Here is a 72,089-nt window from a genome sequence, read left to right on the forward strand (position 1 = left end):
CCAGCAGTGAGCAGACCTGCACATATTGTTTTCGAAATATGATTATCTTGTGGTCTATTATATTATTGAAAATGATTGTTTATGATAAACTTATGAACTCACCAACCTTTTGGTTGACACTTTAAAGCATGTTTATTCTAAGGTATGAAAGAAATCTTTCGCTGTGCATTTGCTCATTTTAGAGATATTATTTGGAGTCATTCATGGCATATTTCAAAAGGCATTGAATTCGAGTCGTTGAGTTCTTCAAGATTATTATTAAGTCAATTATAGTTGGATATATTATTAAATGGTATGCATGCCGTCAACTTGCGATGCAAAGAAAGATTGTCTTTTAAAAAGAATGCAATGTTTGTAAAATGTATCATATAGAGCTCAAGTACCTCGCGATGTAACCAAATATAATGTATTCGTCCAGATGGATTAGGACGGGTCATTAAAACAAACTAGTGAAATGACCCGTGAAACCACGAGTTTGTTTAAACGAAACAATTTAATGATATATTTTAGGTATTAAGCGAATGTAAATTCTAGTCATTTAGTTTAATAACATGTGGAACCACAGATTTTGACTAAAAAAGTTGTCGTTGTTTTTACAAACATATTGATGTACTTAACTTTGTGAGAATTAATGAATTACATTTATTCTCAGGGCCGGTCAAACTTTGGTCAAAATTTTTACTTGCCCCGGGCTAAATGATTATAAAATGCCCCAACAGTTACACAAACATATATCTTTATGAGATTTAAACTATGAGCATTAATAATTTTTTTTGAAATGATACCCCTAACCGCGTGATGCCCCGGGCCGTCGCCCGCTTCGCCCATAGCCTTAGCCAGCCCTGTTTATTCTCCTACCACATTATTCTAATTTTTATCACAATTACTATTTTTATTATCATAAAAGCTTACATTACAATTTTTTATTGAGATATGTATTTGCATACATATGTACGTAATTAATCTCGTAAAGAGAACTCGTATTTGAATAATAATAATATAATAAAAATAATTATAACTGTATATTATTATTTTATTATTATAAATAATAATAATAATAATAATAATAATAATAATATTTTCTTAAAAATTGAGTATTTATATTTTTAATAAAAATAATAATTATAATTATTAGTAATAATAAATGCCTTTTGATTTTTTTTTAAAGACTAAAATACAATTATTATATGAAAATTATACAATATGTTTCAAAGTTTGTACATGTGTTCATGTAGTGTTCTATAAAAGATTGTATAATTTGTTTTAAAGTTTGTACGTATAGTCATGGGGGTGTTTTATCATAAAGTTGTACATAATGCTTCAAATATTGTACATATGGTAATGAGAGTGTTTTACAATAATGTTGTATATAATATATAATGCTTCAAATATTATACATATGATGATGAGGTGTTTTAACATAAGGTTGTACATAATACTTAATATATTATACAATTAACATGTTAATATTGTAGCGACCCGACAAAATCGTCATTGACGGCGCCTTCTACTTAGGTCCCGTTACGTGGTCATAAGTCTTTAAAATGACGTTTGACCAAAATATGTCGCATTCATTTCAAATGTAAAAGTGTTTCAAGTTTACAAAGGTAGTTCCACGACTAGTTACAAAACAAAGTTTAACGTACAAATGAAACCTATGCGACACAATTTTTGAAAGTAATCCAAAAGATGCTCCATGTATGCATATATACTCGACATCCAAGCAAGTATCAAAAAGAGTGCAGAAGCATGTATCACATAGCGTTTAAGGACCTGAGAAAACATATAGAAAACTGTCAACGAAAAACGTTGGTGAAATCATAGGTGTATTAGTAACGTTGTTTTTTAACCACAAGATTTAATATAGTTGATTATCCAAATCGTTTGTATTCCAAAAGTATGTTCGCGAGCACCCAATTATCAAACATAACTATTTTGTACCCTGTTACGTAGTGTTAGAACATACACTATACTCGAAAATATATTTCATCCGCTAACGGTAGCGAACCGTCAGAATGAGACTCGTCAAGCCCATGTGATCACATAATATAAGTTCTCGTTTACACCCTGCAAGTGTAACTAATGATAATTGAATTGAGGCTTTTTGTTCAAACTCGCACGTGGAATGTTTGTTTTCGTACTTGTGTTCAAAGTATAAAAATATGATACGTATATGTTTCTTATCCCATAGTTTAAAGCGTAAAAGTTGTTGAAAAGGTGGGACTATGATCTCACCTCGAGTGCACGAGTATAAATGTACTTCACAAAGTAAACGTGTGCATGAAAGTTGCTTAGCCTTGACCTAAACAAGTAAGTTGTATCAATTAACCGGTTATGACACAAGGTCGGGTGAAATGTGTTCAATTAGTCCTATGGCTCGTTACGACTCGAATAGTATAGCATGTGAATCACGTTGTCAAGTTTCATGCAAGAATCAAGTATAAAAGAATATTAGAATGATTGCATAAACGTTTGGTTAAGTTTAACTAAAAGTCAAACTCGGTCAAGTCAAAGTCAACAAAAAGTCAACACGTTCGGGTCGGGTCCCGAACTATTTTTCTGAGGTTATTATTCATATATAAGCATGTTAGAACAAATTACATGTGAATCGGAGGTGCGTAGCATAGCAAACATTTTTTGAAATTTGACAAAGTAGGTCAAAAGCCAAACACGGCAAATGCCGCGCCGCGCCAATAGGCGTGGCCTGGTGCCTGGTCTGTTTCAAAAGTTCAAGTCTCAACCAAACTTCAATTTAGCACAAATCACAAACCGTAAACACTTAGAACACGTATCTTATATCGTTGAAAAGGTATTTTGACGAGAAACACAACTAACCACTTTTCATCAAGTAAAAACATCAATTGCAATAACCGAAATCTTGTCAAATGATCATTAAAGGTTTATTTTCAAAGTTTCAAGTTCACAAAATGCATTTTAAGATTCGGGAATCCAATTCACACATATGTTATGTCGTTATGAAGGTAATGAAACACACATTACAACCAAACACTTACCAATAACATTTCATGGTATTCAAATCATCAAAAGTCCATTTTAAGAGTTATCAAACCCTAACCAAAACTCACAAAATCAATATTCATGTGTTTAAAGTTTTCTTAATCAACCTATTCATCAAAACGAAGCTAGTGATACTAGTAACACAATTAAAACATGAACTTTAACAATTTAACAACATTTAATCACCCAAAACTCAAGATTAAGCACACCCATTTCAAATGTTCAAACTAGTTACTCAAAACAACAAATCGAGCAAATAAATCATATATTCATGCTAGACACGATCCATAGACACTAACTAACACAATTTCAAGTCAAAAACACGAGTTTAGAGAAATCTAGAGTTTTAGAAATGTTACCCAAACGAGATGAAGTTGGAATCAAATTATAGAGGATGAAGAGAGGATTCCAAATATGTAATTTGTTTTGTTGCAAGCTTCCTAGATCGAGTTTAGATGATGATTTTGTGTTTGAGGGTTTGAGAGAATAAAAATGGAAGTAATGAAATGGGGAGGATGAAATGAATGGAGGAGGGTGAAGGTTGACAAGTTGACCTAGTCATCCCTTTGCCCTCTTGGCAAGTTTAGTCCCTCAAGTTTGTAGTCGGGTGCGGGAATTAACCAAACGCATTATTTTAAAAATGCTCGAGTAAACGAGTGATGTTATAATTAAATAACGGAAATATTAGAACATTAGTCAACGAAAGGTACGAATTTAGATAACGGAAGATATTATCTAAAAAAAAGACGGGCGTTAAAAAAATTTAACGAAAAAACGCGGGATGTTACATTACCTACACCTTAAAAGAAATTTCGTCCAGAAATTTAGTTGGAAGTAGTAGTCATTGTTTCTCCCTCGAGATCTTGCGTTGTCAATTCTACGAATAAGTGAAGGTACTTCCTTGGGCATTTCAATGAACTTTGACATTCGGGATTTTACATTGTTTTAAAGTTTGGTTTCACGATTTATAATTCAAACGGTTCTCCTATATAGTGGAGTTCATCAAAAGGAATAACAAGTTCTTGTTCAGCAAGACACTTCTTTAAGTTTGATACATAGAATGTAGGACGAACGGAGACTCAAACGAGTAGGAAAATCTAAACGGCTAGCAACGGGTCCAAAACGCCCCAAGATTTTAAAAGGTTCAAAATATCGTGGATTTAGCTTTCTACGTTTCCCGAAACGGATTACACCTTTTTAAGGTGCGACTTTTAACGTTTTGCGGTCACCCACTTGGAATTTGAAATGTTTACGTCTAACATCGGTGTAGGTCTTTTGTCGACTACGGCCGTTTTGAGCCTCTCTTGTAATTGAACGATCTTAACAGTTATTTCATGAATGAGTGCAGGTCCGGTGATTTGCTTGTCGCCTACTTCGGTTCAATAATTTAAGAAAACGACAATTGTGGCTATACGGGTCCTCGAAAAGTGTGACGTTAATACTCGAATGAAAATTATTGTAGTAAGAGAATTCGGCTAAAGGCAACTACTTTTCTCAAGTAAATTTGAAGTTGATAACGCAAATTCGTATTATAGTTTCCAATGTTTGAATCGTATGTTTGCTCGGTCCGTCGGGTTGTGGTTGATGTGCGGTACTCATGTCTAAACGTGGTCCCAAGACTTTTTGTAAGGCACTCCAAAATCTAGAAGTGAAACGAGGATCTCGATCCGAAACGAGGTACATTTCTTTTAAGGTATATTGAACAAGTTCGTTAGGACTTGAAAACGTTAGTTAGAACAAGTTTCTCAAGAAATTCGCGCCGCGAAAGATTTATCGGTTTCCGAAAACGTTCGTTAGGAATATTCCCCTCATGGAGAATACTAGTATAATGTGAAGAGCCTCTCTCTCCATTGAGAATTTAGATAAAAGATTTCCTTAAACGGAAATACGAGTGTAATGCGAGAGAAGTTTCCCGCCTCGATGTGAGCATACCAAACATTTTGTAGAAGACGAGATGGTATACACATGTATCATATGTTTGAAGTTGCAAGAACTTGTCATTCATTCAGAAGCATAAATATGGTTCGACAATAATCAACGATGTGTCCCGGGTATGTTGTTATCAGTATTCTCGGAGTTGTCGGATGTTCAAACATGAAAAATGAAGTCATGTACATGGCACATGGTGGTGATTAGGTTGATCGAGTCCAATCACCATCACGAGTCATTAGAACTTAGGGATGACTTACCGTAATATAACCATGTTGATCGAGTGTGGTTATATTACGCTAACTCATACCTCCATTCCCACATCACTCCATAGATTCAAGTTCATGTAATCGTGAAGTTTTAAAATGAACAAAGTGTAACGACGTCTCTAACATGACTCGTATTGAATTGAAAGAATTAGTGCAACTCTAAAGAAGCGTTTCCCGAGGGAAGTGTATAAATGATTGTTCACGTCAAAGCGGTTCAAGTCAAACAATAATGTCTTTCGGTACGGGAAGTGTAACGAATCATGATAATGAATAGTACACAACCGTAGTGATAAATAGTGATGACGATACTCACCTAGAGTAGTGATGGTAGTAACAAGAAGTGGTAGATAGTAAGGAACACCGGTGCGACACCGATAGTAAGTTGAAGCAGTGGCGAATAACAATCTGGGAGACAGAGTTCCCGAACAAGTGTGACTAATGAAGTCGTCGTCGTCCTTACGCGTATGAATCATGAATTTACGTGTGTTGCCAAAAAGTGGTAGAATACGGGTTCGTATGATGAAAGTTTGGTACCATTAAGAAGTTTGCCTAAGAATGATTCAAGTATAAATGCACAAGTAGTCAAGTAAGTGCTATCTATAGCAAATGTATGTCAGAATGCAATGGCTAACTATCTGGTTGTAGTCTAGATTCACTAATGCGTCCTAACGACTATGTCAGACACACTAATGCACATCCTAGATCCCTACAACCAACGCTCTGATACCATCTATAGCGACCCGACAAAATCGTCATTGACGGCGCCGTCTACTTAGGTCCCGTTACGTGGTCATAAGTCTTTAAAATGACGTTTGACCAAAATATGTCGCATTCATTTCAAATGTAAAAGTGTTTCAAGTTTACAAAGGTAGTTCCACGACTAGTTACAAAACAAAGTTTAACGTACAAATGAAACCTATGCGACACAATTTTTGAAAGTAATCCAAAAGATGCTCCATGTATGCATATATACTCGACATCCAAGCAAGTATCAAAAAGAGTGCGAAAGCATGTATCACATAGCGTTTAAGGACCTGAGAAAACATATAGAAAACTGTCAACGAAAAATGTTGGTGAAATCATAGGTGTATTAGTAACGTTGTTTTTGAACCATAAGATTTAATATAGTTGATTATCCAAATCGTTTGTATTCCAAAAGTATGTTCGCGAGCACCCAATTATCAAACTTAACTGTTTTGTACCCTGTTACGTAGTGTTAGAACATACACTATACTCGAAAATTTATTTCATCTGCTAACGGTAGCGAACCGTCCGAATGAGGCTCGTCAAGCCCATGTGATCACATAATATAAGTTCTCGTTTACACCCTGCAAGTGTAACTAATGATAATTGAATTAAGGCTTTTTGTTCAAACTCGCACGTGGAATGTTTGTTTTCGTACTTGTGTTCAAAGTATAAAAATATGATACGTATATGTTTCTCATCCCATAGTTTAAAGCGTAAAAGTTGTTGAAAAGGTGGGACTATGATCTCACCTCGAGTGTACGAGTATAAATGTACTTCACAAAGTAAACGTGTGCATGAAAGTTGCCTAGCCTTGACCTAAACAAGTAAGTTGTATCAATTAACCAGTTACGACACAAGGTCGAGTGAAATGTGTTCAATTAGTCCTATGGCTCGTTACGACTCGAATAGTATATCATGTGAACCACGTTGTCAAGTTTCATAAAAGAATCAAGTATAAAAGAATATTAGAACGATTGCATAAACGTTTGGTTAAGTTTAACTAAAAGTCAAACTCGGTCAAGTCAAAGTCAACAAAAAGTCAACACGTTCGGGTCGGGTCCCGAACTATTTTTCTGAGGTTATTATTCATATATAAGCATGTTAAAACAAATTACATGTGAATCGGAGGTGCGTAGCATAGTAAACATTTTTCGAAATTTGATAAAGTAGGTCAGAAGCCAAACACGGCAAATGCCGCACCGCGGCCCCTGGTATCGCGCCGCGCCAATAGGCGTGGCCTGGTGCCTGGTCTGTTTCAAAAGTTCAAGTCTCAACCAAACTTCAATTTAGCACAAATCACAAACCGTAAACACTTAGAACACGTATCTTATATCGTTGGAAAGGTATTTTGACGAAGAACACAACTAATCACTTTTCATCAAGCAAAAACATCAATTGAAATAACCGAAATCTCATCAAATGATCATTAAAGGTTTATTTTTAAAGCTTCAAGTTCACAAAATGCATTTTAAGATTCGGGAATTCAATTCACACATATGATATGCCGTTTTGAAGGTAATGAAACATACATTACAACCAAACACTTACCAACAACATTTTATGGCATTCAAATCATCAAAAGTCCATTTTAAGAGTTATCAAACCCTAACCAAAACTCACAAAATCAATATTCACGTGTTTGAAGTTTTCTTAATCAACCTATACATCAAAACGAAGCTAGTGATACTAGTAACACAATTAAAACATGAACTTTAATAATTTAACAACATTTAATCACCTAAAACTCAAGATTAAGCACACACATTTCAAATGTTCAAACTAGTTACTCAAAACAACAAATCGAGCAAATAAATCATATATTCATGCTAGACACGAGCCATAGACACTAACTAACACAATTTCAAGTCAAAAACACGAGTTTAGAGAAATCCAGAGTTTTAGAAATGTTACCCAAACGAGATGAAGTTGGAATCAAATTGTAGAGGATGAAGAGAGGATTCCAAATATGTAATTTGTTTTGTTGCAAGCTTCCTAGATCGAGTTTAGATGATGATTTTGTGTTTGAGGGTTTGAGAGAATAAAAATGGAAGTAATGAATTGGGGAGGATGAAATGAATGGAGGAGGGTGAAGGTTGACTAGTTGACCTAGTCATCCCTTTGCCCTCTTGGCAAGTTTAGTCCCTCAAGTTTGTAGTCGGGTGCGGGAATTAACCAAACGAATTATTTTAAAAATGCTCGAGTAAACGAGTGATGTTATAATTAAATAACGGAAATATTAGAACGTTAGTCAACGAAAGGTACGAATTTAGATAACGGAAGATATTATCTAAAAAAAAAAGACGGGCGTTAAAATAATTTAACGGAAAAACGCGGGATGTTACAAATATTTTATTAAATACAATTAATTATTTTAATGATATCATTATAGGGACTTAGAATTTTTCTCTTTATTTTTGATTTGTTTTTAAGCTTAAATAATTCTTTTTTATGACATAATCATTTTAGAGATTTATTAGATACTAGTTAAATGACCCGTGGAACCACGTGTTTGTTTAAACGAAACAGTTTAATGATATGTTTTAGCTATTAAGTGAACGTAAATGCTAAAATCATTTAGTTTAATGACCCGTGGAACCACATAGTTCCACTAAGAAACTCGTCAGCTGAACATTTCATCAAACACATAAAATGCATATTAAACAATTAACATCCAATCATAAGAGATAATATTAGTTGTCATTTCATTTTAAAAGTATAAATTAAATTTAGAATAGGTTTCTTTCTGCATAGCTTTTATACCTTTTTATGCTCAATTTAAAATAATTAATTAAAATAATTCAAAATTATCTAATTTTAATAATTAAAATAATTATTAATAAGATTCAATAATAATAATTAATTAATAAGATTTAATTTTAATTCAAAATTATTTAGATTAATAACATCATTCACTATGCTTAAAATTTTCATTTTGATTTTTTCTTAATAAAAGAATTAGGCTAATTATAACATCATCGTAGCATTTTAATTTAAAAATTAACTATATAATACATTTCAATTATATACTATACAAATTTACAAAAAATCAAATTTACAAAAAATCAAATTGGTTTGATGATTATGAAAAATCGAATCTGATGATAAACGACCGAGTCACTCGTATCATACAACCAGTCAAGTCAACACACAAAAGCGCTTATGCATTCGTCGTTGTGTATGTATTCCCGTCACTTGGGTTAAGGGTTTCATTTTGTTACAGTTCAAAAATGGCAGCGACGGACTGGTGGAGCAGCAACCGCAGATCCGTTTTTACAGTTTTCCTCTTCATTTTCATCCTCCATTTCACCGCCATACTTTTATTCACTACCGGTTTCCTCCTCACTCGAACCGAATTACCGTACTATAGTCATTGTTCCGATGTATCTCAATCACCTTGTGGCTCCTCCGATCAATCTCATCAAACTGATAATCATCATAATGCTACTTGTTGGACTAAACCTGCTGTTAATCGCATCGTTATAATCGTTCTCGATGCTCTCAGGTACACCGTACACACTATTTTCTCACACACTTACTATGCGTATTCATGTTGAATTGACTTTTTCTTTTTTGCTTTCTAGGTTTGATTTTGTGGCTCCGAGTACGTTTTTTGAAGGTAAGTTACTTTACTAATTACTAATTTTAAAAATATTGTTTAGGTTGTCAGTTTATAGTTATATATATTGCTGATAGATCATGTTGGAGTATGATACCAAAATCATATTGAGCGGAAGCATTTTAAATTTTACAAAATCATACTCCTCCAAGGACCCATGTACAAAACTTTTAGCAAACGAAATTAAAACTAACAAAAGGATAAGATTAGATTACAACCTTTGTAGCCTTTGTTGAAAATCCTAGCTTGGAGAGAACCCAAATGAGAGCTCCTCTAAACGATTGACACCCAAAGTTCCAACCTTGTTTTGATATGCACCTTCTAATTCACCAAAACCCTTTCTCTCCTTTTGTTTTTCCAAACCCTTTTTACTCGTAATAGTTGTCTGTTATTTTAGTTTTAGTCTAGATAAAAAAAAGGAAAAACTATCCTTTCCCTTTGTTAACCACTGAACAAAGCTTGCAAGTGAGACCTCTATTTTGTTGGTCAAAATCCTTAATTAAAAGGAATGGAATGGAATGGAGAGTTGGACTTTTGAGATTGCATGTATCGGGTTTAATAAAAAATACAAGCATGCTAATTTATTTTTTTTTTTCGTTGTCTTTCCAAGAAGCATGCTTATGCTTATTAATTAATTATAAATTAATTAATCTCAAAATTGTATTTAATTTATTAAACCATTAAAATTGATTAATAAATTAATTCCCGATTAGAAGGTGTATCAAACAATTTACGATTGGCCTTTGTGTGTGACCGAATAGGATAAATGGACTTTATATTATTTAATGTCATGGGCATACCTTCGGAATATATGTACCACGATCAAACCACGGTTGAACCGTAACCAACCCGAGAACATATTTCCAACAGACTCCCACTTGCACTGACATTAATAATATTGGTTAGTCTTAAAAGACACACCATGTGTAACAACTAGTCAATTAAATTACACTCCTATATTTTGATTTATATCAATCATCCTTTTGTTCTAAATATCTTTATGAACGTGTGACATGGTTAAGTGTCAATCATCATCGTTCAAGATTATGTTTCCCGATTGAGATTTGTGGTGATCAAATAGACTGCAATTGCATTAATTCAGTCGTAGCATGGCCATGCATTTAATTCAGCACAAATAAACGAGGGGCCCAGAGATATCGCTTCAACTTGCTTAGAGAAGAAGGAACAAATTGCTTCAACTGTATAGACATCCACCACATCCCATATTATACCTGATCTGCACCCTTATGACTGGCATTTACGCACAGCGTTAAATACAGGTCAAAGTAGAATATAGTTTGTGTCAGGATTCCTCATACATATCCACTCTAGGATAAATGATGTTGCCATCTTAGAGCTTACTTGTGACTTAAAAACCATGAAGTAGCGTCTAAGTGTGGTCATTCCAGAACCTTGAATCAACTATCAAGTTCCTCATGAATGTAGTTTCATATAAGCCTATATTACTACACTTCATAGCAGCCTTAATTCAATTCTCTCTTCCTTAGAGAATGACCGACTGTGGAAGTCTATGAAATAATATTCATTGGAAGTTAAAACATGCAAAACGAAACATGACAATATTCAATGAAATGATCGCATCGTGCGTATAATATAATCTCAATATATTAATCATCAGATCAATTGCATTATATATTATTGCCGAATGTTTAAAGTTTCAAACTTAACATTATAAATACAATCAAACTTTATCATCAATGACACTAATGCCAATAGACATGCTATGAGCATCATGCTTAGTCTGTGGCAAAGGCTTGGTGAAAGGATCAGCCAAGTTCTTAGTCGTGTCTACTCTACTTAACAATATATCATTATCTGCTACAAGTTGACGGATGTAATGGTACTTTCTGAGTATGTGCCGTGTTCGCTTTTGTGACCTCGGTTCTTGAGCCAAGACAACCGCACTCACATTGTCGCAGAAAATCTCAACAGGATCATGGATTGTAGGAACCACACCTAGATCCCCGATGAATTTCTTTATCCACATGGCCTCTTTAGCAGCTTCATTTACCGCTATATACTCGGCTTCTGTCGTAGAATCAGCAATAGTACTTTGCTTGGAGCTTCTCCAAGTGACGGCTCCACCGTTCAACATAAATACAAATCCTGATTGTGAAGAGCAATCATCTCTATCTGATTGGAAACTAGCATCAGAGTATCCTTTGACGCTCAGCTCGTCATTTCCACCATAGACCAAGAACATCTCTTTAGTTCTCCTAAGATACTTTAGAATGTTCTTGACTGCTATCCAATGAGCTTCACCAGGGTTGGCCTGATAACGACTAGTCATGCTTAGTGCATACGATACGTCAGGCCTAGTGCATATCATGGCATACATGATCGACCCTATAGCTGAAGCATATGGAGTCCGACTCATCGTAGCTGACTCCAAGTCAGAATTAGGACATTGAGACTTGCTCAATATCATTCCAGGGTTCATAGGAACACACCCTTTCTTGGAGTTGTGCATACCGAATTTCTTCAGTATCTTATCTACATATGCACTTTGGCTTAGCCCAATCAATCTCCTCGATCTATCTCGATAGATTTTAATTCCCAAAATATATGATGCATCTTCCAAATCTTTCATGGAGAAACATTTCCCTAGCCAAGCTTTGACATCTTTCAATGTCGGGATATCGTTTCCCATGAGTAATATGTCATCGACATATAGTACAAGGAAGACTACAACACTCCCACTAGACCTAACATAGACACATGGCTCATCTTCGCTTCTGATAAAACCAAATTCTTTGATTTTCTCATTAAAGCAAAGATTCCAGCTACGAGAAGCTTGTTTAAGTCCATAAATGGACTTTTGAAGCTTGCACACACTTTTAGGATACTTAGGATGTACAAAACCCTCAGGCTGTGTCATAAACACATCCTCTGTTAGCTTACCATGAAGGAAAGCTGTTTTTACATCCATTTGCCATATTTCGTAGTCATAAAATGCAGCTATGGCAAGAAGTATTCTAATGGATTTCAGCATAGCCACTGGTGAAAAGGTTTCATCGTAGTCTACACCATGTTGTTGCGTGTAACCCTTAGCCACCAGTCTGGCTTTGAATGTGTGTACATTTCCATCCATGTCGGTCTTCTTCTTGAAGACCCATTTACACCCAATGGTTTTAATTCCTGGTGTATGATCAATCAAGGTCCAGACTTGATTATCATGCATGGATTGAATCTCATTGTCCATAGCCTCCTTCCATTTAGCAGACTCGGGGCCTGTCATTGCTTCCTGATAGGTAATAGGTTCATCAGAATCTATATTTTCGTCATCACCCTCAGATATTTGTAAACTATATTTCTTTGGTGTTTGACGCACTCTATCAGATCTACGTATGGGCGGTGGCTGTAGGTCAGTTTCTTTCTCAACTGCAGGCTCGTCGACCTCTTGTAGAGAATCAGTCCCAATATCGGTTTCTATGTCGGTTGATTCTTGAATTTCTTCAAGGTCAATTTTGCTCCCACTGGTTCCTTTTGATATGAGATCCTTTTCAAGGAAGACTCCCCTTCGAGACACAAAGACTTTGTTCTCGGTAGGGTTGTAAAACAAATATCCAAAAGAATCAGTTGGGTATCCAACAAATAAACACTTTTCAGATCTGGGTTCAAGTTTATCTTGAACTTCACGACGAACGTAAGCCTCACATCCCCAGATTCTAAGATACGAGAGAGACACGGTTTTGCCATGCCATATCTCATAAGGTGTTTTGGAAACTTTCTTGGTTGGGATGAGGTTAAGGATCCTTGCGGCAGTTTGTAGGGCGTAACCCCAAAAACTGATTGGAAGCATTGTGCGACTCATCATGGATCGAACCATATCAAGTAATGTTCGATTCCTCCTTTCAGCCACACCATTATGCTGTGGTGTTCTAGGAGGAGCTAATTGTGAGATTATCCCACAACCCCGTAGATGATCACGAAATTCATCATTAAGATATTCACCACCTCTATCAGATCGGAGAATCTTAATTCTTTTGTTCAGTTGATTTTCTACTTCGTTTTGGTATGCCTTGAACACTCCCAAAGTTTCAGACTTTTGTTTAATTAAATAAACATAACCATATCTACTGAAGTCATCAGTAAATGTAACGAAGTATCGTTCCTGGTGTCTAGTAGGTGATCTGAACGGACCGCACACATCAGTGTGTACCAACTCCAACAGATCCTTACCCCGTTCACAGTTTCCTGTGAAAGGTGCCTTTGTCATTTTTCCTAACAAGCAAGATTCACATTCGTCATATGATGTAACATCAAATGATTCTAAAATTCCATCTGACTGGAGTTTTGCTATGCGTTTCTTGTTTATATGGCCTAAACGACAATGCCATAGATACGTTTTATCCAAAACATCTTTGGATGAATCAACATTGTAGATTGAACTATCATTTAGCTTTGCTGTGGTTTCCAAGATGCCTTTACAAGGACTAGCCTTGAAATAAAACATCCCATTTTTGTGAACAAGTATTGATCCATTATCAAAACTAAAATTAAAACCATCATTAAATAAAGCATCAAAAGATATAATGTTTCTTGCCATTTCGGCACAGTAGCAAACATTAGATAAAACAATACATAAACCAGAATCAAAAGAAAGCTTGTATTCTCCAATCATGTCAACAGAGGCAACATTCTTATTCCCCATGATTAGATTAAGCTCTCCGGTCTTCAGCTTCCTACTTCTTGTGAGTCCCTGCACATTAGTACAAATGTGAGTACCACATCCTGTGTCCAATACCCAGGAATTAGAAATAGAAGTATTGTTTAGTTCAATCATGAACAAACCTGAAGGTAGGGCAACTCCCTTAGCTCGTAGTTCATTAAGTTCCTTCAAGTACTTGGTACAATTGCGCCTCCAATGTCCTTTATCCCCACAATGGAAGCATATTGCTTCTTCAGGAGACTTGGTTTGCGGGATCTTTGAAGTAGAAGAGTTAGCAATGCCCTTAGGTTTAGGTTTGAAGTTGGATGTGCCAACCTTACCCTTGCCCTTGTTCTTGCCCTTTGTTTTGTTTTTCTTCTTCTTGATCCCACCTTCACGAATGGCTAGGACGGTAGTTGCGGGTTTAGCTTTGGCCATGTTAGCCTCAGCGGTTTTCAACATGCCATGGAGCTCCATGATTGTTTTCTCCATATTGTTCATATTATAGTTCATAATGAATCCTTCATATGCACTAGTCAGCGAGTTCAGGATAAAATCCGTTGCAAGCTCCTGACTTATGGAAAAACCAAGGCGCTCCAGCCGGTCTATGTACCCTTTCATTTGTAGTACATGGACACTAACGCTACTTCCCGTTGCCATTTTGCAAGATACGAGAGCTTTCACGGTGTCAAACCTTTCTTGCTTTGCTTGTTGTTGGAACATGTCCTTGAGTTGGTTAAGCATGTCATATGACCCTAAGCTCTCCATGCCCTTTTGGAGCTCTGGAGACATGGTCGCCAACATCAAGCATGCTACTTCATTAGACTCAGAACGACGTTTTTCAAACTCGTCCCTAGCCGCTTGAGTAGCTCTCGATCCGGGTTCTGCCGGTAAGGGTTCCTCAATCGCCCTGATCTTTCCTTCCATCCTAAGAGCAATTCTTAGGTTGCGAAGCCAGTCCATGTAGTTCAAGCCCGTAAGCTTGTCCTTTTCGAGGAGCCCTTTAAGGCAGAAATTAGTGATTGATGACGGAGTAGGATTTGTGTTTGTTGCAGACATCTGTCATATTTTTAAAGTAAGTTGTATTAGTTAGTTTGATATGTTTAATCCTTGTTAAAATAATTACCCAAGTGTGTTCAAAATTTTAACAATTATAATTAACAAGGCTAAGATCCATATTTCACTTATGGTAACGACGGGTTTGCCGCGGATCGCCAATCATAAGCTATTTAGGTAGGTAACTATATTACCAATTTCATCCATTATGAAATTCTTAGGTTCTGCGGGATTTAGTGATAATCAATTATTTCACTTGGCATGTTTAATCCCTTCTACGCAAATCCTTCCTCGTGGCGGGTTTGCCGCGAACCACGATTTCAGATTGTAAACCGTCCGTGATAGATACACGTGAAATCCGGCCCAAGACTCTCGGGTATCGCGAAATTCACCTCACCCTTCCCAACACCCAATTAAAGTCCGGCCCAAGACTCTCGGGTATCGCGAACTCTAACAGGTAGAAGGTTCGGATGTGTGTACTACTCATGGATAGCGTAAAGTTTACATTTAAAACGGGTTTTTGTTTTCTTTTAGCAAAAGTAGTTTATACCATTTTAAATATTTTGCTAATTTAGTATTGCGTGTTTCGTTTGTTAAACCAATTTTAACCAAACCATTTTATATGATTATTGTCCTTTTGTTTTTAAAACATTTTCTAGCTAGCATGGCATAGACAAATAATAAAACAATAATAATCATGACACGCAAATATCGGTAGTATGCCTCGAGTCCTATGCGTTTTTCCGGTGAGCCAACACACGGAAAAACATGGTCAACTAGGGACATAACCTTGTGTGAGAATTGGCTCCCACTAAAACCGCCATTTCCATTATATGCTCGGATGGGCCGCCTTGTGAACATCGTCTTCTTGATTCCATTCTTGGTTGCATTATCTTACAAAATAAAAAAAACTATTCTATTTCCTATACTATTACAAATACAATATAAATAGAAAGACGACATGCAAGCCGTTTAATAAATTATTACATTCATCCCGAATAAATAATAAACACGACATGCAAGCCGTTTAATAAATTATTACATTCATCCGAATAAATAATAAATTAAATCATACAACCAAACATCCACACAAGGGTCTTATTGAGGCAAATACTACCGATTTCATACAACAATCACATACAAAACAAATGGAGTGCCAAATATCCATTTTCATGAAACATGTTTCGATAAGGATTGATTTAAACAACACTTAATGGCACACAAAATAATCAATCCTTGTTTACATAACTTATGTATGCATGCAAACCCACTTCATATTTTGTAAGTATGGTTTTTATGCCAAAATCATCCAAACAAACATATTAAGTGTATCAAAACATGTTGGAGATTTATTTACTTTAACAAAGCATAAAGTCTAAAACTAATAATTTTAATTTTCTCATTTCATGTAAGACATGAAAAGAATTCATGTACTTTATTTTCCTAAACATTGAATCTTTAATAGTCAACATGCAAGTTACATTTTTTAATTTTCGGAATTAATTTTGGCAGATTCATACATCAACTTTAAATGGTCATATCTTACTCATTTCTAATCCGTTTTCGATGAATTTTTTTTTCAAATTTAAGTTCTTTCAGTTAGCTTTCAAATGCAACTGGCCTCATACGAAAATATGGAGTTTAAGGCCTCGAAACAGTCCATGAAAGACAGACTGTTCAAGCTGAAAAAAAACTTAAAAAAAAATAACCATTTAACATTTTGCCAAAATCAAAGATTCAAATGCTATTTAGGAAACATAAAAACACAAATCATGATAATAGTTTTGTATGTTCATTATGCATAATCATCTCCAAGTATCATGCATACACATTCATCAAAACGATTATCATAAGAAAAGTTTGCTAAAATTTGTACAAGATGGCTCGGATACCACTTGTTGGAGTATGATACCAAAATCATATTGAGCGGAAGCATTTTAAATTTTACAAAATCATACTCCTCCAAGGACCCATGTACAAAACTTTTAGCAAACGAAATTAAAACTAACAAAAGGATAAGATTAGATTACAACCTTTGTAGCCTTTGTTGAAAATCCTAGCTTGGAGAGAACCCAAATGAGAGCTCCTCTAAACGATTGACACCCAAAGTTCCAACCTTGTTTTGATATGCACCTTCTAATTCACCAAAACCCTTTCTCTCCTTTTGTTTTTCCAAACCCTTTTTACTCGTAATAGTTGTCTGTTATTTTAGTTTTAGTCTAGATAAAAAAAAGGAAAAACTATCCTTTCCCTTTGTTAACCACTGAACAAAGCTTGCAAGTGAGACCTCTATTTTGTTGGTCAAAATCCTTAATTAAAAGGAATGGAATGGAATGGAGAGTTGGACTTTTGAGATTGCATGTATCGGGTTTAATAAAAAATACAAGCATGCTAATTTATTTTTTTTTTTCGTTGTCTTTCCAAGAAGCATGCTTATGCTTATTAATTAATTATAAATTAATTAATCTCAAAATTGTATTTAATTTATTAAACCATTAAAATTGATTAATAAATTAATTCCCGATTAGAAGGTGTATCAAACAATTTACGATTGGCCTTTGTGTGTGACCGAATAGGATAAATGGACTTTATATTATTTAATGTCATGGGCATACCTTCGGAATATATGTACCACGATCAAACCACGGTTGAACCGTAACCAACCCGAGAACATATTTCCAACAGATCACAGTTATGAAGTAGGATTATGCAATTATTGTTATAGAATGATTTTATTTATTGTGTATAGTATAAGTATTGGTTGTGTTGTGTGTGATGAATGATACAGAGAAAAAGCCATGGATGGACAAACTCCAAGTGCTACACAAACTTGTATCTGAAAATGAATTATCTGCTAGGATTTTTAAAGCTATTGCAGATCCACCTACTACAAGTTTACAACGTCTTAAGGTGAGCATAATTTAGTTCATGGACTAGGCTGTGTGTATAGTTTCTATCCAACATAGCTAGAGAAGAAAACATTTCGTGTATCATTTTGTTGACTTCTTTATGGATATTGTTAGGCGTAAGCAATATAGATATATGCGTCACGTGTGTTTAGTTTAAGACAGTATGACTACAGTAGAAAATTTACACTACAATGAAGAAGAAGAAATGATCAAAATAAGAAACCATTGTTAGTTATATTACGTGTTAATCTGGTTTTTGAGACACAGTTTAACATAACACTGGATTCTATGCCTATATGATTGTTTCAGGGTTTGACCACAGGTGGACTTCCAACTTTTGTTGACATCGGGAATAGCTTTGGCGCCCCAGCAATTGTTGAAGACAACCTGCTTCATCAGGTTTGGTTCAATCAATCATGATTAGTAGATGTACTTGATATGTGATCTTTATACGGATTTCAAATTGGTTATCTTAAGAATTCTTAATGATTTTTCATTACAGCTCGTTCAAAATGGAAAACGAGTGGTGATGATGGGAGATGATACTTGGACACAGTTGTTTCCTCATCACTTTAATAGATCATATCCCTACCCCTCATTCAATGTTAAAGATCTGGATACGGTATTTTTTATGAGTGTCGTTTCATTTGTTCTTCCGTTTGATATTTTTTGATGCTTGTTTGATGAAGTTATCAAAACATGGTTTATTTCCCAGGTAGATAATGGTTGTATCAGACATCTAATTCCAACCTTGTATGATGATGATGATTGGGATGTTCTTATTGCTCATTTTCTTGGTGTGGTATGTGTCTCCATTGGGAAATAAGGTTTGATGATATTTGAATATGTGGTCTCTGATGTTTCTCTTATTATTGACGATCTGTATACAAAGTTCAATGTACACACACATACAGGATTGGTATAACATGTCAGGTGTTCTTAGAATTCTGTATGATATAACAAGAAGCATGGTTAAATGGCCGAATAAGAAATTTTATTACGTTTGACTTTTGAGCAGATTAGTGGTATTGCTTTGTGGGTAGCGAGTCATAAAAGATGGGACTTCTAACACGTGTACTATTGCTATTTTGACAGTTTGACTGAATGTACTTTATTTTTGCTTAGTTTCTGCAAGTTAGCAGTAGCTTTGTTTTTAGGCAGTTAGTTTTCTGTTCATTTGGGTAATTTTATTTGTCAGCTTTAGTCTCTTTTAATATATCTTCACATTTGAAAAAGAAAAGCATGGTGCTGATCATATAGTCTTTGTTGTTTCTCGTAATATTAATGCTATCTAGACACTTTGAAAGTTTAATGCGTACACACACGTACACACACGTACACACATGCAGTGTTGTAAAACTCACTGATTAATACCGTTTACTCCACTAATTATTTCTTTTTTAGAACCGACCAATCCGATTTTTCAAAACCCGAATAAGTTTATCGGTTACTGGGTCAAAATCAGATTTCGTTGTGTCAAAGTCGGATATAGTTAGTCAAAATTAATTTTGATCATCATTTTAATTTGAATTTAAACGAGAATTCTATAGTTCTTTAACAAATGAAGATTATGTTTATGTTTCTAGACAATTACGTTTATGTTTATGTTTATGAATTTCTTGTATATTTACGCATATAATGTTGAAATTTATTATTTAAAGGTATAAAAAGTCCAGTTTAATTACTCCCCGAGATGCCGATTACTCCCTCAAAATTCCCGACCAAGTACTCCCCAAGTAGCGATTTTTGCAACCTTGCATACATGTTTGGCACAACAGTTTTTAGGGTTATCTGAATCTGTATGATATAGCAATAAGCATGTTGCTGATTTGTTTTGGGTCCTGCAGGATCATGCTGGTCATATTTTCGGTGTTGATTCACCTCAAATGATTGATAAACTGCAGCAATACAATGAGCAACTTGAGGTATGTATTTACATATTGCTTCTGCAAAATCAGCACTACTATGAGCTACCATCTTATCTTTTATAATATCTGTTATTTATAATTTATACCCTGACAATGGCAATGGCTTTGGTGCCAACTTTCCTGTTTTAGAAAATTATTGAAGTGCTGCAGAGCCAATCTGGTAAAGGTGGCCTGCATGAAAATACTTTACTCCTTGTTATGGGTGATCATGGACAGACAGTAAATGGTGATCATGGTGGTGGGACCGCTGAAGAGGTATATATCTTTTTACCCACAAATTCGGTGTGCTCTAAAATCAGTATATGTCAATCTAAATTAATAGTGACGTATACGCAGGTTGAAACATCAATCTTTGCAATGAGCTTAGGAAAACCTCCACTTCCTATTCCATCAGAGTTTGATTCCTCATCATGTGAATTAGATCTGGTAAAAGGTCAATTTCTTATGATAAAAAGTTTATTATTTTTAAGTCAGCATTATTACTGCTGCTACCTCCGTAATCCTATTCTCGTTTATTTTTATTTTTTTAATGGATTCATAGGAGGGAAGAAAGGTGTGTGTTAGTACTGTTGAACAGGTTCGTTGGTCTATTCTGAGTTCATGTGATATATTGGCTTCCTTTTTTGTTTTCTTTTATCTCTTTAATTAAATAAATTAATGATTATTTAGCTTAGTTAACCTTGCTTAAGCGTGCCTGCAGCTTGATTTCGCAGCAACAGTGTCAGCATTGCTTGGAATCCCATTGCCTTATGGAAGGTGTTGTACAAGTTCTTTTAATATATTAGTTTCCTTAGCTACCAGAGGAAGTATTAGCATATGATAATCTGATTGCTCTTAGCATTTTCTTTGATAAATTTTAAACTTATCGTTTACGGTTGCAATCCTATATGACACATGGTTGCTTTTCTTAACAGTATTGGTCGTGTTAATCCTATGCTATATGCTTTAGTTACTGGCACATGGAATCTTGAAGGCAATGATATAAGCAGTAGCAACAGCCAACTAAAGCTTGAACAATGGATGCACAATTATGCCAAAGTACTCTGCATCAATTCTTGGCAGGTACTCTGCACAATTACCTTATATTCGGTTTGCGAATTCCAACATGTTTTTTGTCCTATCTGACATTCAGCTCACATGTAGGTTAAGAGATACATAGATGTATATACAGCTTCATCACTTATAGGTTTCTCCATTGACGATTTGAAACATGTAGAAAATATGTATGCTCAGGCAGTTAACTGGTCAGATTCTGTACACGATAGCACATCATTTGTTACTCTCAAGAAACAAATAGATTTATATTCTGATTTCCTGGCAAGTGTTACTGAGCTGGCACGAAGCAAGTTCACAGAATTTAATTTAAAGATGATGGGTATCGGTTTTGGTATTTTGTTGACATCTATATTCATCCATTTAGTTGTTATCAAAAGGGTGGATAACATATATATAGCCGATTTGCCCTTGCACAAGACTACTACGTATACTTTTGGGCTGATTGTTAGTTGCATTATAGTGGTTGCACGTGCGTGTAGCTTCTTATCGAATAGTTACATATGTAAGTGCTGATTGCAAAAAAAATTTAATGTTTTTTTTTTTGTTATCTATTGTGCAAATTGTCCATTTATTTGTTGACCTTTGGTTTCTGTTTGAGACAGTGGAAGAAGGAAAGATGACAATTTTTCTGTTGGCCTCTATTTGCATGTTGGGCTTACGCCATTCAATCATGACAAAGAAGATGATATCTGAAGTAAGTATTAAAAATAACATTTGATCTTTCTTGTTTAATCATTATTTGGGATTAATCTTTGATCTCTAAAAGGTAAATTATGTAAAATAAGAATTTTAGTTTAGAATTTAAGGGTTGGATAGTTGCCAGGGGTGTTCAATATTTGGTTTCAAATTGAAAAATCTAAGAACTGAACCGAATCCAAACTGAAAAAAACCAAACCAAATTTGAATTTAGTTTCCGGTTTGGTTTTCAAATGTGGATTACGTTTTGGGTTTTACGTTTTGAATTCGGTTAAATCGAATTTAACCAATAATATGTCAAATTATTAATATTCTAGACCACAAACCGATTTCAAAACCAAAAGAAAAATTTAAAATCAATTTTTTTTTTGGTTAAATTATGATTTTTTTGTTTTAACTGAAACCGAATTCAAATTTTGTTTTGGTTCGGTTTAGTTTCGGTTTTGAAATTGAATTTGGTTTTCAGTTCGATTTTTAAAACCAATGAAACCGAACCCTATAAACCGAAAACTGAACCGATGAACACCGTCGCCCAAAGTGTATATTTTTGTGCACGATCCTTCAAGTATATTTGATTAATGTCGGGTTATTATTCGAAATAATATAATGTTATATTAAATTATGTGGACAAATGTTTGGGGCCAACCCATCTCGTACAAAATTACCATCACCATACCTTCTCACATTGCAAAATCTAGTTTTCCCTCATTTTAGTTTGTGTTAGGTGTAAAATATTACTATTTGTCAGCATCCGTCTTTGTTGTTTACAGGCTGCCGCACTTGTCATCCTGATTTCCATCCTCCGATTCACAATCGAGCTTGGGCTATCAAAGCAAGGTTCCCGTGAAGTATTCAAATTCGATAATTTGATGTATGTAGCTGAATTAGTGCCAATACTACCTTTGATTATATTGGCCTATCTGCTATATAAAACCATTACTCGCAGTTCTTGTAACTGGCTTGTAAAATTTGTTATTACTGGAAGTATATTTAGTTATATTTTAGTTGCATTGTATTGGGCCTTAGAAAGTAGCTTATCAAGTATCATACTACCCAACTTTGATGGAATTAAAGGCAATTTGATTCCTCGTGTAATATACATTTTGGGGATTGCACAACTATTATCCCTTACAGCTTTTGAGTTCTTTGAAAAAGTCAAAAGGTCAAAGTGGGAAGAAACAACAATGATGAAAGCGGTGGCTATGCTATCTGTATGGAGCTCTACTCTCATATTATTGTCTGGGAAACAGGGTCCTTGGATTGCGTTGGCATTAGTTACCGGAGGTACCCCACCTTTCCTTAACCTCTACGATTTATGGAGGTGTCATTTTAAACCCATTAGCTAAGAGGGGAATGAGACAAGTGGGTCGAAAGCATTCTAACGTTTAGTGTTTTCGCATAATATTCTTTTTAATTTTCTGTAGGCTGGTTGGTATTGAGGTTGAAAGGTCTGGATCAGGATGATAAGGGCACAACCGGATTATTGGCTCTGTATTCTTCCTCAGTCACACAGTGGAGCCTTTTGGCATCTTGTCTATTCTTTTGTACCGGTCACTGGTAAGTTATTATCGGAAATACTGAAGTTTTTTTGTAACTTTTAGACTATAAATTATCGTATCGATACGTAGCTGAGTTTAGGGGTGTTCGATATATTCGGTTTCAAACAGTTTAATCCGAAAACTGAACAAAATGAAAAACGAAAAAAAACCAAACTGAATATGAGTTCGGTTATTTGTTTACAAATCTGAATTCGGTTGGTTGGCGGCCATTTGAGTAGGCCACTAGGGGACCTTGATATTCATCTTACCTTATGGGCCTTAGCGGCCTGTTTGGGTTGTCAGAATATTAAACATTTGGTTCGTCTTTGAGAATATGTTAAGGGTCAGGACGTGAATAATGTTATCATGGTAGAATTGTAGAGGGAAAATGGGCAATCATAACCCATTTATTTGAAAGTGAGTTGATATGGGTTATTATTTATTCCTAACAAGCGAAACCAAATCATCAGTTAAAAAGGAAGCGGGTCAATTGGGTTGAAATAATTTGTTTTAAATATTAGATTATTAACATAGTTTTTGTAATTACTTCTAACACATTAACTGTTTCAGAAATGTCAATAAACGAAACACGTATATTTGAAAAGTTCTAAAAAGATGTTAACTTAACCCCGTACCCATGCTGGACCCGTCCATCTTGCCACCTCTAAGTAAGAAAAAAGGCATTACAAGGTGTAAAGTGATGATTAAAATCTCATCTCTATTAATTTTTTATTACAATTGTATGCAGGTGTGCCTTTGATGGCCTTCGGTATGCTGCTGCATTCATCGGGTTAGTGCAGTTTCTTCAAATTTCTAAGTTGGTAGTCAAGGCTATCTTGAAAGTTAAAAGCATCGTTGGCTTTAAATCTCTTTTGTCGTTCTCCCATGAAACAAGGTTTTAATTTTTTTAATTAATTAAAATCAATATATATCAGGTTTGACGAATTTACTATTACTCCACAAGCCATCCTTCTAACAGTTGAGACATATGGTTTTTCTCACATTCTTCCAACTCTTGGACTTCCATTTCTTGTTTCGTACCAATCGTCATCCACCGGGCCCACGCAGTCGAGGAAGCCCTGGATCCAATTATTTCAGGTTACTTCAAATGTGTTTTAGAATTTTGTATTTGACCATTTTTTTATCCACACTAACTAATAGTTCGTTAATTTGTCTCTTACAGGTTTATCTGATATATGGACTTATAATGTCTGTTACAACCACGTTCACAGTTCTATGTGTCATAATCCAAAGACGGCATTTGATGGTATGCTCATATATGTTTAGTCAAATTTATGTTCCAAATGACTAGAGGTCGCAATTTCAACCCATCTACTAGCTAATGGGTCTATTAAGGTTACATTTTTTATTATGACTCAAATTTTTTCTAAAAAAAAAAAAATTACTATACAAGGAATGTGCCAAATGGGTCCCAAAGTGTGTTTTAAATGCTTAAAAACTTCTGTTAGACAATTTTTCTTTAAATAGATTATTTAGTTAAATTGTATACATTTTGTAAAGTTGGACAGATGCGGATCAACTGGCCCGACCCAAACCCAAACCTAGTGATTTGTTTTGACCTGTACCCGACCTCAACCAACATAAGCTATATGATTTATGTGTACATAGCTTAGAGATTGAGTCCATATTATATAACACTAACCTCGATGCATATGCCTCTTTCGGTAATAATATTATATCGTCGCTAATTACATGACAAAATCCATATCAATCGACCCGAAATATTTACATTGACCTGAATAGTCCTAATTTGTTGATAAATTAACTGCTAATCTCTGTGTTTTTGTGCAGGTATGGGGATTGTTTGCTCCAAAATTTGTTTTTGATGTAGTAGGACTTCTTTTAACGGATGTCTTGATCTGTGCTTCTTCACTCTTTTACTTCACTCAGATGTAGCCACATAGGTCAGCACAACATTGAGCTACAATGGTGTTGTAAAGACCAGCTAACTTGGTTTTCACAGTGTTTGTTAGTTATTACCATTATCCTTCCAAAGAGGTGTTTTTTTTTTTTTTTTTTTTTTTTTTACACTTTACTTGCATATGTATTTGTACATTTCGTTTCTGTAAATTCTCGGATAGGGGAAGGATTGTCTACATATCACCTCCCCCATACACCACTCATGTGGTATTGGGTTTTGTTGTTGTTGTTGTTTCTGTAAATTCTGTCTTTGAACCATCCGTTTTTAAGCTGAGTTTATTACGGAAGAATATTTTAGGGCATTACATGCACAAAACTCCTTATACACATCCAAACAGTATTTATAAACATATGCACTCAAAAAGGTACATGACATGAACCCTGCACCATGAGTTGGGTGGTTCTACACGCTTTCTGATAGCTTAGTGGTTGAGGTCTTCTCATATCCTGGTGCAGGAAAAAGGTCAGAAACGGTCACATGATAAATCAGTTAGAATGCATACAGTAAAAATACTCTTCATATCTGAACAATGAAAACTATATATGTTTGCCGGTTTAACCTTTATATATTTGTTGGAACATGCGGACCATAAGTGTTAGTGTTATTATAATTGTATTGAAGGGTATTGTTTATTGTTTGTGGTTTATATATATTCTTGTTCAACCATGTGTAGTGTGAACAATTGAGAATAAATAATAATGTAGTTGAGATAAAGAAAAAGGGAGAGCACATGCACATCTAGGAAGATGAACGTGAGATGATATTTAAGAGGTTTGCAAGAGTCCATTCCCTGAGACCTGTTTGCCCATCCCCATGTGGGAAATCTTACATTTCTTGTGGAAACCCACTCATATCAATCATTACATCAGAACATGATCCATCCACCTTCCAATTATTTGACCACAGGTGTTAGTGTGTGTTACTATATAATACTCCATCAAGGAGTAATTAATTAATAATAAGGAGTAAAGCTTGCAATATCAAGTTCTGGACATCTTAGTACCAATTTGATCCGTTGTTATTCATTCGCGTTGGGAGTCCCAAATGTCGATGCTTGAAAGCAACAATATCAATTTTACGAGGAACCAATGTTTGTTCCAAGGTTAACTAAGAGGTGGGACTAATTTGACTTTATTAGAACGGATTAGGATCTAGCATTGATCGATGGTCTTCACTACTCTTCACTAAGGACACCCTCGAGAATTCATAACCGACATATTTTATGGACGAAAAATTTAAGAAGTTGTGATTTGATTCTAAAGCTAAAGGGGGCTTATCCTAAAAGGTGAATTACGTCTATAAATAGCTTGCGGTTAAGGTTGTTGTAAACGAAAGGGTCCAAAGGGACATCTGAATCTGATATCCTAGCTCTCGGAGCATCATACCAAAAAAGGAAAGAATTCATTGCGACTTTGTTTCCCGACCCAAGCCAATTTTTTTGTTGAAAAATGTTTGAGATATGAACTTTGATCTTTTAAAAATTGTTCATAACTGCAAAATTTTGCCTTGAAAACACAAAGCATATGTCTACTTCCATTATTTAAGTAATGGAAGTAATAATACGTACAAATGATGAGGGTCATTGAAATAAATAATATACTGATGTCAAAAAATTAAAATCGCCGTTAAAAAAAAATTTAAGTAGTACTCCTTAAAAATGTGAATTTAACTACTTTTTAAGGGTTATATTAGTAGCAATTTTAATTTATTCCATTGATTCATTTAGCATTTAATACAAGCACTACGACCGCATTTAATAAAACAGAATGATTTAACGTTAGATGTTTCATAATCTGAGCGATTCAAAGTCTCCGAATAAACTTAGTTCCGAATGAAAATAAAATTACTTTATTAACGTATTAGATGAAAAAAAAATGTAATATACTTGTTTGTTAAGTGTTCTGGATATAATTTCAGAAGGATATTACATAATGCTTAATGGTTAAGAGAGTATTTTAACTTTGATTCATCACTGAATGTTGAATCATTCAGAGGTCAGAAACAAACGCAACCGAATGCTAAATGTTCTCATTGTTAAAACTTATATGTGACGAGAACACACATTTTGATCATTCTTTTTTTCCCAATATTTGTAAATAATTCCATAAATAAACTACTAAAACGTGCAAAATTAACAAATCATGGTGGCGATAAATTAATTACACTTTAATTAAATTGATAAAGATAAGAAAACAATCTTCATCGGGCAATGAGTCCATTTGCAGCCAGATCACATGATATTGGAATGGCCAGCAAGTTCATTAACAACATCCTGTTAATTAGCAAAGAAACAGTAACCGAGTCACAATACTTATGGTATTTAGACTTAAAATTAACACAATAATCTTACCGATTGATAATAATATAGATCAAAATGTGTGTTGCTAGTTGATCATAAGTTGCTCTTGGGTGTTAGCATGATCAGACATAGGGGAATCATGATGATGAGTAGTTGCAGTAATTGATCCATTTTCCATCTTCTTTTGCATGTTTTGTTGGTAATACATCTGTTTAAGCCTTTCTATTTCTCCTTTCAATGCCTCTTGATGAGCTGCATTTTATATATTCATTTACAAAACATAATAAGTATTTCAAATTTTACTTCTAAATATATAAATTCAAACCGATTTTTATGTTTTATTGTAAGTAACACATTGATTACCGACTACACTTACCATTAACATTAATTAATTTAACTCAGATTTGCATTAACCTTTTCATGTTTTGATAAAAGCAAAAATGTTCAAAAAGGAGGGAGTGTGACTAGAGGGTGCGTCTTGTGCGCAATTCACCCGTGACCAGGTCTCGCGCTTAGGGGGCTTGAGTACCCGAGGTTTACCCTCTATGAGAAAGCCAATATACTCGTTCATACGAGGATTTACTCGCTAATTCAAAAAAATATAAATATCTGTCTATGTATTTTTTTTTTTTTTGAAAGGCAAGCTTGCATCAGTCCGGACCGAAGCCTAGTCATCATTTGCACACACGCGCTTTCGGGCAGGAAACCCGAACCACACTCTGAGGATCCGACCCTTAAACCATCCCGAGGGGCAGGCAGGCCGGACCTTGGGTCGGTAAAACCTTCCCTTTGGGCCACCTTCAAGGAATATATTTCAATTCCTAGAGCGGGTGCAAACCCGAGACCTCTAGCCCTGCGAGTACACAAGTGTAACCGCGGTAACGCTGGACCGAAGATCCGTTGGTATCTGCCTATGTATATTAAATACACACAAGTTGATATGGTAGACTGTTTATTTAATAAAATATTGGATTGGATGGATTGGATATTGGATATGGAATCAAAATTGTATCATGGAGTAACATGCAATGCATGACAATATGCACTTTATAACTTCTATATCTATATAATATATTTATTTATATTATATATGTTTATATTATATAATTTATAATAATTTATATATTCCAAAACTTGGAAAACTAGAACAAGTTAAGTCATCATGTAAAAACATCATATTACTCCATTTAATATGGATAAACAGTTACTATTATTATATCTGCATTTTTATTATTGTAAAATCTAAAAATATAAATAATGAATGAAGATGATTGAATGTACATACCATCTTTGAAAATTTTGTCTTGAGCAAGAGCAGCAATTCTTTGTTTGAGGACACTATTGTCCACATTTAACACCAATCTTTGATGATCTAAATATGCTACCCTTGGTGACAGCACTGATACTTCTGCCTTCAATTTTAATATTTTATACCAATTACAATTATCATACATATATTCACAAGTTACAATTATGATTTATCATGGTAATTATATAAAACATGTCACAGAATTTATACATACCTGTAAAGAATTGACGCTGCGTTCTAGCTCTGATATATACTGCAATTTCCTCACTCGTGATCTCTGTGCAGATTGTCGATTTGCTAGAATTCTGTTTTTAAAATTTATAAAAAACTTTAATTCAGTCTCATAAAATTACGATCATGGGCTATGTTATACTTTTCACCTTAACCAACCAAGACTTTTTACCACTCAACCAAAGGTTCGGTGTTTATTTCTGCCATTAACTATAGTACACATACTCTTATGTATGACTAGCATCATCATAAATATTTTTCAATGTAAAAAAATCATATGTAATCTGAAAAATGTAAATTACCTTTTTATCCTTTTGGGATCAAAAATCTTGTCACTAGAATTATCCATAACCGTTGCATTGGGATTAAATTGTGTTTCTGATTTCCATGAACTCTCTTCCTCTTCAATCTGCTGTTGTTGTTCATTCAAACTATTATGATCCGAAGGTGACGAAGGGTTCGAGCACGAAACCGTGGGCCCCGTACCATTCTCATCATCAATAAACATGTTCATAAACTGCTCTTCATCAAAATCTGGAGCCCCACCATCACCATTTCTTGACCCTGATCTCCTGCAGTTATTGTTATCAGTCATCATTGGGATATCAAGGAAGGCTGCTGAGTCACTCATGGATCGACGGTGGGACCCACGTTTGGTTGATGAAAAGTCAAGGAAATCATCTACCCATGAAGGATCAGTGGTAGTATTAGTGTCGGCCGGTGGTGGTTTTTGGAGGTGGTGATAGTTTTCCGGCCAGGTTTGTGGGACTCTTGGAGGCAATTGTGCCATTTTTGATATTCTTACAGAACCAAAGAGAAGCAAGATACACTGAAAACACTATATATGAATGTATGTATAAGTTACATGACATGCTACAAATTTATTACATATATACTACTACTATACATTATACAGACACTAAAGGTTCCCCATGTGAATATGTTTTTTTAATCAAATATGCATATTATTGTTAATGGAAGTATATATAGATAGATATATTCTTCTAGCTTCTTACATTTTACAATCCCAAGATTATATCTTTTAGTTTAGGGATAATAAACCTTTATATATTAGGACTGCTATATGTGTAAATGCACATGCAATTTCATATTGAAAGTTTGTGTTACTTTGTTTGGATTGCTTTGACCTCAACATGGTATACAAAAAAAAAAAAACTTACGGGCATAGTTTAACGATTCTCTCATTTATTTTGTGTCATGGGATAGGGAGAGATCATGAGTTCGATTCTTAGGGATGACATGATTTTTTTAAAACAATTGAACACCAGTAATGGTGGTATATATTGACCATATAGGGAGATTTTATCGGATTCGTTCACGAACCTCTACCCAGGAACACTGCCCGAATGTATGTGTTCCTGGGTACCGTCGATCGAGTTCGGGTTTCCGCCCGAACGTGTGTGATACGTAGGGTGTATACGAGCCGAGCCGAGCCCGAGCCTGACTAGGCTCGAGCTCGGCACGTTCGAATTTTACTGAGCTCGAGCTCGGCTCGATTCGAGCCTTGAATATTAAGCTTGAGCTCGGCTCGTCTGATTTATGCAAGCTCGAGCTCGGCTAGTTTATTCAAAAATAGTACTTTTTAATTATTATTATTATTATTATTTATATTATTTAAATTATTGAACAACTTTATATTATATATGATTCAATTTACTTATTATATTGTGTATTTATATATAAAATAGTAACTATGTTGTAATTACTTACTATATTATTAATTTGAAATAATAAATAATGCATATGCATGAAAAGCTCGTTTAGGCTCGCGAGCCTGTTCGAGCTCGATATAAGAAGCTCGAGCTCGCCCTCGTTTAGTAATCGATCCTAAAAACATGTTCAAGATCGGGCTCGAGCTCGTTTAAGCTCGGCTCGAATCGAGTTTTTAACGAGTCGAGCTCGAGTAGCTCAGCTCATTTACAGCCCTAGTGATACGTGCAAATGATTAGGGTCATTGAAATAAATGATATATTGATGCCAAAAAAATCGCCATTAAAAAAAAAAACGTGTCCGGTATACAAGCGTACGAGTTTTTTACTACATTAAAATTAATTCGTGATATTCAAGAATTTATATATAGACAATATTTCTTTCTAACTTCCGGTGTGGAAGACTTTTTGATTCGACGGATCAACTCATCATCTTTCCATCGAGGCTGCATCACTGCACAATCCACATCCGAGCTACAACTGTATTTCAAATACCACTTGTTAGGACCGTTTTTAGCATAAAATGTCCAATATATAAGGCCATAAGTTTTTTTTTTTTTTTTTTTTTTTTTTTTTTGACAACTGTTAGGATCACCTAGGAGAACTTAACCATCTATGCGTTCATCTCCTAGTTATACACGCCCCTAACTGCGTGCCCAGGAGGAAACCCGCACCAATCTCATATAGGGCATGCACGGTAAAACCCCCCTCCTCTTTACCCCCCAACGCGATGTGAGAAAGGTGTCATGGGTGGAACTTCGTGATATGGTTGAAATTGTGGGTTAATATGTAGCCAACGGGGGTCGAGCTCCTGACCTCCCCTAAAGGAGTCAGGCCACCAACTGCTAGACCACATTATAGCTTCATAGTTTCTTAGTATCTATAAATTAATTGGTGATAAAATGATATTCCAAAGAACTTATATAAACATAATATTGCTTTCCAACTCCCGATATGAGACTTTGATTTGTATACAAGAAATTAATACATACATAAACATATATAATGATAACCATGCAGGCTTACCTAAGTGGCCACCGAGTTGCCCAATGAAACACACCACCTGAGTTCGAGTCCTGGTTAAGTCAAATCGTTCAGAAAGGGAGTGTGACCAGAGGGTGCTCGTAATGCGCGATTCACTCGGTACTAGATCTCGCACTAGGGCGCTTGATTACCGGTGGTTTATCCTCTATATGGGAGCCAATGTGTTCGTTCATAAGGGGTTTCTTCGCTAATAAAAAAACATATATAATAATGAAAAGGGCAAATTTCACTAAAAGGTAACATTTTTACCTCAATTTACTATTTCAGGTAATCTATGTTAATTTTAACGTTAAAATGATTGTTTTATCAAAAGTTAATCAAAAAGAGAATTATCGTTACTTTTAAGTTAGAACTTCGTCAAAAAATTAACGACACTTCATTTTTTTAAGTAAGTCATATGCAAGCTTGTTCATTGGCACTTACCTGAGAAAAAACGAACATATGCAAGCCTGATATTTGACAAATACACGTGCCGTAAATCTTCTACGATCATATTACGAACATAACGAAAATTAAATAAATATCCAGTTCGTAAAAATAATCATTCGCGAGGTCTTTTATATCCTCAGATAAGTTTCAATGATCATGTTTGAATATGATTTACTTAAAAATTTGAGTATCATTAATTTCTTGATGGAATCCTAACTTAAAAATAACGATAGCTCTATTTTTTTATTAAAATATGATAAAACAATTCTTTAAACGTCAAAATAAATATAGATTACCTAAAATGGGAAATTGAGTTAAACAGTTACCTTTTAATGAAATTTGCCCTAATTATTATACGTTAATTTTATATACAACAACAACAACAACAACAACATGCCCAATCCCAGATGCGTGAGGTATGAGGGAGGTGAGACGTAGACAATCCTTCCTCTATCCTAGAATAAAGAGAAATTATTTCTCCACCCCGCTCACAAGAGTAGAGAAAGTCTTCCCTCTCTCTGTTCGACGGATAAAGAGATTGCTTCCAAGAGGACATCCGGCCCAAAAAGTAGGAGAAAATAAAATAAAACAAAACAAAACAAACTAAAAATAAATAAAGTAAATAATTTAAATAAATAGAGATAAATAAATAAACAAACTAAAAATAAATAAAGTAAATAATTTAAATAAATAGAGATAAATAAATAAATAAAAGAATAAAATAGATATGTACATGATAAAAAGTAATAAAATCGAGACTCCATAAAAATGGTAGAAGCAAATTTCCATGGATTTTAAATCAAGCCTTGAGTTCAATTTAGCCTCTAAGCGGCAGTCAAGTCGCCAATAAATCGACGTTTGATGTTGCCTCATATAATAAGGCCGAATATATATATATATATATATATATATATATATATATATATATATATATATATATATATATAGTCATAATACTAAAAAACAAAAAAAATAAAATAAATAAAAATAAAATAAAATAAAAATAAATAAATAAATAAATAAATATATATATATATATATATATATATATATATATATATATGTGTGTGTGTGTGTGTGTGTGTGTGTGTGTGGAAACGTACCTTAGACTGCTGTGCGGAGCTCAAGACATATCGAGAAATGCTGCAATAAAATAACAATAAACATACATGACCACATACCAACAACCAGAAACACTCCTAAACATACATATCTACAGACATAAACCTACATACATACACACATACATATACATACATACATACATACATACATACATACATACATACATAAATCCGTACCTAAACAATACATAAAACACACACACACACATACATACATACATATATATATATATATATATATATATATATATATATATATATATATACACGGTTATCATCAAGAGGGAAACACTTTTTTGCGAGAAAGGGGAAGTTATCTTTTTATTTTTATTTCGCTTTTTTGAATATTTTTTCAAACATTAAGATCACATGAAAATATGAACATTTAAAAGAGACACTTTATGATGAATGTTATTATTTTGGCAAAAATACGCTCGAAGAAATAAATGATAACATACATAATGAGTAATGTTTTAATTAGAGTTTTTTTCATCGTTTTTTTCATCTTATGTGAAGTTTGTTTTTAAATTTAGCTCAATTTAGAGTTTATGGTGTGTTTGGGTGAAACTAGCTTGTAGTGGGAGTTGGAGCTGGTAGTTGAGGTGGAAGCTTGAGCTTATTTTTAAGCTAGAAGCCGGAGCTTATGTTTTACAAGTGTTTAGTAAAATAGCTGGAGCTTATGTATGTAAACTGACAAAAAAGGATAAAAAAATAAATGATAAATAATGATTTAGGGGTTAATAATGTAATTTACTTCTATAAAGTTCCTAACTTATTTTCATAAGCTACTTCAACTAACTTATTTTTTCAAAGCTTATTTTTTATAAGCTCTGGGTGGATACCAAACAAGGCTAGAAGCTGGAGCTTATGAAAAAAATAAGCTTAAGCTCCTAGAAGTTGTGTCGCCAAACACACCTTTAATGTTGGGTTTAGTCCCTAAACCCAAAACTCTAAATTCTAAACTCTAAACCATCGTGTTAAAAATTAAATCTAAACCCTAATTTCTAAACTCTAAACCCTAGTTTCTAAACCTTAGTTTCTAAACCCTAATTTATAAACTCTAATTTCTAAACCTTAATTTGTAACCCCTTACTAAAAAACTTCAATTAAAATATTATATATGATACATGTTATCATTTATTTTACGCTCGTTTTCCCGCCAAAATAATAACGTTTATCACAAAGTGTATTTTCTAAATGTTCATATTTTCATGTGATCTTAATGTTTCAAAAAAGAAAAAAAACGAAAAAAATTACTTCCCACAAAAAAGTGCTATATATATATATATATATATATATATATATATATATATATATATATATATATATATATATATATATATATATATATATATATATATATATATATATATAATACATATATTCAATTGAAAAATGGAAATTTTACCGTTCAATTCTGTGACGACCCGGAAATTTTCGACTAAATTTAAACTTTATCTTTATATTATTCTGACACGATAAGCAATGTTTGTTAAGTTAAATCTCAAGGATTTTAAACTATGTTTATACATTCATTTAAACCTCGATCAAATTCCAATGATTCACGAACCATTAAATGAACATATATGAATATGTATGTATATGTGTATATGTTATAAATTGAAAATGTCAAGAAAGTATTTAAACGTATAATGCTTTATATGAACGTATTTGTTTCAATATGATTATCGTTGAAATTAAAAAATATATATTAAATGATTGAATTATCAGAAACATTGAATTATGATTACAAGTCTCTGTTGAGAGGTCCACTATGATTTGAGAAAATCTATTCCTCTTAACGATATTCGGAATAATTTGTAAAGCTATTTATAAATAAAAAATAAAAAGTGTCATTTACGAAAGTTAGACAAAAGCTAGTGGAGAATTGGTTTCCATAATATTCTATTAATCTATTTTCAAACGTACAAAAACGTTTTCAGTTTAAAAAGAACTTTATTATTAAAACGTATATAACTTTTATAAATATTTAGAATCACTTTTGACAACTCATTACTTAACCAGTATAATAAATATAACGATATTTATATTTTATTTCATTAAATATATATAATGATTTAAATTAATATTATATATATTTATACGCGTATTATACATACATAGTTTTTATACTTTTACTATACTTTAACTTTACCTTTACTTTACTTTTACTTTACTTTAACTTTAATAATTCACTTTAATAATTCATACTTTAATAATTCACTTTAATAATTCATACTTTAATAATTGACTTTAATAATTCATACTTTAATAATTCACTTTAATAATTCAAAAATCTATTATAAATAGAATTCAATAGGTTTCATTATTTCATAGAAACTTGAAAATATATTTCTCTAAACTCTCTCAATCGATTTACATATATATATATATATATATATATATATATATATATATATATATATATATATATATATATATATTTGCTCTGTATTATTTCAAGATATTATTTGCTCTGTATTATTTCAAGATATTATTTCAAGATATATATATATATATATATATATATATATATATATATATATATATATATATTTGCTCTGTATTATTTCAAGATATTATTTGCTCTGTATTATTTCAAGATATTATTTCAAGATATATATATATATATATATATATATATATATATATATATATATATATATATATATATATATATATATATATATATATATATATATATATATATATATATATATATATATATATATTGCTCTGTATTATTTCAAGATATTATTTGCTCTGTATTATTTCAAGATATATATATGATTTACATATATATATATATATATATATATATATATATATATATATATATATATATATATATATTTGCTCTGTATTATTTCAAGATATTATTAGTATACATAAAATATTACGACGGAGTGATGTCCGAGTGATTTCAAAATAGTTTTTTGAATGAGTCGAAGCTAAGGAAATTATGGGTTATAGCTATGGAGGTGATGTGTATGGTTCATGGGTATGCTCGTGAGGTCAATCTAGTGTTTATCATCTCCGTTGCGTCTACATACTTTCCTGCAATATTGAATCTCAATATTGATACGTTCGTGAATCCGAGGCCAACCTTGCACTTGTTAAATGACGTTATATGTATTTTTACTACGAAATACAGTATGGTGAGTTTCATTTGCTCCCTTTTATATATATTTTTGGGACTGAGAATACATGCGCTGTTTTTATAAATGTTTTACGGAATAGGCACAAGTACTAAAACTAATTCTACGTGGGTTTAAATCAGAAATATACCCTTAGCTTGGTAACATTAAACTACTTGTCTATGTACGGTAGGCGCGAATCCTAAAGATAGATCTATTGGGCCTGACAAACCCCATCCTGACTATGGGATGCTTTAGTACGTCGAGGTTATTTTAAACACACCTGATCTGGTGTACTTCAGAGGGTAAAACATGAACGTTAAGGCTTGTTACCGGATGCCTACAACTTATAGAATACTTTTATACACTTGCGAGTGTATATATATTTATAAACGGAAATCTTGTGGTCTATTAATATATTGAAATGATTGTTATGATAAACCTATGAACTCACCAACCTTTTGGTTGACACTTTAAAGCATGTTTATTCTCAGGTATTAAAGAAATCTTCGCTGTGCATTAACTCATTTTAAGGATATTACTTGGAGTCATTCATGGCATATTTTGAAAGACGTTACATTCGAGTCATTGAGTTCATCAAGATTATTATTATGTCAATTATAGTTGGATGTATTATGAAATGGTGTGCATGCCGTCAACTTTCGTTGTAAAGAAAGTTTGTCTTTTAAAAATGAATGCAATGTTTGTAAAATGTATCATATAGAGGTCAAATACCTCGCGATGTAATCAACTATTGTGAATCGTTTATAATGTATATGAATGGGTCCTTTCAAATTCAAACTTCATTCCATTTTGTTCAATTACAACCCCCCTCCCCACCTGTAACATCCTGTTATCGGGCCTAGCTGAAAAGACCCTTTTGACCTTGGGTGTGTTTGTGTGTTATTATAATAATTATATGTTTATAATTATTCGGTTGTTTAGTTGAAACCAACTTGTGACAAGGGTCACAGAACAAGTTCGTTTATTTAATTTAGACTTCGTTAGGGTTGCCTATTGAGGTGCGTAAGATTTAGGATAACTGATAAATACCCGTGTGTGATGGGGTATTGTGTTTAACACACATATATATATAAGCATGGCATCAGCCATTTCTTGAAGCTTCTTGAGATTTCATTTCACACATTCACCTAACCTTTCACTCCCATTGAAACCCTAATCTCTTAGATCTCGATTTTGTATCTAAATTGTGTTGTGTAATCAGTTGCTACTGATTTCGTGGTCATAACAAGGTAAGAATCATTCGTTTTCATGATGTAATCTGAGATTAAATGAGTTTTTAGTTAGGTTTTGGTATAAAAGGCTTTTTGGTCAAAATCAAGTGATTTGGGTGTTTTGATGAAATTGGTTGGGTTTTAAGCTTCTATAAGTGTTTCCTAAACAGATTTTGGTGTCAAAACGTTTAGAAATCGAGATTTAGGTGATTTTGGCTCGAAACCCGTCAGTTTCTGCTGCTGTTGCTCGATGAATACAACCGTACGGTTGCAGCTTGCAACCGCACAGGTAGACTGTGCAACTGTACGGGTGCATGTGCAACCGTACGGATGCAGTGGTGTTAATGCAATCGAGCAGTGAGTGTGCAACCGTACGGGTACATGATGTAATCGTACGGATGGACTTGCCACCGTACCGATGCATGTGCAACCGTACAAATGCAGATCAATGTTGCATTATTGTGTAATTTGACTGTTTTCTAGCTGTTATGCTGCCCGCGTGACTTATGATAATCAAGATGTAAATTCTGAAAATGCATAAGTGTTAGGTGGACTTTTAGTGACACTTTTGTTACTAATTTGCTGTATTGTGCTGTTTTGTGCTAACGGACAAAAACTAATTTGATTTGCCTTATGTTCAGGTGATAAGGATAAGGAAGAAGCTCAGTGATAGATTATTTAAGCTAGTTGCCGGTATTTGTTGAGTGGGATTATCACTTGGTGTAGTATAGAGTAGCAAGTTGCGCTACTATGTTTATATTGTTGTTAGTTGCCATGCTTAGTAGTTATGTTGTACAGTTGATTGCTGTTAGGTTGCCATGCTTTTAGTAGTATTAGTTGCTGATAGTAGTAGTAGTAGTAGTAGTTGACTGGTTGTATGTGCACTAGTTGTTGTAGTTGTTGTTGAAACCTTGATCAGTTAGGTTCAGCTCAGAGAGGTCAACCTAGTTGTGGTTGGGTCCAGTTGGATACTGTTTGTTGAGTATAGTGCTGAACGACGCATCACCTGCATGTGGATGACTATACTAGGGATTAAGTAGTAAGGACTATCGGTAGACTCTAGCCTGATCAGCTAGTGGTCGTGTGACCGTACAAGCCGCCGATCTTCTAGTTGGAGCATAATTGTCAGTTGCTAGTTGTTAGTTGTTGTTTGTTGAATGTGGATGAATATAGTTGTTGTTATAGGAGTACAAGTTGGTACTATATGCTAGACCTTTTGATAGTTCCATTCACTTAGCCTTGTGCTAACCCCTCACCTCCTCCCTTGCAGGTTCTGGATCTTAGTGCTGGTAGGGACGGGAGTCGGGTTGAAGATATGTTTGACAAGACGAACTCTGATGTCTTAACTTTTGTAAAATATGTAGCTAGTCGTTTAACGTAACACATGTGATTTGTAATTGTGATGCCCCGTACAAAACCATCGTGTACGAATCATCAACAACAGGATCATTACAAGGTCAAACACTATATGCTATTTCAAAATACGTTTGCATTCATGATAAAAGGTGACGTCATAACGAACGTCAAGTGTTTTACATCAAAAATATGCTTCAATGAACAGAAGCAATCAGTAATAGTGTGTGACCCTTAGGTCGTTACAAATCATTGTTCAAAAATGATTAAGTTTATGAATGCAAGATAACGTTCATGCAGTGACATCTCTAAAGCAGCGGGTGTCTACAGCAAGACTAGTACACAGCGGAAGTAACCTTAAGCACCTGAGAAAAACATGCTTAAAAACGTCAACACAAAGGTTGGTGAGCTATAGTTTAAGTATAACAGTATGTAAGGTAGGCCACGAGATTTCAGTGCTACAAAGAGCGTTTCAAAACAATATGATAAAGTATATGTTTAACCGTGGGCACTTGGTAACTAACTTAACGTTTATACCCCCTGAAAGTACACTTGGAAAGTGCGTATGTATATGAAGTATTAAACACTCATTAAATGCTAGCGCGACTAGCCCGAGTGGGGATGTCAAACCCTATGGATCCATATCTAAGATTCGCGTTCACCGGTTCAAAAACCAATGACTAAAGGTTACCGAGCTAAAGGGAATGTTTCTACCATTGTATAACCCATACATATATAAAGTTTAAGTACTCGTGCCTAGTATGTAAAACATAAAATGCGCATGTATTCTCAGTTCCCAAAATAAGTTAACGTAAAAAGGGATGCTATAACTCACAGTGGTAAAGTAGTGGTAAAGTCGAGTCGGGAAATAAGCAAGTACGTAGGTCCTAAAAGTCCTCAACCTAAGTCAAATAGTACTAAGTCAGTAAATCGTCCCAATAGGTTTAAAAGTGTGTAAATTAGGTCTTAAAGGTCATCATCATTCATCATCAAACAAAAGGTGTAAAGTAAGTTTCGTTCATGAAAGAAGTTTAAAACAAAGGCTGACTTCGGTCAGTCACCACGGCCTCTATACCTACTGAAATAAGGTGAGACTAGTGGCCATGGCTCCGTATATGAGTACTCTAATTGTGGTAAAAATCCCAGAGGCAAACTCATCTTCGTTTGACCGTGGCGACGGTCTAAGTGCGAGTAGGTCAGAATTTTCAGCACAACGTTAAAAGGACATAGTGACGATCGGAGGGCCATAAATCCTAAACCGTAACTCGGATTAAGACGAGTCCTAAATGAAAAGTTATCTAATCAAACAGAGCTATCTGAAAATCATATTTAAAGTAGCCCAGCTCGTACTGATCAGACCCAGAAACAGTAAAACAGTAGGTTCCGGTGTGTTTTTGGTGCTCGATGCTTATCACGGTTCTCATCCTTGATGCATATAGCTTCAAGTGTACAACTCGTTGATGTGTTTGCATCATCTTAACCAAGTTTTGATCATCATAACCCAGGTATAAGTCTAAGATATGTAGCACAACTCAATTAAGTGTTGTATGTAGTTTGATGAACCAAAGTTACATCAAAGTCTTAGATTTAACACATACATGAACTATAAAAGTAATATTGAACTACAAACTTGAAAGTAAACTAATCAAGATCTTAAGTTGTAGAACATAGTTCTTAGTTAGATCTTGAAGATCCAAGACCCAAAAGTCTAGATCTAAAGTTATTAAGTTAAATCTAACACAAGTGTATGAAGTTGTAACTAAAGAGTTACACTTCCATGTTCTTGAACCTTTAAAGTTAACTTTTGTTCAAGAAAAATGAGATCAAAGTTAACTAGTAACATTTGACCAAGAACAACAAAACTCACAAATTTAAAGATGCAAGAAATGAAGTAACAAACTAAATAAACAAGTAACTAGTTCATTGTTGTTCATACTTTAAAAATTCAAGCCAAAGTCTTGATCTTTAAGAAAGTAAACTTTAAGTTTACAAACATGAATTACAAGTATGAGTTTAACAACACATGAACTTTCAATCTTTTAACAATAAAGGTAGAATCATAAACTAGTAAGTTTATGTTCTTGTATGTCTTGTAAGAACAAGTTGATATGAAGAATCAAACTAACAATTTTGATTCTTAATAATTAGTAAGTAACAACAACAACTAACAACTACAAAGAATTAAACAACAACAAAGAACAAAAGATGATGATGTATATGTATGTATATGATTCGGTTTTCCAAAGAAAAGAAGAGAAGAAAAAGCTTCAAGTTACTTACAAGAATTAGAGAGAAAATGAGAGGAAAAGATGAGAGAAAAGTGAAGTATTTTTGTGTGTGTGTGTGTAGTGAATGAAACTAGTGAATGAAGTAAATAAAAAAAAACACAAAACCCTCTAAAGGCCTACTATGGCCGACGGCCATCAAGGGGAAAGGGAGGAAGGAAAAGAACCACTAGTCTCTTGCATGTAAAGTCTTAAAAAGATGGTTACTAGATGTATTTGCATGGGAAAGGTGTGTAACTAGATTCCATAAGTCTTTGATCAAGCTAGTTAAGTCATAAGTAATACTTACATGATAAGTTGGGCTAATGAGTCCATTAAGATGTAGGGTGGGCTTTCAAGTCCACTAATACTAATAAATGCCCAAGTTTCATGTAATTAACAAGTTAATCCAATTAAAGCCAAAGTAATTAACTAATAACCTTAGTTAATTAAAAATGATTAATAAAACTTAATCATGAATGTAAATAATATCTGAAAATATTATTCGTATAATGTACGTGTGTCACAAAGACGTTTCGGGCATTTAAAGTCAAGTATGGTAACAAGTAAATGTATAACAATACATTCGTTAAATCACAAGTATTAATAATAATTATTAATAAGTAAACATTGGAAAATCCAGGGTCATTACATTACCCACCTGTTAAAGAAAATTTCGTCCCGAAATTTTAAGCTGAGGTAGATGGAGGAGTCGGGAAAAGGTGAGGATACTTCCGCATCATTTGATCCTCTCGTTCCCAAGTAAACTCAGGTCCTCGTTTGGCATTCCATCGTACTCGGACGATCGGAATCTTGTTTCATTTCAAAGTTTTGATCTCACGATCCATAATTTCAACAGGTTCTTCCACAAAGTGGAGTTTATCATCAATTATAAGTTCCTCAAGTGGTATGATAAGTTCGGGTGCAGCAAGACACTTCTTCAAGTTTGACACGTGGAAGGTAGGATGAACTGAGCTCAATTGAGTTGGAAGATCCAAACGGTAAGCAACGGGTCCAACACGTTCTAAGATTTCAAAAGGACCAATGTATCGTGGGTTTAACTTTCCACGTTTTCCAAAGCGAATCACACCTTTCCAGGGTGCAACCTTCAACATTACACGGTCACCAACATTGAATTCAAAGTCTTTACGTTTAAGATCGGCATAACTCTTTTGACGATCGCGGGCAGTCTTAAGTCTAGCTTGAATCTGAGTAATCTTCTCCATTGTTTCATGGACTACCTCGGGTACGATGATTTGCTTTTCGCCTACCTCGGCCCAACAAATAGGAGATCGGAACTTGCGGCCATACAATGCTTCAAAAGGTGCGGGATTAATGCTTGAGCGGTAACTGTTGTTGTAAGAAAATTCGGAGAGTGGCAAATGCCTTTCTCAGGCCTTTCCGAAATCAATGACACATGCACGCAACATGTCTTCCAAGGTATGAATCGTTCATTCACTTTGCCCGTCAGTCTGTGGGTGATAAGCAGTACTCATGTCAAGACGAGTTCCCATGGCTTCTTGTAAAGAACGCCAAAATCTGGAAGCAAAACGGGGATCACGATCTGAGATGATCGATAAAGGTACACCATGACAAGATACAACCTCTTTGATGTATAGTTGAGCAAGTCTCTCCATCGTATCCATTTCCTTCATCGCTAAAAAGTGTGCAGATTTGGTAAGACAGTCAACGATAACCCAGATGGTATCGTATCCGCCCACCGTCTTTGGTAGCTTGGTGATGAAATCCATTGTTATCCTTTCCCACTTCCATTGCAGGATTTCCGGTTGCTGAAGTAACCCAGAAGGTCTCTGATGCTCGGCTTTAACCTTCGAGCAAGTCAAACACTTACCAACATAAGTAGCAACGTCCTTCTTAAGATTCGGCCACCAATAGTGTTCTTTAAGATCGTGGTACATTTTGCCCGCTTCGGGATGAATCGAATATCTCGACTTGTGGGCTTCATCAAGTATAAGGTTCCGTAGATCTCCATAAAGAGGTACCCAAATTCTTCCGGCATAACATCGGAGTCCAGACTCCCTAACCTTGAATCGAGAGACAAGTATGTTCAAATGTTCGTGAGATATATTCTCCTCCTTTAGAGCCTTATCTTGGGCTACTCGGATTTAACTGTTGAGGTTCGAATGGATGGTTATGTTCAGAGCCCTAACACGAAGAGGTGCCGTCCTCTCCTTTCGGCTTAAAGCGTCAGCTACAACATTGGCCTTGCCAGGATGATAACGAAGTTCACAATCATAGTCGTTGAGCATCTCGATCCATCGACGCTGTCTCATATTCAGTTGCTTCTGATCGAAGATGTGCTGGAGACTCTTGTGATCAGTGAAGATAGTGCTCTTAGTTCCATACAAATAGTGTCTCCATAATTTGAGCGTAAAGACAACGGCTCCAAGTTCAAGATCGTGTGTAGTGTAGTTCCGTTAGTGAATCTTCAGTTGACGAGAAGCATAGGCAATAACCTTTGATCTTTGCATCAGTACACAACCAAAACCACTTTTCGAAGCATCGCAATAAACGACAAAATCGTCACTGCCTTCAGGAAGTGATAAGATAGGCGCGGTGGTTAACTTCTTCTTCAAAGTTTGGAATGTTGATTCGTGTGCGGGTTCCCAAATGAACTTCTTCCCTTTGTGAGTCAGCGCGGTCAAAGGACGCGCAATCAGAGAGAAACCTTCAATAAACCTTCGGTAGTAACCGGCAAGACCTAGGAATTGACGAATGTGCGTCGGGGTAGTGGGGGTCTCCCACTTGCTGATAGCTTCAATATTGGCAGGATCAACTTTGATACCCTGGTCGCTCACAACATGACCCAGAAATTGGACTTCCTTCAACCAAAATTCACACTTGGAGAATTTGGCGTAAAGTTGCTCTTGTCTTAAGAGTTCAAGTACTAGTCGGAGGTGTTGCTCATGCTCTTCTTCGCTCTTAGAGTAGATGAGGATATCATCTATGAAGACGATAACAAACTTATTCAAGTACGGCTTGCAGACACGATTCATGAGGTCCATGAACACGGCAGGTGCATTTGTCAAACCGAATGGCATCACGAGAAACTCATAATGACCATAACGGGTTCTGAATGCAGTTTTCATCACGTCACTTTCCTTCACCCTCAACTGGTGATAACCGGATCGCAAATCGATCTTTGAGTAAACACTCGATCCTTGTAGTTGATCAAAAAGATCGTCAATGCGGGGAAGAGGATACCGATTCTTGATTGTCAATTTGTTGAGTTCACGGTAGTCGATACACATACAGAAGGATCCATCCTTCTTCTTCACAAACAACACAGGTGCCCCAAGACGAGAAAATTGGTTGGATAAATCCACTGTCTAGCAATTCTTGTAATTGGCTCTGTAATTCTTGCATCTCGGAAGGTGCGAGTCGATAAGGTGCGTGAGCTACAGGTGTAGCTCCTGGTACTAAGTCGATCTGAAACTCTACTGCTCTTGGTGGCGGTAATCTAGGTAATTCTTCAGGGAAGACATTGGAAAATTCGTTCACAATTCGAACATCGTTCACATTCTTCACCTCGGTTTCTACCGTTTTCACATGTGCTAGGACAGCAAGACGTCCCTTCTTCATGATCTTTTGCGCTTTCATGCAACTAATGATGTTCAGCTTCGAGGTACATCTCTCTCCGTAGATGATCAGTGGTTCACCGTCTCCGTGCGGTATACGAAGAGCTTTATCTCCACAGATAATATCGGCCCTTATCTTAGTCAACCAATCCATACCGACGATCACGTCAAAACTTCCCAACTTAATGGGTATCAAATCAATTTCGAAATCTGTACCAGCTATGTTGATAATAGCTCCTCGACTAATATGGTCAACTTTCTCAAGTTTTCCATTGGCGACCTCGACAAGCATACTCTCTTTTAAAGGGACTAACGACCAATTAATCTTATCGTAAAAGTGTCTACATACATAACTTCTATCGGTACCAGTATCAAATAGGACAGAAGCTAATAAATTGTTGATAGTGAATATACCTGTCACCAAGTCGGGGTTCTCTCGGGCATCCCTTGCATTAACGTTGAAAGCTCTATCACGGGATGGTCCGCCGTCTTTTCTTTTGTTGGGGCACGCATTTATGAAATGGCCCGTCTGTCTGCATTCGTAGCACTTTTTCGGTCCATTGGGGTTCGCCTTCATATTCAAAGTGGTGACCTTGCAGTCCTTCCCGATATGCCCAGTCCGTTGGCACTTTTCACAAACAACGTTACAATACCCAGTATGGTGCTTGTAGCACCGCTTGCATTGTGGTAAGGTTCCCTTGTAGTTGGGGTTGGAGTTCCCACCGTTGTTGTTTCCTCTGAAACCCTCATGTCGTTTCGCTGGGTTCTGATCATAGGTCCTGAAATGTCCCGTTCATATTGATTATAAACGTTCCATATTAATTGATTTCGTTGCGAGGTTTTGACCTCTATATGAGACTATTTTCAAAGACTACATTCATTTTTAAAACAACCATAACCTTTATTTTATCAATAAAGGTTTAAAAAAAAATATTACGTAGATTATCAAATAATGATAATCTAAAATATATTGTTTACACACGACCATTACATAATGGTTTACAATAGAAATATATTACATCGACATATGTTTCGTGAATGCAGTTTTTACACAATATCATACAAACATGGACTCCAAATCTTGTCCTTATTGTAGTATGCAACAGTGGAAGCACTTAGTATTCACCTGAGAATAAACATGCTTTAAACGTCAACAAAAAATGTTGGTAAGTTATAGGTTTAACCTATATATATCAAATCGTAACAATAGACCACAAGATTTCATATTTCAATACACATCCCATACATAGAGAAAAAAATCATTCATATGGTGAACACCTGGTAACCAACATTAACAAGATGCATATATAAGAATATTCCCATCATTCCAGGACACCCTTCGGATATGATATAAATTTCGAAGTACTAAAGCATCCGGTACTTTGGATGGGATTTGTTAGGCCCAATAGATCTATCTTTAGGATTCGCGTCAATTAGGGTGTCTGTTCCCTAATTCTTAGATTACCAGACTTAATAAAAAGGGACATATTCGATTTCGATAATTCAACCATAGAATGTAGTTTCACGTACTTGTGTCTATTTTGTAAATCATTTATAAAACCTGCATGTATTCTCATCCCAAAAATATTAGATTTTAAAAGTGGGACTATAACTCACTTTCACAGATATTTTCTTCCTCGGAAATAAGACTTGGCCACGGATCGATTCACGAACCTATACAAATATGTACATATATATCAAAGTATGATCAAAATATAATTACAACCATTTTTATTATGTTTTAAATATTTGAGTGTATTAAGTCAGCTGTCCTCGTTAGTAACCTACAACTAATTGTCCACAGTTAGATGTACAGAAATAAATCGATATATATTATCTTGAATCAATCCACGACCCAGTGTATACACGTCTCAGGCTAGATCACAACTCAAAGTATATATATTTTTGGAATCAACCTCAACCCTGTATAGCTAACTCCAACATTACTGCATATAGAGTGTCTATGGTTGTTCCAAATAATATATATACATGGGTCGATATGATATGTCAAAACATTTGCATACGTGTCTATGGTATCCCAAGATTACATAATATATTAGAATACATGTATAATACAATATAAGTTAGCTAGGATTTGATTTGTATAGATTTGTTAAACATTTCCCGTAGCTAAAAAGATCAAAAATATCCAATCTTGTTTTACCCATAACTTCTTCATTTTAAATCCGTTTTGAGTGAATCAAATTGCTATGGTTTCATATTGAACTCTATTTTATGAATCTAAACAGAAAAAGTATAGGTTTATAGTCGGAAATATAAGTTACAAGTCGTTTTTGTAAAGGTAGTCATTTCAGTCGAAAGAACGACGTCTAGATGACCATTTTAGAAAACATACTTTCACTTTGAGTTTAACCTTGATTTTTGGATATAGTTTCATGTTCATATGAAAAATCATTTTCCCAGAAGAACAACTTTTAAATCAAATTTAATCATAGTTTTTAATTATCCAAACCAAAACAGCCCCCGGTTTTACTACGACGGCGTATATCCGATTTTATGGTGTTCATCGTGTTTCCAGGTTTTAAGTCATTAAGTTAGAATATCATATAGATATAGAACATGTGTTTAGTTGATTTTAAAAGTCAAGTTAGAAGGATTAACTTTTGTTTGCGAACAAGTTTAGAATTAACTAAACTATGTTCTAGTGATTACAAGTTTAAACCTTCGAATAAGATAGCTTTATATGTATGAATCGAATGATGTTATGAACATCATTACTACCTCAAGTTTTCTAGATAAAACTACTGGAAATTAGAAAAATGGATCTAGCTTTAAAGGATCCATTGATGGCTTGAAAGTTCTTGAAACAGAATCATGACACGAAAACAGTTAAAGTAAGATTTTCACTCGAAATAAGATTGTTATAGTTGTAGAAATTGAATCAAAGTTTGAATATGAATATTACCTTGAGTAAGAAAGATAACCTACTGTAAATAACAAAGATTCCTTGATCTTAGATGATTACTTGGAATGGATTAGAAAGCTTGGAAGTAGACTTGCAAACTTGGAAGTATTCTTGATTTTTATGAAACTATACTTATGGAATTTATGAAGAACACTTAGAACTTGAAGATGGAACTTGAGAGAGATCAATTAGATGAAGAAAATTGAAGAATGAAAGTGTTTGTAGGTGTTTTTGGTCGTTGGTATATGGATTAGATATAAAGGATATGTAATTTTGTTTTCATGTAAATAAGTCATGAATGATTACTCATATTTTTGTAATTTTATGAGATATTTCATGCTAGTTGCCAAATTATGGTTCCCACATGTGTTAGGTGACTCACATGGGCTACTAAGAGCTGATCATTGAAGTGTATATACTAATAGTACATACATCTAAAAGCTGTGTATTGTACGAGTACGAATACGGGTGCATACGAGTAGAATTGTTGATGAAACTGAACGAGGATGTAATTGTAAGCATTTTTGTTAAGTAGAAGTATTTTGATAAGTGTCTTGAAGTCTTTCAAAAGTGTATGAATACATATTAAAACATTACATGTATATACATTTTAACTGAGTCGTTAAGTCATAGTTAGTCGTTACATGTAAATGTTGTTTTGAAACCTTTAGGTTAACGATCTTGTTAAATGTTGTTAACCCATTGTTTATTATATCAAATGAGATATTAAATTGTTACATTATCATGATATTATGATATATAATATATCTTAGTATGATATATATACAGTTAAATGTCGTTACAACGATAATCGTTACATATATGTCTCGTTTCGAAATCATTAAGTTAGTAGTCTTATTTTTACATATGTAGTTCATTGTTAATACACTTAATGATATATTTACTTATCATTTAATATAATTAACCAAGTGTATCAATATCTTAATATGATTCATATGTACCTAGTAAGATGTTGTTATAACGATAATCGTTATATATATCGTTTTCGAGTTTCTTAATTTAATAGTCTCATTTTTATGTATATAACACATTGTTAAAATACTTAATGAGATACCTACTTATAATAAAATCATGTTAACTATATATATAACCATATATATGTCATCGTATAGTTTTTACAAGTTTTAACGTTCGTGAATCACCGGTCAACTTAGGTGGTCAATTGTCTATATGAAACCTGTTTCAATTAATCAAGTCTTAACAAGTTTGATTGCTTAACATGTTGGAAACATTTAGTCATGTAAATATCAATCTCAATTAATATATATAAACATGGAAAAGTTCGGGTCACTACAGTACCTACCCGTTAAATAAATTTCGTCCCGAAATTTTAAGCTGTTGAAGGTGTTGACGAATCTTCTGGAAATAGATGCGGGTATTTCTTCTTCATCTGATATTCACGCTCCCAGGTGAACTCGGGTCCTCTACGAGCATTCCATTGAACCTTAACAATCGGTATCTTGTTTTGCTTAAGTCTCTTAACCTCACGATCCATTATTTCGACGGGTTCTTCAATAAACTGAAGTTTTTCATTGATTTGGATTTTGTCCAACGGAATAGTGAAATCTTCTTTAGCAAAACATTTCTTCAAATTCGAGATGTGGAAAGTGTTATGTACAGCCGCGAGTTGTTGAGGTAGCTCCAGTTGGTAAGCTACTGGTCCGACACGATATATAATCTTGAATGGTCCAATGTACCTTGAATTTAGTTTCCCCCATTTACCAAATCAAACAACGCCTTTCCAAGGTGAAACCTTAAGCATGACCATTTCTCCAATTTCAAACTCTATATCTTTTCTTTTACTGTCCGCGTAGCTCTTTTGTCGACTCTGGGTGGTTTTCAATCGTTGTTGAATTTGGATGATTTTCTCGGTAGTTTCTTGTATTATCTCCGGACCCCAACAAATTGGAGACCTGCACTTTCTACCATAAAGTGCCTCAAACGGCTCCATCTCAATACTAGAATGATAACTGTTGTTATAGGAAAATTCTGCTAACGGTAGGTGTCGATCCCAACTGTTTCCGAAATCAATAACACATGCTCGTAGCATGTCTTCAAGCGTTTGTATCGTCCTTTTGCTCTGCCCATCAGTTTGTGAATGATAGGCAGTACTCATGTCTATACTAGTCCCCAATACTTGTTGCAATGTCTGCCAGAACCTTGAAACAAATCTACCATCCCTATCAGAGATAATAGAGATGGGTATTCCATGTCTAGAGACAACCTCCTTCAAATACAATCACGCCAACTTCTCCATTTTGTCATCTTCTCTTATTGGCAGGAAGTGTGCTGACTTGGTGAGACGATCAACTATTACCCAAATAGTATCATAACCACTTGCAGTCCTTGGCAATTTAGTAATGAAATCCATGGTAATGTTTTCCCATTTCCATTCCGGGATTTCAGGTTGTTGTAGTAGACCTGATGGTTTCTGATGTTCAGCTTTGACCTTAGAACACGTCAAACATTCTCCTACATGTTTAGCAATATCGGCTTTCATACCCGGCCACCAAAAGTGTTTCTTGAGATCTTTATACATCTTCCCCGCTCCGGGATGTATTGAATATCTGGTTTTATGTGCTTCTTTAAGTACCATTTCTCTCACATCTCCAAACCTTGGTACCCAAATTCTATCAGCCCTATATCGGGTTCCGTCTTGCCGAATATTAATATGTTTGTCTGATCCTTTGGGTATCTCATTCTTCAACTTTCCTTCTTTTACAACCCCCTGTTGCGCCTCCTTTGTTTGAGTAGTAAGGTTAGTACGAATAATTATATTCATAGCTTTTACCCGTATAGGTTCTCTGTCCTTTCTACTCAAAGCGTCGGCTACCACATTCGCCTTCCCCGGGTGGTATCGAATCTCAAAATCATAATCATTCAACAGTTCAATCCACCTGCGTTGTCTCATATTCAATTGCTTCTAATTAAATATATGTTGGAGACTTTTGTGGTCGGTATATATAATACTTTTGACCCCATATAAATAATGCCTCCAAGTCTTTAATGCAAAAACAACAGCACCCAATTCCAAATCGTGAGTTGTATAATTTTGCTCGTGAATCTTCAATTGTCTAGATGCATAAGCAATCACCTTTGTTCGTTGCATTAATACACAACCGAGACCTTGCTTTGATGCGTCACAATAAATCACAAAATCATCATTCCCTTCAGGCAATGACAATATAGGTGTCGTAGTTAGCTTTTTCTTCAATAACTGAAACGCCTTCTCTTGTTCATCCTTCCATTCAAATTTCTCCCCTTTATGTGTTAATGCAGTCAAGGGTTTTGCTATTTTGGAGAAATCTTGGATGAATCTTCTGTAGTAACCAGCCAATCCTAAAAATTGACGTATATGCTTCGAAGTTTTTGGGGTTTCCCACTTTTCAACGGTTTTGATCTTTACCGGGTCCACCTGGATACCTTCTTTGTTCACTATGTGACCGAGGAATTGAACTTTTTCCAACCAAAATGCACACTTTGAAAACTTAGCGTACAGTTTTTCTTTCCTCAATACTTCTAGCACTTTTCTCAAATGTTCTTCGTGCTCTTGATCATTCTTTGAGTAAATAAGTATGTCATCGATGAAAACAATGACAAACTTGTCAAGATATGGCCCACACACTCGGTTCATAAGTTCCATGAACACAGCTGGTGCATTAGTCAATCCAAACGGCATAGCCATAAACTCGTAATGACCATAACGCGTCCTAAAAGCAGTTTTTGGAATATCATCCTCCTTTACTCGCATTTGATGATATCCAGAACGTAAATCAATTTTCGAATAAACCGACGAGCCTTGTAGTTGATCAAATAAGTCGTCAATTCTCGGCAGTGGATAACGGTTTTTAATGGTAAGTTTATTCAACTCTCTGTAGTCAATACACAACCTAAATGTACCATCCTTCTTCTTGACAAACAAAACCGGAGCTCCCCATGGTGATGTGCTTAGTCGAATGTGATAATGCTAAAAACGAACATATATTTCATAGCATTATTCCTCAAGAAAGACAAGCTTTTAGTTGCAATTGTCCTATTTACAAGTGATATTCGTTTAAATAATAAAAGGTGAAGACAAAAGACAGATTCGACGAATTGAAGACGCAAACGACCAAAAAGCTCAAAAGTACAAAATACAATCAATGAGGTTCCAATTATTGATAAGAAACGTCTCAAAATTACAAGAGTACAAGATTCAAAACGAAAAGTACAAGATATTAAATTGTACGCAAGGACGTTCGAAAATCCGGAACCGGGACCAGAGTCAACTCTCAACGCTCGACGCAACGGACTAAAAATTACAAGTCAACTATGCATATGAATATAATATAATATATAATTAATTCTTAAAATTAATATATATATATATATTATATTATATTTAAATAAACGTCGGCAGAAGAAAACAACCAAAAGTGGCTCTCCCTAGCTGGCCATGCGATCGCATGGCCTGGAAGGCATAAATCCATGCGATCGCATGAGCCCCTTTTCCAGATCACAGGCCTATAAAAATCGAGCTTTGGTGCACCATTTTTCAATATATAATATCAATCTCTCTATCTATATACGTAGTATATAATTATATTTATATTTTAATTTTAATTTTAATTTTAATTCTAATAATAAGGGTATGTTAGCGAATGTTGTAAGGGTGTAAGTCAAAATTCTGTCCGTGTAACGCTACGCTATTTTTAATCATTGTAAGTTATGTTCAACCTTTTTAATTTAATGTCTCGTAGCTAAGTTATCATTATGCTTATTTAATCCGAAGTAATCATGATGTTGGGCTAAAAATATTAAAATTGGGTAATTGGGCTTTGTACCATAATTGGGGTTTGGACAAAAGAACGACTCTTGTGGAAATTAGACTATGGGCTATTAATGGGCTTTATATTTGTTTAACTAAATGATAGTTTGTTAATGTTAATATAAAGATTTACAATTGGACGTCCCTATAAATAACCATATACACTCGATCGGACACGATGGGCGGGGTATTTATATGTATGAATAATCGTTCATTTAACTGGACACGGGAATGGATTAATAGCCACTAGAATTATTAAAACAGGGGTGAAATTATGTACAAGGACACTTGGCATAATTGATAACAAAGTATTAAAACCTTGAGTTACACTCAGTCGACATCCTGGTGTAATTATTAAATAAAGTATTAAAATCTTGTTACAGTTTAAGTCCCCAATTAGTTGGAATATTTAAACTTCGGGTATAAGGATAATTTGACGAGGACACTCGCACTTTATATTTATGACTGATGGACTATTATGGACAAAAACCAGACGGACATATTAAATAATCCGGGATAAAGGACAATTAACCCATGGGCATAAAACTAAAATCAACACGTCAAACATCATGATTACGGAAGTTTAAATAAGCATAATTCTTTTATTTCATGTTTAATTTCCTTTATTTTATATTTAATTGCACTTCTAATTATAGCACTTTTATTTATTGTTATTGTATTTAATTGCACTTTTAATTATCGCAAGTTTATTTTATCGCACTTTTATTTATCGCAATTTCATTATCGTTATTTACTTTACGCTTTAAATCAAGTCTTTTATTTATTTAATATTTTACATTTTGTTTTAACTGCGACTAAAGTTTTAAAATCGACAAACCGGTCATTAAACGGTAAAGACCCCCCTTTTAAAATAATAATATTACTTATATATATATATTCGTATTTTTATAAATTAAACTAATATAGCGTTAAGCTTTGATTAAAACATTTTCCCTGTGGAACGAACCGGACTTACTAAAAACTACACTACTGTACGATTAGGTACACTGCCTATAAGTGTTGTAGCAAGGTTTAAGTATATCCATTCAATAAAAAATAAATATCTTGAGTAAAATTGTATCGTATTTAATAGTATTTCCTGCTAAAATTTAATAGTATTTTATACCCCTTAGCTTTAACGATCAAGTATTTTTGGCGCCGCTGCCGGGGAACCATCTAGCTTAAAAGCCGGAAGCGCAACGCTAATATAAAAAAAAAATACGCTTTTGTAAAAATACGTTTTAATATATTCTAAAACATAAAAAGAAAACAAAAATATAAATATTTTTAAGAGTTTGTTAAATATATAAGTTATATAAAAGTTTCTTTATCTTTATAAAAATATAAGTTTTATTTAATTTATAAAAATATATTACATAAATATTTAAAACAGAAAAAATAAACACAGCAAAAAAAAAAATTAAAAAAACCAAATTCAGCCCGTACTGTAGCAGCCCAGTGTCTGGCCCGAAACCCTAGCCCATGCGATCGCATGGCTGGGTAACATAGGACTCATGCGATCGCATGAGCCCTTCTGACACGCCACATCTGATTCTCGTACAGCATTTATTACGGATAATAATTATTATTATTTAACTTCAAACCCTAATTAGGGTTGTTGTTTTTTTATTATTTAGTTTTAGTTTTTATATTTAATTTGTGTTATTTAGTTTAATTAGTTTAATTAAATTATAAAATTAATAGTTTTATTAAATAAATAATATAAAAATAATATTTTTATAAAAATTGTAATTTTTACACTTTTAGTATATTTTTATATTTTGTTCCTTTTTAATTGTTTTTAGCGTAATTTTTGTATTTTTCGCTCGTATTTATTTTTAATTCATAGTTTTTGCCATAGTTATTTTTATTTCTAGATTTTTAGGCTTTGTCGTAAAATCCCTTAAGTGCTTTTTCTTTAGACTAATATTTAAGTGCTTTAGAATTCTGCGACGTTTTTTTTAAGTTTTAATACCTTTTTGAGATATTGCCATTTGGGATATAGTTTTTCCTGTAAGCTTTAATATTTTTAGACGCCTTTTACCTATGTATTAATTATCATTCCAATTAGTAATCTCAATTTGCGAATATAATTTTAAGTTAGTGATAGTAATAAGGTTGGGTTAGTCGAGTTTTTTTTTAAGTTTTATAGTCATTTTTCTTTCTTTCTTATTTTTTCGACGCCTTTTATTTTTCAACCCTTTTTATTTTTCGACCTTTTTCGACGCGCTCTTTTTCTTTCTTATTTCTCGTCATTCTAGTTTTTAGGACTTAGAATTTTTTCTACTTCTTATCTATACTTCTTAAAATTACGAAAATTTATTTTAAGTGGTTAAATTGATAGACATCAAAATTTTCTGGTTCGTAGTAATAGTTGGATTTGTACGTGGACCGGGTTATCGGAGCCAAACAGTCCTCAATTATATTGAGACCAAACGAATCCTGCCCATCTGCTGCATCTTTTGGCTATTCGAAACGTGGGCAAAATCAGAAAAGTCTATTAATTGGATAACTTATATAATTTTTTTCTTTCTTTTTAAAAACTAATAGGATATTCAGTGAATGCACCGAGCAAGATGTTCACCACCTTTTGTACGTTCACCACCTGTAACTAGATCAAGACATCTAGCAAATATTACCGCCGTTGATTTTCCTTTAGAATCATCATCCAGTCGACCAAGTACTCCAATTCAAATTTCCGATAATCCATTTTTTGAACCCGACCTCACAATTGAGAATCCGGATAATATTCAGGGACAATTCATAGATCCTGAACCATTAAATTTTCCTCCGGAACCACCAATCATTCAAACAGAGATTGTTGAGGAACGAACCATTAAATCAGAATCCTCTAGTGATTCGGATTCAACAAATTCAATCATGGAAAATCTGGAACCTTTAAGTATGGAAGATCGAATGAGAGCTAAACGCACTGGCCAAGGTCACACAATTACTCATCCAGACATTAATGCGCTAGATTATGAAATCAAAGGACAAATTCTACACATGGTGACTAATCAATGCCAATTTAGTGGTGTGCCGAAGGAAGATCCAAACGAACATCTTCATACCTTTAATAGGATCTGCACACTATTTAAAATAAGAGAAGTTGAAGATGAACAGATATATCTCATGTTATTTCCCTGGACTTTAAAGGGAGAAGCCAAAGATTGGTTGGAATCGTTACCTGAAGGGGCGATTGATACAAGGGACATTTAAGTTGAAAAATTTCTTAAACAATTCTTTCCGGCATCTAAAGTCGTAAGACTTCAAGGAGAAATTGTTACGTTCACACAGAAGCCAAATGAAACTCTATATGAGGCGTGGACAAGATTTGGAAAGTTATTAAGAGGATGTCCGCAACATGGTTTAGACACCTGTCAAATAGTACAAATATTCTACCAAGGATGCGACATCACTACAAGGAAAGACATAGATATTGCAGCTGGTGGTTCCATTGTGAAGAAAACCGAAACTGATGCTTACAAAATTATTGATAACACTGCTTCCTACTCACATGAGTGGCACCAAGAAAAAGATATCGTTAGATCATCTAAAGCAGCTAGAGCCGATTCTAGCCATGACTTAGATTCCATTTCTGCAAAGATAGATGCTGTCGAGAGACGAATGGAAAAGATGACTAAAGATATACACTCAATACGAATTAGTTGTTAGCAGTGTGGAGGACCACATTTGACAAAAGATTGTCTTAGTATTGAATTAACAATGGAACAAAGAGAGAATATTTCATACATAAACCAAAGGCCTGGAAATAATTATCAGAATAATTATCAACCGCCAAGACCGATTTACAATCAAAATCAGAATTATAACCGAAATATTCCATACAACAACCAACAAGGTCCTAACAATCAACAAGTATCCAATAATACTTACAATCAGCAAAGACCTAATTTTCAAAACAAACCACCACAAACCGATGATAAAAAGCCGAATTTAGAAGATATGATGACGAAGCTAGTTGAAACTCAAACGCAGTTTTTCACATCTCAGAAACAAACTAATGAACAAAATGCTCAAGCATTTAGAAATCAACAAGCTTCTATTCAAAATTTGGAACAAGAAGTAAGTAACCTAGCAAGGTTAATAGGTGAAAGAAAACCGAGAATTTTACCTAGTGAAACAAATGCTAACCCCCGGAATGAAACAGCTAAAGCCATTACCACAAGAAGTGGTATAACACTTAAACCACCTGAAATACCTGTAACTTCTGATGAAGCTATTCCTACTCCACAAGAACCACAACCTGAACAAGATAAGGAAAAAGAACCGGTAGTTGAAAAGGTTAATGAAGATAACACAGCTAAGGATAAACCTTATGTTAAACCATACCAACCACCACTTCCTTACCTAAGTAAAATGAAAAAAGAGAAACTTGAAGCCGAGCAATCCAAATTCTTGGATATGTTTAAACAGATAAATGTAAATCTTCCTTTCATTGATGTGATTTCAGGAATGCCTAGATATGCTAAATTTCTGAAAGATCTAATCTCGAATAGAAAGAAAATGGAAGAACTCTCGGCTGTTACTATGAATGCTAATTGTTCAGCAGTGCTGTTGAATAAGATACCAGAAAAACTATCTGATCCAGGAAGTTTCACAATTCCATATTTTCTGGGTAGTCTTAGTTCAATAGAAGCATTGGTAGACTTAGGTGCTAGTATAAATTTAATGCCGTTTTCACTATACACTAAACTAGACCTTGGAGAATTGAAACCAACAAGAATAAGCATACAACTAGCCGATCGATCAATAAAATATCCTAGAGGGATAATGGAGAACATGCTAGTTAAAGTTGGTACTTTAGTATTTCCAGTAGATTTTGTTGTTCTGGACATGGAAGAAGTGTAGCGACCCCGACAAATCGTCAAATGACGGCGTCATCTACGTATGGTCCCATTACATGGTCGTAAGTCTTTATAACAAAGTTTGACCGAAAAGTATGTCGCATTCATTTCATAAATAAGGGTGTTTCAAAGTTTACAAAAGTAGTTTCCATAACAAGTACATAACAATGTTTAAAGTTTGTATGAAACACGTGCGACACGATTAAAAGTAGTCAAAAAGACGCTCCACGTATGCAAGTATACTCGACATCCAATGCAAGTATCAAATAGTATGAGCGGAAGCATGTATCACCTAAGTTCAAGGACCTGAGAAAAACATAGAGAATCTGTCAACGAAAACGTTGGTGAAATCATAGGTTTAAACAAGTAAATGAGTAATAGTAAGTTGAACCACAAGATTTGCAACATCGATAAAGCCATAGTACATTCTAAAAGTTAATATTCACGAGCACCCAATTATCAAAGCTTAACGTTCCGTCCGTTGAATACCCCATCAATTAGTGCTAGAACAACACTGTTCCCGAAAATATATTTCATTCGTAAACGGTAGCGAACCGTTTGAATGAGGGTTTGTCAAACCCATATGGCCATATAACATAAGTTCTCGCTTACACCATCTGATGTAACTAATGATAATCGGATTGAGGATTTTCGTTCTAAACTCGTATGTAGAATGTTTGTTTTCCCGTTCTTGTGTTCACTTAGTTCAAAAGAATCGTTTATGTTTTCTCATCCCAAAAGCAAGTTCAAAAGAGTAAAAGTGGGACTATGATCTCACCTTTGATTGCAAGAGTGAAATAGTACTTCAACAAGTAAACGTGCAAAGAACAATGCTAGTCTCGACCTAAACAATTAGGTTGTATCAATAACGATAGTCACGAAGGGTCAAAGATGTTCAATTAGTCCTATGGCTCGATTCGACTCGATTAATATAGCATGTGAAGCAAATTGTCAAGTTTCATGCAAGATACAAGTATAAAAGCATGTTAGGAAGATCGCATAATTAATTGGTTAAGTTTGACAAAAAGTCAAACTTGGTCGGGTCAAAGTCAACGAAAAAGTCAACATGTTCGGGTCGGGTCCCGGACAAATTTTCCATGCTAATTATTCATATACAAGTATATTAAAACAAGTTTCATGTGAATCGGAGGTCGGTAGCTAGTCAAACATTTCACGTTAAAAGGGACATGGAGGTCAGAATCTGTCCAGGCCATTCGGCGCGCCGCGCGGGGTAGGGGCGCGCCGCGCCACCATCTGTGCAGGTCTGTTTCTGTTTTTCCCAAGTATGCACGAGCCAAAACCTTTTCCAACCCAACTCTTGACCCGCAAACACTTATAATGCCTATTATATATCGTTGGAAAGGTAATTTGACGAGGAATACAACTAAGCACATTTCATCAATCAAACTTCCACTTACAATAACCAAAAACCGTAATTAAACATTCATGATCAAAGTTTAAGTTCCAAAAACGCATTTTATGATTCGGGCAACCAATTTACATGTATGTTATGCCGTTTCGAAGGTAATCAAACACACATTGCAACAAAACACTTAACAACAATATCTCATAGCATTTGACGCATCAAAAGTTCATGTAAAGCTCATCAAACCCTAATCCAAAATCACAAATTCAACAATCTTGCATATGAAACTAATCCATGTCAACCTACATACCAATTTGAAGCTAGTGATGTTAGGAACACAATTAAAACATGAACTTTCATCATTCAACAACATATGAACACCTAAAACTCAAGATTAAGCAAGCATTCTTTCAATATGAACTAGTTACATCAAAATATCAAAAACGAGCATACAAATCACATAAACAAACTAGACTCGAGCCATAGACACTAATTAACAACCTTATAACTTAAAAATCTCAAGAACACAAGAATTAGTGATTTTAGAAAGTTACTCAAAATTGATGAAATCGGTATGGAAACGAAGAGGAGATCACGAGGAGTTCAAATATGCAATTTGTTTTGATCGAATCCTTCTTGAACGAATTTGGATGATGATTGAAGGTTTGAGGGTTTTGAGAGAAAAAGGTGAAGTATTATTTGGGAGGTGATAAAATGAATGGAGAGGAAAGAGTTGACTAGTTGACCTAGTCATCTCTTTCTCCATTTGGCAACTTTAGTCCCTCAACTTAGGAAACGGGTACGGGAATCACCTAAACGAGATAATTCAAACGCGTATTAACGAGATGTGTTATAAACATATAACGGAACTTAAATAGTTAAACGGAAAAGTAAATGGAGAAAGGCGGGATGTTACATTACCTACACCTTAAAAGAAATTTCGTCCCGAAATTTAAGTAGGCGTAGTAGTCGTTGTTTCTTCCTCGAGATCTTGCGTTTCCGAATTCACGAATAGATGAGGATACTTCCTTTGCATTTGATCTTGTCTTTCCCAAGTAAACTCGGGTCCCCTTTTGGCGTTCCAACGGACTTTAACAATCGGGATTCGGCTTTGTTTCAATGTCTTGACGGAGGTGTCCACAATTTCAACCGGTTCCTCCACGAAATGAAGTTTGTCATCAATGGTAAGCTCCTCGAGAGGAATGACGATATCGGGTTCGGCAAGACACTTTTTCAAGTTGGATACATGGAAAGTAGGATGAACGGAGTTCAATTGAGGCGGAAGATCTAAACGATAAGCAACGGTTCCAATACGCTCCAAGATTTCGAAAGGACCAATATACCGCGGATTTAGCTTCCCGCGTTTCCCAAAACGGATTACACCCTTCCAAGGTGCGACTTTTAACATTACCCGGTCACCGGCTTGAAATTCAAGATCGTTGCGTCGTTTGTCGGTATAGCTCTTTTGACGACTTCGGGCCGTCCTAAGCCTATCTCGAATTTGAATGATTTTCTCGGTGGTTTCGTGAATGAGTTTGGGTCCGGTGATTTGCACGTCGCCTACCTCGGCCCAACAAAGAGGTGAACGACATTTGCGGCCATATAGTGCTTCAAAAGGTGCGGCTTTAATACTCGCGTGATAACTATTGTTATAAGAGAACTCGGCGAGAGGTAAGTGCTTGTCCCAAGCTTTTCCGAAATCAACCACGCAAGCTCGTAACATGTCTTCTAAGGTCTGAATTGTACGTTCGCTTTGTCCATCGGTTTGAGGATGATATGCGGTGCTCATGTCTAAACGCGTTCCCAACGCTTCTTGCAATGTACGCCAAAATCTAGAAACGAAACGACCATCTCGGTCGGAGATAATCGATAAAGGTACACCGTGTCGGGCTACAATCTCCTTAATATATAGTCGTGCAAGTTTCTCCATTTTGTCGGTCTCTTTCATGGCGAGAAAGTGCGCGGATTTGGTGAGGCGATCGACAATGACCCAAATAGTATCATAACCGCCTGACGTTTTTGGTAGTTTGGTGATAAAATCCATCGTGATCCTTTCCCACTTCCATTGCGGGATCTCGGGTTGTTGAAGTAACCCGGACGGTCTTTGGTGTTCGGCTTTGACTTTGGAACATGTCAAACACTTGGAAACATAAGTAGCTACGTCCCTTTTGATGTTCGGCCACCAATATAGTTGTTTAAGGTCATGGTACATCTTATTGGCACCGGGGTGAATCGAGTATCGTGACTTATGGGCTTCATCTAAAATGAGGCTTCGTAGGTCCCCATAATTAGGCACCCAAATCCTTCCGGCGTAATATCGGAGTCCGGTCTCCCTAATTTCGAATCGAGAGACGAGAATGTTCAAGAGCTCGTGTGAAAGGTTTTCATCCTTGAGAGCCTCATCTTGGGCTACCCGAATTTGGCTATTAAGGTTTGTGTGGATGGTGATGTTTAAGGCTCGGACACGAAGAGGCACCGCTCTTTCTTTTCGACTTAAAGCATCGGCTACTACATTTGCCTTCCCGGGATGGTAACGAAGCTCGCAATCGTAATCGTTTAAGGTTTCAATCCACCTTCGTTGTCTCATGTTTAGTTGCTTTTGATCGAAAATGTGTTGGAGGCTTTTGTGGTCGGTAAAGATAGTACTCTTGGTTCCATAAAGATAGTGTCTCCACATTTTAAGTGCAAAGACAACGGCTCCGAGTTCGAGATCATGTGTCGTATAGTTTCGTTCATGAATTTTGAGTTGTCGAGAAGCATAAGCAATGACTTTCGTTCGTTGCATCAATACACACCCAAAACCATGTTTCGAGGCATCACAATATACAACAAAGTCATCATTGCCTTCGGGAAGTGACAAGATAGGAGCGGTGGTTAGCTTCGTTTTCAAGATTTGGAATGCGGATTCATGTTCGGTCGCCCAAATGAATTTCTTTCCCTTGTGAGTCAATGCGGTTAGAGGACGTGCAACCAAAGAGAAGTTTTCGATGAATCTACGATAGTACCCGGCGAGACCCAAAAATTGACGAATGTGAGTAGGAGTAGTAGGAGTCTCCCATTTGCTAATGGCTTCGATTTTCGTTGGATCGACTTTAATACCTTGGTCACTTACAACATGACCAAGAAATTGAACTTCCTTTAACCAAAATTCACACTTGGAGAATTTGGCATAGAGTTGTTCTTGTCTTAAAAGTTCAAGCACGAGTCGGAGATGTTCTTTGTGTTCCTCTTCGTTTTTAGAATAGATCAAAATATCATCGATGAACACGATAACGAATTTGTCGAGGTAAGGTTTGCACACGCGGTTCATGAGATCCATGAACACCGCCGGTGCGTTAGTGAGACCGAAAGGCATGACAAGGAACTCATAACTACCATAACGAGTCCGGAAAGCGGTTTTGGAGACATCTTCCCCCTTAACCCTTAGTTGATGATAACCCGAACGGAGATCGATTTTTGAATATACACGAGAACCTTGTAGTTGATCAAAGAGGTCATCGATGCGAGGAAGAGGATATCGGTTCTTAACCGTCAATTTGTTTAGTTCACGATAATCAATGCACATTCGTAGGGATCCGTCTTTCTTTTTAACAAACAAAATCGGAGCGCCCCAAGGTGAATGGCTAGGTTGGATGAAACCACGATCAAGTAGTTCTTGGATTTGACTTTGTAATTCTTGTAATTCGAATGGAGCGAGTCTATACGGTGCACGCGCTACGGGTGCGGCTCCTGGAATAAGATCGATTTGAAATTCAACCGGTCGATGAGGTGGAAGACCCGGTAATTCGTCGGGAAATACATCGGAAAAGTCACTAACAATTGGCACATCTTCGATACGCTTTTCGTCGGCCTCGACTTTCTTAACGTGAGCAAGAATCGCGAAACAACCCTTGCGAAGTAGCTTTCGAACTTTAAGGCACGAAACGAAATTGAGTCCGGTGCAATTTTTGTCGCCATAGACAATCAATGGTTCACCATTCTCGATAGGAATTCGAATTGCGTGAAGATCGCAAAGAATGTGAGATTTATTTTTGACCATCCAATTCATACCGATTATTACATCAAAACTCCCTAATTCCATGGGTATCAAGTCAATTTCAAATTCTTTACCCAAAATGTTCAAAGTACACCCCCGGTAATATTTGTCGGCACTTAAGAGTTTTCCGTCGGCCACTTCGATGGAATAAGTAGTATCTAAAGGGTGTGGTGGAGTGCAAAGGGTAGGAGCTAAAGTCTTGGACACAAAACATTTATCGGCACCCGAATCGAATAAGCAAGTAACATAAGAGTTGTTGAGAAGAAACGTACCCGTGACTAGTTCGTTGTCATCTCGGGCTTCCTCGGTGTTGATGTTAAAGGCTCGGCCTCGGTTGTTGGGGTTGGTTTTCTTTTTCGGGCATTCGTTCTTATAATGGCCCGTTTGGCCACACTCGTAACAAGTGACCGTTTTTGGAGGATTGGGCCCCTTTCGAGCGACGGGGGCGGTGCTTGTGCAATTGTTGGCCCTATGACCAACTCCTTGGCAACGGTGACAAATTAGCTTGTTACATTCGCCGTAATGATGTTTGTGGCACTTGTTGCACAAAGGTAAGTTTCCGACATAACCCTTCTTGCCGTCGTTGTTGAAGGGCTTTTTGGTGAAGGTGTTGTTGTTGTAGTTAGTTGATGGAGTGGCTTCCCATTTCCTTTTGTTGCCACCCGACTTGTCCTCGGCCTTAGGAGCCGGCACTACGACTTCGTCAACCGTTTCGATTAATTGACGAGCCATGTTCATAGCGGCTTGATGAGTAGCGGGTTTGGATGACATCACCCCTTGTTTGATGCTTTTTGGAAGACCGAGCATGTAGAGCTCAATCCTTTGAGATTCGGGGTTAACAAGGTTAGGACACATTAAGGATAGTTCGGCGAAGCGTTGATTATAAGCCTTAAGATCGTTTCCGACCGCTTTCAAAGCTCTTAGTTCTTCCTCGAGCTTTCGGGTTTCTTCGCGCGGAAAGTATTCGACAATCATCTTTTCCTTCAAATCGGCCCAAGAGAGGGCATGAGCTTCATCGGTACCCACCGATTGAACATAGGTGTTCCACCAAGTGAGAGCAACACCGGAGAACGTGTGGGTGGAGTATTTGACCTTGTCTTGATCCCGACAACCGCTTATGCTAAAGACGGCCTCGGTTTGTTCAAACCAACGAGTAAGCACAACCGGTCCACCGGTTCCATCATAAGTGTGAGGTTTGCACCCCATGAAAGCTTTGTAGGAGCATCCTTCGTTTGAGTTACCGGCCCCATTGTTGTTGTTGTTGTTGTTGTGGTTGTTGTTATTGTTATTGTTGTTGGAAGAGTGACCGGCCATGGCCGCATCTACGGCGGTAGCTATCATCCGTTCGAGAGCTTGTTCGGGGGTTTCATTGCGGCGTACACGACGAGGAGCCATTGTTCCTTCAAAACAAAAGAATACCGTTGGTTAGTATTCTAAATAATACTAACCGCGATATGGAATAAAGATAAAGAGAAAATTATCCTTGACCCGCCTTAAATTCTTTATGTCATAATGTCGGTATGTTCATATGAGTCACCGTAATATAATTTCCGGGAATTATATTACCCTAATTCATATGTGCATTCGACATTACATCATATAGTCAAGGTGGCGTGTCAATTAAATTATACAACGCAAGATTTAGATAGGATAAGAGTAGATATGAGTAAGAGAGTTCGAGTATAAATGCACAAATAGTCAAGTAATTCCTACGTCAAGTCTATATGCCGGTTGTAGTCTAGACTCACCAATGTACCCTATGACTCGGGGTTGACACCAATGAACTCTAAATCCCTACAACCAAAGCTCTGATACCACTTGTAGCGACCCCGACAAATCGTCAAATGACGGCGTCATCTACGTATGGTCCCATTACATGGTCGTAAGTCTTTATAACAAAGTTTGACCGAAAAGTATGTCGCATTCATTTCATAAATAAGGGTGTTTCAAAGTTTACAAAAGTAGTTTCCATAACAAGTACATAACAATGTTTAAAGTTTGTATGAAACACGTGCGACACGATTAAAAGTAGTCAAAAAGACGCTCCACGTATGCAAGTATACTCGACATCCAATGCAAGTATCAAATAGTATGAGCGGAAGCATGTATCACCTAAGTTCAAGGACCTGAGAAAAACATAGAGAATCTGTCAACGAAAACGTTGGTGAAATCATAGGTTTAAACAAGTAAATGAGTAATAGTAAGTTGAACCACAAGATTTGCAACATCGATAAAGCCATAGTACATTCTAAAAGTTAATATTCACGAGCACCCAATTATCAAAGCTTAACGTTCCGTCCGTTGAATACCCCATCAATTAGTGCTAGAACAACACTGTTCCCGAAAATATATTTCATTCGTAAACGGTAGCGAACCGTTTGAATGAGGGTTTGTCAAACCCATATGGCCATATAACATAAGTTCTCGCTTACACCATCTGATGTAACTAATGATAATCGGATTGAGGATTTTCGTTCTAAACTCGTATGTAGAATGTTTGTTTTCCCGTTCTTGTGTTCACTTAGTTCAAAAGAATCGTTTATGTTTTCTCATCCCAAAAGCAAGTTCAAAAGAGTAAAAGTGGGACTATGATCTCACCTTTGATTGCAAGAGTGAAATAGTACTTCAACAAGTAAACGTGCAAAGAACAATGCTAGTCTCGACCTAAACAATTAGGTTGTATCAATAACGATAGTCACGAAGGGTCAAAGATGTTCAATTAGTCCTATGGCTCGATACGACTCGATTAATATAGCATGTGAAGCAAATTGTCAAGTTTCATGCAAGATACAAGTATAAAAGCATGTTAGGAAGATCGCATAATTAATTGGTTAAGTTTGACAAAAAGTCAAACTTGGTCGGGTCAAAGTCAACGAAAAAGTCAACATGTTCGGGTCGGGTCCCGGACAAATTTTCCATGCTAATTATTCATATACAAGTATATTAAAACAAGTTTCATGTGAATCGGAGGTCGGTAGCTAGTCAAACATTTCACGTTAAAAGGGACATGGAGGTCAGAATCTGTCCAGGCCATTCGGCGCGCCGCGCGGGGTAGGGGCGCGCCGCGCCACCATCTGTGCAGGTCTGTTTCTGTTTTTCCCAAGTATGCACGAGCCAAAACCTTTTCCAACCCAACTCTTGACCCGCAAACACTTATAATGCCTATTATATATCGTTGGAAAGGTAATTTGACGAGGAATACAACTAAGCACATTTCATCAATCAAACTTCCACTTACAATAACCAAAAACCGTAATTAAACATTCATGATCAAAGTTTAAGTTCCAAAAACGCATTTTATGATTCGGGCAACCAATTTACATGTATGTTATGCCGTTTCGAAGGTAATCAAACACACATTGCAACAAAACACTTAACAACAATATCTCATAGCATTTGACGCATCAAAAGTTCATGTAAAGCTCATCAAACCCTAATCCAAAATCACAAATTCAACAATCTTGCATATGAAACTAATCCATGTCAACCTACATACCAATTTGAAGCTAGTGATGTTAGGAACACAATTAAAACATGAACTTTCATCATTCAACAACATATGAACACCTAAAACTCAAGATTAAGCAAGCATTCTTTCAATATGAACTAGTTACATCAAAATATCAAAAACGAGCATACAAATCACATAAACAAACTAGACTCGAGCCATAGACACTAATTAACAACCTTATAACTTAAAAATCTCAAGAACACAAGAATTAGTGATTTTAGAAAGTTACTCAAAATTGATGAAATCGGTATGGAAACGAAGAGGAGATCACGAGGAGTTCAAATATGCAATTTGTTTTGATCGAATCCTTCTTGAACGAATTTGGATGATGATTGAAGGTTTGAGGGTTTTGAGAGAAAAAGGTGAAGTATTATTTGGGAGGTGATAAAATGAATGGAGAGGAAAGAGTTGACTAGTTGACCTAGTCATCTCTTTCTCCATTTGGCAACTTTAGTCCCTCAACTTAGGAAACGGGTACGGGAATCACCTAAACGAGATAATTCAAACGCGTATTAACGAGATGTGTTATAAACATATAACGGAACTTAAATAGTTAAACGGAAAAGTAAATGGAGAAAGGCGGGATGTTACAAGAAGATTCTCAAGTTCCTCTCATATTAGGAAGACCATTCTTAAACACGGCTAAAGCAATGATAGACGTGTTCGGTAAGAAATTGACCCTAAGTATAGAGGACGAGAGTGTTACCTTTTCAGTTGATAGAGCAATGCAACAACCGCAATCTGCAGATGATACATGTTATTATATTCAAACTATAGATTCACATGCAGAATTGTTAGAAGAATTTCCAGAATTACAAGGAACAGGAGAATGTTCTTTAGGAGAAGGAACTGAACAAATTGATGAAGCTGAAATGTTAGCTACACTTATAGTTAATGGATATGAACCAACAACAGAAGAAATTCAAATGCTAAAAGAAGAAGACAGATATCGATATAAATCATCGATAGAAGAACCTCCAAAATTAGATTTAAAGCCACTTCCAAACCATTTGGAATACGCTTATTTACAAGGTGAATCTGAATTATCTGTAATAATATCATCTTCTCTTACTGAAAATGAGAAATCACAACTCATTTCTGTGTTGAAAGCTCATAAACCAGCCATTGCATGGAAGATTCATGATATTAAAGGAATAAGTCCTTCATATTGCACACATAAAATCCTTATGGAAGAAGGTCATAAAACGTATGTGCAACGCCAACGAAGACTAAATCCGAATATGCAAGATGTAGTTAAAAAAGAAATTATTAAACTGCTAGATGCAGGTTTAATTTATCCAATCTCTGATAGTCCATGGGTAAGCCCAGTTCAATGCGTGCCTAAGAAGGGTGGCATGACTGTCATTACAAATGAAAAAAATGAGCTTATTCCTACTAGGACTGTAACAGGATGGCGTGTATGTATTGATTATAGAAAATTAAATGACGCCACCAGAAAAGATCACTTTCCCTTACCTTTCATTGATCAAATGTTGGAAAGATTAGCCGGAAATAGTTATTATTGTTTTCTTGATGGATTTTCCGGATACTTTCAAATTCCAATAGCACCCGAAGATCAAGAGAAAACCACATTCACGTGCCCTTATGGTACTTTTGCTTACAAACACATGCCATTTGGACTTTGCAACGCCCCTGCAACCTTTCAAAGGTGCATGATGGCGATTTTTCACGACATGATAGAAGAATGCATGGAAGTTTTCATGGATGACTTTTCAGTCTTCGGTGATACATTTGAATCATGTCTAGTTAATCTAAAACGAATGCTTATTAGATGCGAACAATCAAATCTAGTACTTAATTGGGAGAAATGCCATTTCATGGTTAAAGAAGGCATCGTTCTTGGACATAAAATTTCAAAAGAAGGAATTGAAGTGGATAGACCTAAAGTAGATGTAATTGCTAAACTTCCACATCCCACCAATGTTAGAGGAGTTAGGAGTTTTCTAGGGCATGCCGGTTTTTACCGACGTTTCATAAAAGATTTTTCTAAAATTGCCACTCCTATGAATAAACTCCTAGAAAAGGATGCTCCATTCATCTTTTCAGATGAATGTATAAAATCCTTTAATATTCTTAAAGAGAAACTCACTAATGCGCCGATCATGATAACACCAAATTGGAATCTACCGTTTGAACTAATGTGCGATGCAAGTGATTTTGCAATGGGAGCCGTTTTAGGACAAAGGATTGAAAAACGATTTCAACCTATATATTATGCTAGTAAGACGTTACAAGGAGCACAAACAAATTATACAACTACTGAAAAAGAACTCCTTGCTATTGTCTTTGCTTTTGACAAATTTCGTTCATATCTCGTTCTAGCAAAAACGGTGGTCTATACCGACCATTCTGCTCTTAGATACCTATTTTCGAAACAAGATGCCAAACCAAGATTAATCTGTTGGATCTTACTCTTACAAGAATTCGATATTGAAATCCGAGATAAAAGAGGAGCAGAAAATCTCGCCGCTGATCATCTTTCTCGTCTTGAAAATCCTGAATTAGAAGTTCTAAATAAATCGGCCATACAAGACAACTTTCCTGATAAATATCTATTGAAGATAGATTATAATGAAATACCATGGTTTACTGTCACGACCCGTAAAATTTCGACTAATTTTAAAGCAAACTCTCGATACGATTTAATATTTTTGACACGATATGCAAAGTCTATTAGGATGAGTCTCAAACTTTATTTATTTATTATGTATATTCATTTACCTTTAGACTAATCCCGATGATTCACGAACCATTATTTGGAAATGTGTGTATATATAAATGTATGTATATGTATATATATATATATGTATATATATATATAAATAATAACTGGAAATATAATTTGAAATATTATATGTTGTTGTTATTAAATTTAATTGTGTAAAATACAATAAAAATATTATATATGAAAATTATAATAAGTTACATTAAATAAATATATTGTAATTCCAAATTTATTTAGTAAGTGACAGTAATACTCGTTTGATGCTTCGATCGATATTAAACAAATTAAAAATGTACTCATAGAGAATTTAAAAATGAACGTTAATCTGTAATTAGGTGACTTAAATTTTAGTTTGTTAAAAATATATTTAAATTTATTAAGTTAAGTTTTTATACTCCGCACATTTTACATGGAAGTGAGCCTCATTAATCAATCAACTTTTTATGATTGATTTTACACCCTAAAAGATTGAAATAAATAAAGTTAATTAATATAAAAATTTGAGATTTTTCTGAACACGTTTTTACGCCACTGGGTAACAACGGAGTCTGAATTTCAGTCCGTGAATGGAATAGTATATGACGGCTAAGATATCACACGTCTCTAATTCAATCAATATTAAATTTATTATTATATTACTACTTTACACTAAATTATTACCCTGTATCAATTAGTGAAACATATTGATTAAATTAGATTAAAGTTTTCTTGTTTGTTTTCTTTCCACCTGTGCTTTGTTCCTTTCAATAAGAGATACAAATCACACCATATCCACAAAACAACAAAGTCCATGACTGTTTTACTTGTGAAAATCATTCACGAATTAATTTGAAGATGTTGTTTGCTTTTGATCTTTCATCAATAATCATATGTAATATATTATATATATATATATATATCAATCATATATATGTACTCATATATGAGAGTACATACCATCTCTCTTTCGAACAAACCTCCATCACCCAACCGTCCAACTTCTTGTGCTTCCAGCTCCACCACCCATAACCACCTCACAGTCGGCCACCATCACCGGACACCATGAACCACCTCCTACCATCAAAAACCTCAACCATCACTCTTCTCTCTCTACCTCTCTCTTTATCTCCCTGCAAACGTACGAAGACAATCACATCAAACTCATTTCTATATTTTTTTTATGTTCCTCCCGCTGCCATGAATCACTGTTGAAACGCAACCATTCGACAAGACCACCACTTGGCTTCCTTTTTCTGTTTGGTCGAGTTACAGCCATCACCTTAACCCAACACCATTGTTTAAACTGTTCTTGTTTCTGTTTTCGGTTCAAAGCAAACCAACTAGAGTTACAGTTTACTATTGTGTTGCTACAGTCGAACCACCAACACCACAGTTAATGCAACCGCTACTATATATATATATATATATATATATATATATATATATATATATATATATATATATATATATATATATATCCATCACAAAACCCTCAAAACCGCCACCACCATTCCAACGATGGTAATTTATATATTTTTTTTTGTTTACTGGTCGACAAAACCACCATCATTGAGCTATCGTTACTGCTACTACTATATTACGGTTCCTGATGTTCGAATACAACGAGAATGATGGTGATCATGAAATGAAGATAACGAAAACTATGATGATGGTATGTTGAAGAAGATGATGAATAATAAGCGGGTTACGTTAACGATGATGATGAGGTTAGATAACAAGATGATGAAGATGATAGATGGGAATGATAATGATCTGGTGATGAATTATAAATTGAACCCTTTTATTTATCTATTTACATTTTTTTTTTGCGACGAACACACTACACATTTTTAAATTTTTTTTTTTTTTTTTTCAATTCAATTTATCACGACTAAATTTTTTTTTTTTTGTTTTACATACTCAGTCCGAAAATCGTTTTCTTAAAAGGGTTTGATTATTTGGGTTGAGTTGTTTATGATGAAGGAGATGATAAATATAGAAATACATGATAGGGGTTATATAAATTTAAACTAGGAACTAAAATGGAAAAGAAGAATAGAGGGAATGGTTTGGGAGAGTGCTTACCTAACGAAAGGTCCTGGGTTCGAACCCAGGCACACACAGCATTTTTTTTAAATTAGCAAAAGAAGCTGGGCTATGTTTAAAGCTTGGGAGTTTGGGCCGATTTACTTGGACTAGAGTAATGGGGCTTTTCAGATCAAAAACAGAAAACACAGGTTATATACATTTGGATAGTGAGATTAATCAGAAAACTGGAAATGGGGTGATGGTTAGGAGTGTTTTGTTTGAGCGGGAGGTCGTGGGTTCGAGTTTGGGCAAGAGCACTATATTTTTTTTAGCCTATTCTTGTGAGGTATAAATTTATTATTATTATTATTATTATTATTATTATTATTATTATTATTATTATTATTATTATTATTATTATTATTATTATTATTATTATTATTATTATTATTGTTATTATTATTATTATTATTATTATTATTATTATTATTATTATTATTATTATTATTATTATAAGATGAAATAACTTTTTTTTATTATTATCAATATTACTTTATCAAATAACTATTAATTATATACAACCATACTTACTACATATAACATAACTATATTAATATTTTAATTAATTAGGTTATTAATGAAACACATATTTCAAATAATAATTAACTTAT

The 72,089-nt window shown here is 35.0% G+C and overlaps 2 protein-coding genes across 2 annotated transcripts; one reads left to right on the forward strand and one right to left on the reverse strand.

Moving 5' to 3' along the window:
• The first annotated feature begins 9,110 nt into the window (after positions 1-9,110).
• Positions 9,111-25,650, forward strand: LOC139869950 (uncharacterized). The gene is made up of 20 exons (XM_071857796.1): positions 9,111-9,465; positions 9,545-9,579; positions 18,096-18,217; positions 18,526-18,615; positions 18,719-18,838; positions 18,932-19,018; positions 20,064-20,141; positions 20,274-20,399; positions 20,481-20,570; positions 20,686-20,721; positions 20,845-20,900; positions 21,059-21,206; positions 21,288-21,702; positions 21,803-21,894; positions 22,667-23,180; positions 23,321-23,453; positions 24,183-24,224; positions 24,370-24,532; positions 24,618-24,701; positions 25,247-25,650. The coding sequence occupies exons 1-20, from the start codon at positions 9,191-9,193 to the stop codon at positions 25,349-25,351; spliced, it is 2,811 nt and encodes a 936-aa protein (XP_071713897.1). The 5' UTR covers positions 9,111-9,190; the 3' UTR covers positions 25,352-25,650.
• A 2,110-nt stretch (positions 25,651-27,760) lies between these two features.
• On the reverse strand, positions 27,761-30,005 carry LOC139873279 (basic leucine zipper 34-like). The gene is made up of 4 exons (XM_071861210.1): positions 29,518-30,005; positions 29,199-29,289; positions 28,961-29,087; positions 27,761-27,927 (listed from the first exon to the last, which is right to left on the reverse strand). Exons 1-4 carry the CDS (start codon positions 30,003-30,005, stop codon positions 27,761-27,763), a joined length of 873 nt encoding a protein of 290 aa, XP_071717311.1.
• Positions 30,006-72,089: the final 42,084 nt, after the last annotated feature.

The sequence above is a fragment of the Rutidosis leptorrhynchoides genome, chromosome 10, assembly GCF_046630445.1.
Source record: "Rutidosis leptorrhynchoides isolate AG116_Rl617_1_P2 chromosome 10, CSIRO_AGI_Rlap_v1, whole genome shotgun sequence".
Classification (NCBI taxonomy): domain Eukaryota; kingdom Viridiplantae; phylum Streptophyta; class Magnoliopsida; order Asterales; family Asteraceae; genus Rutidosis; species Rutidosis leptorrhynchoides.

Coding starts and splice junctions, on each gene's coding strand:
- LOC139869950 (XM_071857796.1), top strand. CDS start 9,191: ATGGCAGCGACGGACTGGTGGAGCAGCAACCGCAGATCCGTTTTTACA. Junction 20,901..21,058: donor ATCCCATTGCCTTATGGAAG/GTGTTGTACAAG, acceptor TTTTCTTAACAG/TATTGGTCGTGTTAATCCTA. Junction 24,225..24,369: donor TATGCTGCTGCATTCATCGG/GTTAGTGCAGTT, acceptor AATATATATCAG/GTTTGACGAATTTACTATTA.
- LOC139873279 (XM_071861210.1), bottom strand. CDS start 30,005: ATGGCACAATTGCCTCCAAGAGTCCCACAAACCTGGCCGGAAAACTAT. Junction 29,290..29,517: donor GATCCCAAAAGGATAAAAAG/GTAATTTACATT, acceptor TTTTAAAAACAG/AATTCTAGCAAATCGACAAT. Junction 29,088..29,198: donor GCAGCGTCAATTCTTTACAG/GTATGTATAAAT, acceptor TTAAAATTGAAG/GCAGAAGTATCAGTGCTGTC.